We start from the raw sequence: 71,636 nt of genomic DNA, 5'->3' as shown, positions 1-71,636 counted from the left end.
CTCATCTGATATGGTTGAAATGCCCTGTGGTGTCTGCCAAGATGAGATGCAAAGTCTAGTTTTCTCTCAGAATTAGAATATTCTGCGAAGTTCCGATGGAATTTTTCTGCCCACTGACGACCTTTTTTTTTTTTCTTTTTTTTTTCCAAAACTGCCTCCCTCAGCTTTTCTCCTAATAAATCACAACTGAATCCATCCTATAGTAGAGTTTTATCCTTTCAGGAGCCGTTTTTTCATTATTTAGGCCACACCCGTCACAATTTAAACTGAAGATGACACAGAGGGGATCACAGTCTCCCCAGCCGACCTACACATTCTGGCTCTGTAGGTTTGCCTGACGGCCTACTCACCATCTGATCGAATTTGCAGCCAGATGGTATCACACTGACAGCTCAGCCTCTTCTTCATCTGTGTAAAGTGATGGGCTGAGCTCAACACATGGCCGCAAAGTCACTCTTTGACTTTTGGTCCACAGTGTCTCATGTCAGCGTCCACAATGAGGAGGCTCTGTTTAGCACATACCATGAGTTTAAGTCTGATTTTTGTGTCATGTCATTTTGAATTGAGTCTTTTTTTCTCACAGTAAAACTGTGACAGAGTTTTATTAAGCATTCCAAATCCTATTTAATAATACCTTCACTTTTAATCACTGGAAAATGAAAACATTATTCATCCACTGTGCAAAATTGTCAGACGTCATGCTTGGTTCAGTCCAAGCTTTGAGCAGCAGCTGGGATTTTGGACCCATGATTTGGCACATTCAGACAGACAGGGTTTGTCAGGGAAAAAAACACATCCAACAGCTACTGTTTCTTCTCTTCATGATGTTTCACTTTAACTCCAGTTGTCTGTTTAGGATGTTTAGCAGTCTTAATTAGGTGTCTGCTTCCAATATGTATTACTGGAACATTTCAAGTTTTATCCAAGTTATTAAGTCATCTAATGATACCTGCAGTGTTTGGTTAATTAGCCTACAGAACATTTTTTAGTCACATGTTAAAACCAGCATCTTTTAAGTCATATATGTAGCCACTTTATTCATGTTTAAATTGCAGTTAAGACACTAAGTTACCTTATGAAAATGAGATAAGGTGATCCTCATGTTTGATTATTGACGCTTGATTTGCACATACTCCTGAATTTCTGCACTAAAAGCTGATTTTTAAGCTCATAAAAATGCCAATGGCGCAATGTTTTTTATTTACATACCTTGCCCCTATATCAAGTGGGTTGCAGGCCTTCGGAGTTGAGATCCAAACAGAAGAAAATTACAATACTTGTCAGCCTAGATATGTTATCTGCTTAAAGAGACAATTTAGAGATATAGTAATTTTAGGAAATTTTGCTATTTTTCCCCTCTTTCCCAAAGAAAGGCACTAAAAAATGTCTTGGGACAGGTCTGTTTTAAACATATCTATGTATAAAATTATGTTGAACAATAATATTACCCTGCATGGCTCAATTGTTGAGTCCCTGTTGCATCAAACAACATAATTATCACAGAGGCATCCAGAAATTGAGTATACCAAGAGGCTGGATGTTTTGCCAGAACAGAGACCCCACAATCTCAGACTATGAAAACTCCTAGTCTATATGATGAATTTAAAGCATTCAGAGGAATCTATTGCATTGTAATTCACAATAATGTTTTCATTAGTGCATAATCACCTGTAACTATGACTTGTTGTGTTTCCCTTCATTTAGAAACATGAGGAGCAGGTCGATTTTTCTCCAGCCGATAATTAGAACTGATGCACATTTGCAGTAAAAATGTAAATTTTGGTGTCAGAATTTAGAATGCCACAAACTGCTGTTGAAATGCATTTATGTTTCAATTCAAAGAAGCATTTCAACTTTTATCCTTCAGTGTTTATAGGCTCCTACCTGCCTTGTGTAAGCAGTCAGATCAGGCTAAAGGTGAGACACTGCTCGTGATCACAGAGTGGAAACTACAGATAGAAAATTTATTTTATGAGAAGTTTCTTTAAAAAAAAAAAAAAAAGAATGAACAGACGAATAATGAAAAAAAAAAGCTAAATATAGGATCTGACAGGCTGATAATCAGTTGACCTCTAGTTTCTTTTTAAAAAAAAATAAAACTCCTACAGGCTTAGAAAAGGAGAGATGATGAAGGGGTTTCAGATTTGCATCCTCCTAGCTTGATGCCACTAAATTCTGCACACTGGCTCTTTAATTTGACCATAAATCCTCTTCTAATGCTAAATAAACCGAATGCAGCCATCAGCTATGTGCATGCACATGAGCAGAACACACCTTTATAACTTTGCATTTTAGTAGCACAACAAATCAGTCTCTTTATTGGAACTCCCAAGAGAGTGACGGAATAGTTCAAAATCTGGAACGTGGAACTATTCCAGACCTTCTCCAAAACTTCTGTAAAAAAAAGAACCCACTATTAATTTCCATACAGTCCCTATCACCTGCTTTCTCTCCTGTTTCATTTCTGTGCTGCGTAAAGTTCCATAATTAGAGTATCGACTCCACTCGGCCTTCCTCTCCTTACCTGTTCTTAAAAATCTGTTATTGTACTGCAACACATATCAATATTTAAATAAGATATCAGTTCTCTCCTATCACTTGTAAAACCCCGTAGAGTAAACCCTGTGCCACTGTGGCATGTAATACAAGAGGTGCAATATACCTAAAAGAATGTAGTAAATATCATTAGAACAGGATTATTTTGCATGAGGAGGCCTGTGGGAGACTTTGCACAATGTATGATAAAAAATAAGACAACTTAATTATTTTTCTATTGCTGGTATAAAACTCATGGAAGAGATGGAATAGATATAGATATATATGAAGTTAAATACATCTAAAAGTTCCAAATCAGGATTTAATCTCTCTTTCTCTATATATATGAAGGATCTAAACTAACTGTGACAAACACACAAAGACCCCCAGAAAGAGCAAATGAGTCTGTGGTTATGCAAAGACTTGGTATCAGTTCTTTTTGTTCTTTTTTTTTCTTTTCACAAGCTTTGATTCAGTGTCCGTATTGAATCTTCTACCTGCCATTCAAGCTGTTTTCCTTCATGCTAGAAATTGACATTTTAAAAAAAACAAAAAAACAAAATGATGTTCAGATTTGTTTAAAAAAAAACAACAATGTTCAAGGGCAACTCCGGCTTTTAAGTTATTAGTCGGCCATTACCAAGTCTAAAAAAAAAAAACACGAGAGAACATAGTTTGTTATCCAAAGAGGGGAAACTCCAGGAGGTGGGCCTGAAATGAAAAGACACAGTGCATTATGTTAAATGTTGTGTAGTTCTGATGTACACACTAGAAACTCTGAATGTCTATCAGTGTTCTCTCTCCGCTTTCAGTTCATATTTGTGTGGCTTTTTTTAAAAATTATTTTTATTTTTTGGTGTGTTTGGCTCATGAAATTTACTGCTGCAGCACCCTCAGTGGTGAAAACACGCTGGTCGTGCTCCAGTCAGCGATCGGAGCAGGAGTTTGGTTTCCAGCACCTGCTATGACAACGCTGATTCAGGCTCGGCCAGGAGTGCGATTCTGCTCAAATAACCGCTGGGTTTGGTTTGAAATGTCTATTTTCTAGTAAGGCGCCTTTTATACAGGGTTTTAAAAGTCTTTGTGAGTCCATTACGTCACCATTTCTAGAAAGCATCTACTGATCATTTGTGCAACTACAGATATATTGGAATAAAACATTTTATTTATGGCTTTTTAACTTTATACAGACTCATGAAAAAAACTATGTACAAATTACCAAAATTTGTAGGTGCAGCACTGAAATTAGACATAAAACATCCCCAAGGGAATTTGAGCACCTATAATAAATCATATATATTATAAATGGATTGCCACTAATAATTACTGTTCCCTTATTAATCAGTTGGGCTATTAAATGCCATTAACTACCAAATTATACAAAAACCTGTGATATTCAATTTACAGTAAGAGCCTGGAGTGAAAAGCTGTTTGGCATTTCCACTTTAAAATAACTTTTTAATTTTAATATGATACAATAATCCACGGGAGTAGTTATTTTGAAGTATTTTGAGGGAACATAGCATTTTGGAAATTTTAGTGCACCAATTTGTGGTGGAAATGTCTTTTTTAATGTCAACAGTGAATTTGGTTGCCAGGCCACAATTCAAAATATAATGGAGCGTATGTGGATCTAATCACGCTTTCCACATCAGCCAGTGTTTGATTGAGCTCAGAATTCATATTTTTTTGCAGTAAAAATCCACATTCTTGCTGTATCGTGACGCAAAATTTTAATTTCTACTCTATAAACTTGACTACAGATTGCAATTTTCAAACCCTCAGTTTGTATTTTGCTACTATAAATGCACAGAAACTGGGGGTTCTTATCTCCACTACTGCCACCTGCTGTTCAGTTTTAGGTCAAACACCCAACAGCTTTTTAAGCAGAAATCAAACACAGATACATCCCAGCCTCAGAAATGTTTAGCTCCATACATGTGTTCATGTGTTTGCACTTTCTCAGTCAGCTGCGTATTGCTCTCTAATCTATGGATTATGAAAACGCTTTAGGTGCCTGCGACATCTGTGCTGCCTTGCATTTATTTCGTGAGCCAAACTGTTCATAAATTTAAACACAACATAACCTTCGAAGGCGAACGCATCGATCGTTTGCTCCCCTTAAATTTCAAAATAAAACTGTATGAAACGACTCTGGTGTTTTGTTTCCTTATATTAACTTTCCACAGCACCACTTACTGGTTTAGAAATCAGATGACACATCAAACTGGCTTTATTGAGCATTTTAGAGTTATAGGCATTTCAAACAACCTGTATGACAAACAGAAATATTTCACAGCGGGGCACAGCCTGTCAAATATTGACAACGCAGCTTTAGCCTTAAAAAAAAGTAGTTCCATTCCTTCTTAGGGTGTCCTCTCCCACCTGGTGTGCCTACAGTACGTACGCCTAAAAGGACAATGAAGCTAAATAAATAGACACCGCTTTAAATAAAAGGTGAAACGTAGGGTTTGGAATTATGTTGAGATGTTGCTGCAGCTACATCACAGCTTAGGAGTGAAATATACTGCATTCTTTGTGTAGATTTATTCTGTACCTGTGGTTCTTTGAAAATCTCTTCCCATAACTGGTTTGGGGCAGCAGCAGGTGAGGCAGTGAAATCGTAGAGGAAGAAACGACCTGTGGAGATGATTCCTGGCCCTTCTTCAACCAGATAAGTGTTTTGTTGTTGGACGTATGATGTCGATCAGCGTTCTGCAAACACTGTCCTTTGAACAGGTCTGCACAGAACTATTCTAGGAGTTCAATCTGTCACTGCTCCTGTGTGAAACTAAGGGAAATATTTGATGTATTCTGCCTAAAATAAAATCTCAATTTAAATCAGATCACACAAAAAAAAAGTTGGATGCTATATGCTGCTGGCTCTGCTTTCAGTGTTCCCCTCTTATGTGAAGTCGACCCGCTTCACATAAGAGGGGTTTTTAATGCACTGAAGCAAACAGCGTCGCTCACAGAGGAGGGTGGAAACGACACCAGCCTCGACTGCTGGACAAGTGACGAACTCCAGCAGCTCGGTCTATGAATAGTTTCCTGTCGACAGTCACCTGACAGCATCGGGGCTCATATTTAACATACCAAAAAATAAAAACAAAAACCAACCATTCAGCATTTAAAAATAGAACAAAAAAGGCAAAGAGATTTATAAATGGACTCGGTGCCTAACTGTAGAATGAGAGGGAAAGTACTTCATGTCAGGTTCAATTTCTCAACCACTGGACCTTGTAGAGTGTAAGAGGGCTGCAACCAGGAACAATTCAGTCTCACACTCCTTGTGAAGAGAAAACAGCTCTGATAGAAAGCGACTGAGTCCTGCCTCCTCTCCTGGGTGGCACCTGTTCCACAAATCTGTAACTCACTGAGAGGTTTGCTTCAAGTTGGGAAGGATTTCTGTTCTAAAGCTAAAGGTCAAACGTCTGCACTTGATAGAGTTGAAACACATTTTGATAACAGTCGACACCTCCCACGAGGCTTTGGTCTGCACTACAAGTTAAGACTCGTGGGAAATGTTATTTAATGTGAACCTGAACCTTTAGGAGGAATCCCACTGGTTCACAGACAGTAGTGGAACAGAGGCTTTCGAGGAAAGTCGGGCGGGATTTTGGCTCTCTGTTTAGCCTGACACACTTTTCTGTTGGACACCTACTGAGTCAAAACTACAGTCTCTCTACAGTCAATTTTACACTTATGTACAGAGTGAGCCTCAAAGTCTTTCTTCCGATTAAAATCCAGCTTCTGGCTTGATGAACAGGGCAGAGAAGGCAAATGCCAGAAAAACAATCCCTCCGATGATTGTAACTATGGAAACAAAAGAAGAAAACAAAGTCAATTGTAGACGAACAACCAGAATATTTGTATTTTCTTTTTAAATGTCAACAGGAAAATGAAACATGTTAGAGGTTTTTTTTCTGACACTGGGGCTCATTAATTAATGTTTTTTTCTCCAAAAACACTAAATGACATTTGATGCAGATACCAATCTTTCCGTGAGTCACGACTGATCTTTACCAGACAGTCTCATCAGTAAAAGTCGATTCGACAGTAATCCTAATGGGCAATTAATGGCTTCCGATGCGGATTTTACATGACAAGACACATGTGGCTCCAGTCATGCTAATGTCGCTCTGCTACATAGACACAAGGCTCTCCAGATCACAGAAAAAACACATCGGCTCCTTCTGCGGGTGTTTCTGAAAAGCTGGTCGTGACTTTGCACTTTTTAGGAACACAGTAGCTACTCAGAAATGGGGCTTTAACACTGTGGCAGTAATTATTGCAGAGGTGTGCCAACCAGAATGGAATAGTATGCAGTCAGCAGACATTGCATAGGATTTCTGGAGAGGTTGGAGAATCTAACTGTCTTTGGACACCATAGTCGAAAAGCATGGACAAATCCAGGCACCTCCAATCACAGATTTTGTGTCGGTGTCTACACGGATCCTTGCAGACTTGGACGGATGACAAAGTGGAATTGGAAAGCATGAATTGGCCATAATGAGGTAAAACTGAACTTATTACAAAGCTGCATTTCCAAACGGTCATCAGGGCTCTCAGGGATTCACAGGAGCAGCTGAAGCTAAAAACTCTGCTGTACTGTTTCTACCAAAATACTGAGTTAATGCAGAACCAGCAGTAAAGGTTTACTGGGAAGTTTTAGTATTTTGCTGTCATTCATATTTAACAGTACATTCAACTGAAAAAACAAACTAGGAACTCTGTGTTGCCGATACCTATATATGTGTAAGGATTGTGGTAGCATTTCAGGCTAAATAATATTCAGTTTAGCAGTTGTCCTGATTACTCATAATTCTGTTTTTATCTACTAATATCAAGGAAACAATGCATTATGGAGTGATCCAAAACTTTGTTGACAATATTTAGGCCTTCTGTGAAAAAGTCAATCACAAAGTGCTGGTGAAACTTTTTCCCCAGTGAAGGTTGAAGTTCCTGGAACTTTTTGTGGAAAAGCATCTATGCTCACTGCATTCCTCATCAAATCTAAACAGAAACAGAATCAACATTTAAGGCCATCTCACCTGTTCTGACTGATATTTTCTGGGCAATCATTCTCCCTCCTATAACAGCCAGTCCTGTACACAAACAGTGTCCAATTGTACCTCCCACTGCAACTCCGAATGGATCCTGGGAAGGAAAAACAGTCTTTCAAACTGATTCTGAATAAAATACTTCCCCTAAATATTTAATTGCCAGTGAGTGAGGGGCATTTGCTGTTAGTGGTCTTTCTCAAAAAGACAAACAATGGTTCGGTTTCTCTCTGGAGCCACTGAAAGTAAAGAATTCAGGTGCATCATGAAATACAAATGGAACAAACCTCCCGGGCCGCCAGGATGATGGTGGTCAGCTGCGAGCGGTCCCCCCACTCTGCAAGGAAGGTGAGGGTGAAAGCTTGGATGAAGATTGGTGAGATGAAGCTGTGCCACTTTCCCTGAGGCAGAGTAGTCCCTGATCCGGCCTCCACGTCTGGAGTCCCATTAGCAAGTTTAGATCGCTGGAGCTGCACAGACAACAAAAGATAAAGGGATTGTACTAAAACAATGGCTGTAATTCTGTATTTACGCACTTAAATGCAGGGATATTAGGTTTTACTGTCCTACTTAGCCTGTCACTGGCCGGAGTTCAGTTAATTTAAAGGACACAGTTTTAGGTGTGATAAGAAGTGTGATCAGTCATCTGGATTATTTTTGATCTGCTGTGCATGGGTACTTTCAACAGTGTTTATAATGGGCTATTTCAGTAAAGATTCCCTTGGGCAACTCTACTTTAATCCACAGTAGCAGTGGTTAAAATGCCCTTACTCCTTTGCAGCCTTGTGATAAAAATGGCTTCAACACAACGAAAGATTAGTAGGTGCATGAACTTTGGATGGATTCACATTTAAACATTCATGCTGACAGATAAAATATATCTTTTCAGCATCAGCGAGAGAGACGTTTCCAAAGTAACGTGAGCCATATGTGAGCCTGTGAGAGCTGTGAGAGAAATGTAGCTACCAGGCTGACTCTGAAGGTTTTCAGTTGTTCTTTGTGTATATTATCTATGTTTACTCATACATACTGACTTTTGTTTGCCCTGAAGTTGTACAACTGGACGTGTCAGGAGTAACAACATGTTTCTAGCGAGCACAATTGAAAGTCGACTCACCTCTTCATCCTTCTTCTTTATCTCTGCCTGCACCTCCTCGAGCTCCTCCTGGCCTTCATCTGGACTCATCCTCAGCCCCTCTCTCAGCATGCGCACACCAAAGATGGCAAACAGTGCAGTGGACACATAGTAAGTGTAGATTCTAGGGATGATGGTGGTGGCATAGCCAAACAGTACTGAGGAGGGAAAGGAAGGCAACAATTAGCTGTTATTATTCCATACACAGCAGAGGAGTGACTCCAAATAATATTTAAGTGCAACGTCAAAACATCCACTTCTACAAACCCGAAAGGCAAGTCATGACGCCCAAGGCCAGCATAGCCCCTGCGAGCACGGTGAGACGGTTGTAACGCATGGCCATGATGGCTGCGATGAAAAATGTCTTGTCTCCCAGCTCAGAGACGATGATGACAGAGAAAGAGGCCACGAAGGCGTGAATGAAACCCAGGTTTCCTTTGCTGGTGGCATCTTCAGAAACTAGTAGGCCTACTGGATGGGAACTGGGGGCTTTCTGTAAAGAGAACCAACACAGGAGCACAAAGTGACAGTTACTTAGCAAGTGCTGGAGCTAATGATTATTTCCATTGTTGATTACTATGTTGAGTGTTTTCTCGATCAATCAGTTAGTTATTTGGCCGATTAAACCCAGAAAATGGAGCAGAATATCAATCGGTGGTTCCCAAAGCCCAAAAGAACATTCTCAAATTTCTTGTTTTTAAAGTTCAGAAAAAATTCAAATTTAAGATACTTGTATTAGAGAATCGAGACTTTTGTTCCTAGAAAAAAAAGCTCAAACTAAGTAATCAATTATCAGAATAACAGACAAATAATTTAGTAGCTGACAATTAATGGATGAATCTTTGTAGCTTTAAACTTCTCCATTCAAATTCAGATTTGTTTTTTTGTTTTTTGGTCTGAATAAATTACCACTGATCATTGAGTAAAAGATTGGGTTGGCCTTCTATTCCGAGGGTACAAGTGTAAGTTTTATTTTCCCAACATGAAGCAACAATTAGTTTGACCTATTGTTTCATGTTCATGAGGCAGGCTCACAAGTTCTATTTGATCACATTTAATCTACTTAAGTTAAAGTTTCTAATAGAACTACAATGATTAATCGTTTCGCCATCAATTAATTGCCAAGTACTCTGATAATGATTGAATAATTTTTAAGAATATAAAGTCATATTCTGCTAATTCAAAGTTCTTAAAAGTGAATATTGTGTTGTTTCAGTCCTATTCTATGACAATAACATTTATATAATTGGGTTGTGGACAAAACAAGATTATTGACGACATCATTTTGAGCTTTACACTGATGACTATTTTTCACCGTTTTCTGACATTCCGTAGACTCTCATTTATTATTAAAGTCAACAGTTCATGTCTGCTTTAATTAGCTTAACAATGAGGTCAAATGCTTCAACCGCTTTCCTGAGACAGTAAACACTACTACATCATGTCAGTGTGGCCTCTCTTGCTAACACTAACACGTCTGTCACTTTAACTGTACTTAAAATATTCAGTGTGCTAACACCGTGTGGAAATAAAGAAGTAACTTTAACCACTTGAGCTAACCCGGAACACTGAGAGCTATGCCTCAGTTAGCATGTGCTGCTAGCTCGACAGCAGCTTGGAAGCAGCAGCAGCTCCGGCGTCAAACACCGTCTCTCACCGACGATTATAAAACATTTAGGTAAAGACAACGGAAAAGAAGCTTTTACCTCTTGTGGGGGCTGCTCTTGGACAGGTTTCAGCTCCTCCTGAATAGCAGCAACTCCGACAGACAACAACAACACGAGCGGAAACAAGACGCACATCACATTTCTCTCAGCCAGTCCACCTCCTCCACCGACCGTGAGAGGCATTATTGCTTCCGAAACACTGACCGAACACGACTTCCACGACAATTTCTTATTTCATAACATCGCCAACAAAACTGGCTGACTTCATATTAGCAGCATGAACAATTTCAGGGACTCCTCGGTGATACACGTCACGATCAGACCGGCCGGGCCAACTCTGGGGGGAAGTTAGGATCCTGCTGCCGCATCGAGGCACAAAGCTGCCCGCTGATTGGACCGTAGGAGTTGTTACGTATCCGGGTTTGCTGACGTACGCAGAGTGCAGCTCAGTGATTGGTCAGTCTCATTGTCGGTAACACATTCATTCAAATATAGTTTAAAATGACTTCAACGTCTGAAAGATATGAAGGAAAAAAGCTAACTAGTTATCATGACGGCGTGTTTATCATTAAAAAGACTTCCAAAATGTAAATGTATTTACTGCAAGGTTATGAAGTAGTCTTAACATGTAGAGACTGTTTTAGAATATATAAAAATGTGTATATGTTCTGCACTTTAACAATTCATCCTAATTAGTTTTTTTGCCAAAAGGTAAAAAGTTATACACACATCTATGTGAGTCTAGTATTTAATTGCAAATAACTAGATTTTATTTTGTAGTGAAACATTAGACAGGTTAATATTAGACAAGCACATTTTAGGCATACACAATATTGACATTGCAGAAGAAAACATTTGTACTGCACCAGGAAGTATTGATATTGCACAGAGTTGTTCTATATTTAGAAAAATATTGATTTAGCACACATTCGTCCATGTGTACAAAATATTGATCTGACAGGTTATTCTAAATGTAGAAGATAATAGTATTGCACATTGTACTTCTATTTGTTGAAAATACATATATTGTACCGATTCTTTAACATGTATGTTTTCTATGTTTGGGTTCCCAAAATAATGCGAAAAAAATCTCTTTACAATTCTTGTCAGAACTTTTGTGTAAATCTTTAGATTTTAACCTCTTAATGTGCATTTTTTAGGTTATTTGACTGAAATAACCTCAAAAGTGTGTCATTCCACTTTCTTTCTATGCTCTGTCCGTTCCATATTAACAGCACAAGTGAGTACAGGGTTTGGTTCCCAAACTGTGTGTTTTGGAATTTATTTGATTCAAGATGATTTACAGCTATCGTCATATGAAAAGCTGTCCCTCGTGACAAAAGACTGGTATACTCAAAGGTGATGCTCATTTTAAATTTAAGTAAATTTAATTGTAAGTTACATGACAGCTCCTATAAATAGTCCAGGAGAAGAGATGCAGGTGCTGGTCAGCAGAAAACATTCATTCACAAAGCCTCTAAAACAACATTTCTTATCAATAACTAGACCAAATATGCTGCTCAGACGAGAGAAAACTTTGTAAATAAGTACATCTCTTTATTTGCCAAAGAAAAGTGCTTTATTTTATTTTGACGCTTTACCTGTACTTACAATGTGTTAAATGTGTTTTCCGATTGATGCTTTTGTTTTGAAAAGATTACTTGCGGTTGAAACTGAGCGCGAAATATCTCAAACAAACAAACAAACAATTAGCTTATCGGCAACATAACGACGGAGAAGGACAAGCACACGGAGGGAAAGCATAAACATGTATTTTGCACCTAGCTGCCCCTTTGAAAGAGGCACAAGGTAAGTTTTTTGTGTGAAGAATATCAGTTTTGAATGTTTCATGGAACTGAATGTGTTCACTTGTTGAGTTTTATCGATAAAGGTTCATCCAAGTTTTTAATGGTTGTAAGAGCATAGCATTTAGCTTACACCTTGTTTTGTGTATTCTCTAGCTCTTACGGTGAAGTTTGAGGGTTTACTCCCAATAAATCTGAAAACTCACCAGTAAGTATCATCCTTCAATCAAGGGGTATGCTGCAAACTTATTGTTGCAATGAGCATTGTTTTGGATTCATAACTTGTCTTCACTGAAGGTACATAAAATATGATTTGAGTTCATTCCTAAGAGTGGGTTTTATTGATAGGTTGTATTTTCAGCAGGCCATGCTGAGCATTTGCACCTCGAAAGTGCAGCATGCAGAAAACAATCCCAAAAACACAGATCCAGACTTCCGGAGTTTCATATGTAGTGCACCTAAGGAACCAATCATGAGCTTTCTGTATTATTGTACTTCTTCAGGATCAGTTTATGATTACCTTATGTTTGACTGCATTACTCCAATATTACAACTCGCCATTGTATCGAGTAGTTTGACAGTGTTTGAACAGAGTCGCAGGTGAGCTGGTGTGCTCCACCTGCAGCCAGTGGTGAGAGGTGGGTGGAGAAAGGAGTGGATACTTAATAGATAGGTAGATCTGCAACCCACTGAATTACATTTCTTCCCCAGAGGTCCTGTGTCCATGCCCCACTGGGTCAGAGGAGTTTTAGCAGCATAAAGGGGACCAACACTTTATTGGGCAGGTGGTCATAAAGTTTACCTGATTGGTGTAAGTACTATATAGTTTATAGTAAAACCACTTGTTTGGTCATTGTTACACAAAACAAAATAATGTGCTTTTATAGAGATATGTCACAAAAGCAACAAAAACATTCAGTCATAACCTCAGTTTCTCTTTTTATGCTTTGAAAGGTGCTTTTTAAAAGTAAAGAAACATTCAAGTTGCATATCAATTCCAACACAGTAATTTAATACACAATAATAATAAACTGCATTAAAGCACTTTGGAATGACAAAAGCAAGTTCTCCCTGTAATGAACAAGTGTAGCAGACTTTTACAGTACTTTCACATCAGAAACAGACTTATTCCAAAATTCACATTTGCAGAGCCAGAGTTGTCCTCTTCGTCTCTAAGCAGCTCCAGACGAGCTTGTTATTCAGTGCTCAGAAAGAGGTGAGTCTCACTCCTACACCTTCAGCTCCTCAGATATCTATGGATGCGATGGGACTTCTCATTTCTCATTACAGACAGCGACACCAGAGCATTCAGAGCACAAAAGGTATAAACGCTCTTCTGTGTCTTGGGTATGAATCATATTTGCTGATGTAGAGGTCGTGACAAAGCTGTCCTGCCAGCGCCTGGTTGAAGAGCACATAAAGGACCACAAGCCACCAGGTCAAAGAAACACCTCTGAAAACAAAACTCAGTGAGACATAGATGAGCAGCTCAGCAAAGTAGTGTGGGCATGAAACCAGCTCGAAGCAGCCTCCATTCGGCACTTTGTGAGCCAAGGTCTCCACTCTTCCTGCAAGATTTAACAAAAGACAACAAACAGAGACATTATTGACTCTCTAATTAGCAAATGAGTGAAGTTAAAGCTGCACTAATCAATATGCTTATATTAACAATAGATCAAATTAGTATGAGTAATGTGAAATGTTTCACTACAGATTCATGGAGTGATCAACCAACTGTAGCTCCACTCAGGTCTATGCTTTTTTGTTTGCCAATTTTAGCTCATTGTTTGGGTTTTCCTGCACTTAACTCTACCCTTATCATCCTTTTTTCTGGTTGGAGCAAAAGCCTCTGATGAACTAACTTTGTGCAACCTGATAAACACACAAACAGCAGTCAGACAAAGTGAACATAGTAGAATATTCGGTGCGGCAGCTAAATAATCAGTTGTATTTCTCAGGAGTTGGTAGAGACCAAAATAACCGCTGAATGAACCCGAATGTTGCTTTGTGTTTGCTAGATGTGTAAATTGCAACTGTTTGCTAACATATTCACTGTGACAGCTGAATAAAAGCAGCATGTCACTGTTGTGTTTTTAGCTTGTTCTGCTCGAAAAATGGTGGAAAAAGCAGCTTCAGTATGTGTCTCCATGTCATTTACAATACTAGAAAAGCACTCGGAGATCGCAGACCTCTGCCAGGCCATCTGTTTGTCTGTCTGTCTGTTTGTCTGTTAACAGCATAACTCAAAAAGTTATGGACGGATTTTCACCAAATTTTTACAGAATGTCCGGAAGAGCAAAAGTAACAATCGATTAGATTTTGGAGGTGATCTGGATCACTTTTGAAGGTGTACATAGTCCTTCAAAAAAATCCTGGATCCAGACAGTGATCCTGGCGGAGGTAATTATGTATGATTCTAATTCTGTCCATCAGATGTTCCCCTTCAACAATCACAACAATAAAAGAAAAAATATGATGCCTAATGTGATGGATTTTCTATTAAAATCAGACATCGTGTTTCTGCAGTACATTTTGTGTAGCTTACATCCAGGACAAGCAGAGAAAAATGTGTTTGTTCACCTGACTTTCCGGTGCGAAGTCCAGCCAGCAGGACTATAGACTGATGCTGCAGCAATGAGGCCCCAATGAAAAGTACAAACCCAGCCACATGAAGCCATTCCAGCTGCGAGAGGAGGGCGCCAGTCCCTACAAAGAACGGCACAAAGATCAGTAACACAGAACACAACCAGAAAATGCCAAATATAAAGAGGACTACTCTCGTTCTGACCTTGTCCCGTGCGATCCGAGCAGAGCACCGTCAACCCCAGCACGATGTAATACCCCAAACCGAACACATACTGCACCAGATGCATGGCTCCATCAGAGAAAACACTGACGAACAGACACTCCAGCAGTCTCCTGAGGGAGTGGACACAGAGCAGCAGCTGCACCAGCAGAGTGGACAGCTGTGGGGCTGCAGACAATAATACCATCAGACACCAGAATGAATCAAACACACCTGAACAGAGCAGAGGGTCGGTCAGCTTACCTTGACTGTCGGCTCCTGGTACACCTGTCAAAACGTCTAATATCCAAGTCAGCCATGATGGATGCGGCTGATGCTGATAGATGAAGTTAAGGTGCAGGAGTAGAAGAAGACCATTCCAGCTGACAGAGATGGCGTAAAAGTGCCAGAACCACCTAAAAGGAGAAACAAGAGGCTATTTAACACCTGTGTCGTCCTGCGGGTCAAAATTGACCCATTTTAAAGTTTGAAAATATGGGAAAAAAATATTTTCACAGTGAAACTTCTGATTTCCACATTTTCAGCATTTTTGGAAAATCTTTGAACATTTTTTTGGTGTAAAAAAAGACATGTTAAAAATGTTTCTTAAGAACATTCACAAAAAAATGAACCAAAATCCAGCAAAATTCACTGGATTTTGGTAGATTTTTTTGTGAATGTTCTTAAAGAAAATGTCATAAGTTTTACTGATATATATGAAATCATTTTAGGTATTTTAGGATTTTTTTTGGGAAGATTTTTACTCATTTTTTGAAAATATTTACAAGAATGTTCTTGCCAAATTTGGGGGATTTAAAAAAAATAAAACTTTTAAGAGAATCTTTTAAGGAATGACTGGAATTTTCTTCCTGAAGGTTTTGCAAATTTTCAGAAATTTGGGGATTTTTTTTTTGCTGAATTTTTGGATTGTTTTCAGACAAGGAAAAAAATATTTTTTAGTGCCCATAAATGAAGACAGCAGGAGGCTTAACTAAATCAGTACTAACATAGCTTCACTGATGATACACAGATTTCCATTTCCCTCTCATTGAATTACACTGGCCCTTTGTATTATCTTTGACAGTCACCTATTCTGGTAATTCCAGGTGACAAAGATGGCTAAAAATTAATTTTACCATCTCAGAAATACTGCGTATCTGCCATCTTTCCCGTCTTATGAAGATACAGAAAGATGTGCTTGTGTTTTTGTTTCTAACAGACTTCACCTACTTTAATGCTCTTTGTTTTTCTATCCTCTCAAAAAAAATCTTGAAACAAACACAAGATAATTCAAAAATGCAGCACTAGCAGCATATCCTCTCACCCAAACTTACTACAGAGAACACATTACTGCAGCTTTAAAGGCTCTTCATTGGCATTTGTTCTCTTTTTTTTTAGACTTTGCTTTGTTTTTCATCGTTTATTTGTCTGATTCGATAGTTAGATACATCCCTTCTAGGTTCTTTAACATTAGAAAAAAAAACCACTGGTCTCTTAAAAATTCTGTAGAATAGAACTAAGATGACAGAGCTGCAACAATTCATCAAATATTTAGATTTGTTTTCAACCACTACATTAACTGGCAACTATTTATTTAATCATTTAACCAGTTAAAGCATTTTTTCAGGATAAAAAAATCTAAATTCTTTGATTACAGCTACTTAAACCCAATTTTTTGTGGCTTCTTTACTCCTCTATGACAGTAAACTGGATTTTCTAGATTAGTCGACAAAACATTTGCCATCTTGGGCTTTGGGAAACATTAATCCACATTTCTCACTGTGAACCAAGGCTCTCTGGAATAAGACAGAATAAAGTGTGAGTAATTTATTGTTAGATGTATTTTGCGCTAAACTCTTGTTCTCTTGCTCTTTAACACACATGTATAGTTGTACATAATAGTTAGAAACCCATTTCCTTCCGTAACCTGTTGGTCTTGTTGAAATGCACATGTTGTATTTTGTGTCACATTTATGTAGTTTTATATAATTTGCTGATATCAGACTTTTTTTTAAACTTTTGAATAGACTTGTATGGGGAAGTTTTATCATTATTAGTATGATTTTTTTTTTTTTTTTTTTTTTGCTTTTTCGTGTTATTTTATCCTCTTCTTTTTACAACACTTTAAGTTGGACTTGCTGTATGAACATTTACAAAATATTATTTTCTTATTTTCTTAAATCATTTTAAAAGCAGTCTACAACTGTGCTACCCAAATAAAGCATTTATTACACAGTATGCTTCATTGTGTTTCCTCCCTATTCTATGTTTTAAAGAAGTAAGCAGCATTATTAACCTCAAAATTCTGGTGAATTATTTATAAGCGCACAAACACCACACATTCGTTATAAATACACTGCATTTGGGGTTTTATTATCACCTCTTAGGGACGTCGAACAGCCGCATCCACTCGTCGCGTTTGATATTTTGTTTGGTTTTTCCGTAACGAATCAGATCCTGAAATATCGCGTAAACTCGACATTCGTATTTGCCCGACGAGACTTTGTGCGCACAAAAAGCCACAAAGAAACACGAAGCCAGAAAACACCACAAAATATCGATGGCACTTAAACCCAAGAAGCTCCACATCATCTCTGAGACATTGTTGTGTGCAACGCGGAAAAGAGACCGTCGGGAAACGTCTCGCAAAGGTTCCGGATAAAGAAAAGATAACAGGAAATGCCAGATAGTTGTTTAATTGTAATGATTTGGTGATTTGCCAGGTGTTTTTGGGAAATACCTAACACACAACGTCCACGGGAAGAAGTGAGATCTTTTCAATTAAGATTTAGTTAACATTGTCTGAAAATAGCACAGCAGATGGCAGCATTTCAATCTGTCCTCTCTGAAAACCAAACCAGCATTAGACAAGGGTGACAAATGAAAAGTATTTGTCTTGTGATAGGCCTCAGTAAATAAATAGATAATTATGGTCTGAGCACCGACGGTCCCAAGGCACCGACAGTGCCGAAGGACCCTATTGAAACCCTGGTTTCTTTTTCTTCTTCTTCCCTCTTTTCCCGTCTTTTCAAACTCCACTTTGGCGGCCTAAACATACCCCAAAACGCGTCAAACTTTGCATGCACATCAGGCCAAAATTGCCACACATATCTGGATTGGCAAATTATTGTGTAAAAAATTATTGTGCTGCTTTTAGTATAAATTCTGGTTCAAACTTCTCAGTACTTTTACAAAAATTGTCTCTAATTAATTGTTTTGCTTTTAATTTCAGTTTTAATGTTTTATGCATTTTTCTTCTCTTGAAACATTTTTAAACGCTGTAAACAGCTTTGCCTTCATGCATGAAATATGCAATAGTTACAAATAAACTTGTCTTAATGACGAGTAACATCGTAACAATAGTATTTATATATATATATATATATATTATATATATACACACACACACACACATACACACACACACATTACTGAAAGCAATGGTCAAACATGTAATTTAAGTAAGTTTAGACATAAATAGATATAATATATGCATTTGATGACATATACATATATTATAACCTCAGAACTAACAACTGAGTCTGTTCACATTGACCAAACTCCTCTATGGGGATTTAAGAAGTTCTCTAAATGAATCTAGCTTTCTTTAAATGTCTTTAATTTAATGTCGCAGACCAGCAAATCAAGTAAATATTGCCATTTTAGACACTGAAATCATTTATTTATTTATTTATTTGCATTTTGTTCTTCAATAAGTATATTGCCCGACTGATCGATTGTTGATACAGCTGCTGGTCAACCTTCTATCATGAAGCTCCCCATCTAATCAGTTAATTGACTCATCTTTTCATCCCTAATTGATGCTCTAAACTTGCCTTCAAACTTTTACTTTAGTAAATAAGTCTTTGCGGCACACTAAGTAAAAGCACTGATTACAAGGATAAACTCAAAGGTCCTATTATCTTACTACGGACATTATATTACTTGATTATTGCCAACAAAACCTGATTTTCTTATCTGTAAAAGTAGTTCTCTGGGTTCAAAATCAGTATCAGTTTTCCACACCTAATCCTGAGGACGGAGTTACTGACGATGCTGAACTGATTCTGTTCTTCTCTCAGTTCTTGCTGAGTTTTCTATTCACAGGTTCACCAGCCACCAGTGTTCCTCCTCTCTACAATGTGACACAGTGTCAAAGGAAAACTTGAGTGTGTTTGCATGAAAGACTTGGTGAAGGCCTTTGAGGCATTGGATTCCATGATGCCTCTTGGAGGAGCGCAGTATCCTGTCTGAGGAAGTGTGGACTGTTTCCTGCTTCCCTCCCTTCTCTGTCCTCACTGTCCTCCTTTTTATTCCTGTGCCAAAATCTGGACCCTCATTAGTCCCCCAAAGATGGCAGAAATGTCTCCCTTTGTAATCAAGCTGTTGTTCCATTTGTGTTGGATACCTTTGAAAAGTTTTGTGAAAATCAAAATCGTTACAAATCCACAGATCAAGAGCCCGAAATATCAGTTAAACATTTAATGTTGCACAAATAAAGAAGACACAGAAACTCTTACCCCTGATTCTCATATATCCATGTGGCTGTGCATGATATGGCAAACTTGTGCAAGAATTAAAGTTAGCACACTTAATTTTAGCGTTTCCACTCTAATAACTCTTGTCCAAAGGGTCTACAGATATGCCAAAACCCAGGCTTTCCTATTGCCATATGCTTTAAAACTCTGCATGTTAACTTAAAATGCACTTTTATCCAATATACTGTTACATAAACAGATTAGTATCACATCCAAAGCTACCTGTAAAATGTGATACTTTTAGTATAAAAGACTGAAGCAAATGTCCAGAGGTTCGTAAATACCTCCTAAAGTCCACTAAACAGCACATTTTATTCTTTTATATCACTGGTTTACAAAAACAAGTTGTCGTTTTAGCCATATTAGTCTTCTCATCTAACTCTTGCCGAAAAATCCAAATTTGATTGTGGCTCAAGTAATTTCTCGAAAAATCTTCGCTGCCTTCTGTAAGATAAAATAAGATGAAGAAAAAGTTCTTGCCTGATATTGTTCAAAAAGCTAAATTACATATGGAAATGCAGTGCCTAAAAAGTAGAAAAGCAGTCAGATATTATTTGGTGTTTTGACGGGCTGGGCTATACTGAAGCTATCTTGAAATGTAGTTTTTGTCTTTGAATTACTCCTGCTGTCTCAGTATGTTCTTCATATGTTGCGGAAAAAACAGAAATTTGGCAAATTTTTATTAATGACAACAGAGAGAAAGATAAAGATGGTCCAGCAACTCTGTTGAAGACAAGTACAAGAACTACAGCCTGTTTATAGTGAACATAAAGTACACTTTCCAGTGGCTCATTTCAAGTAATTTGACAAGTTTAACATACGAAATTACTCTTGGGTATATCAAAAACTCAGATTTTACTGGAAGCTAATTCCTCATAAGTGAACACACACACACACACACACACACACACACACACACACACATACACACACACACATTACTGAAAGCAATGGTCAAACGTGTAATTTAAGTAAGTTTAGACATAAATAGATATAATATATGCATTTGATGACATATACATATATTATAACCTCAGAACTAACAACTGAGTCTGTTCACATTGACCAAACTCCTCTATGGGGATTTAAGAAGTTCTCTAAATGAATCTAGCTTTCTTTAAATGTCTTTTTTTTCATTTATGCATTAATAACATGAGTGCTACATGCGTCTCCTCTTGTTCCAGCAGTGTTCTGAACAGTTCTTGTCTCTCTGATGCCATCTGCTCTGTGCCGTGTTTTCTGCGTCAGTCACAACAATGCAAAATTAATGCACAACCCTTCCCCTCATTCTCTCTCTCTCTCTCTTGGTGCACGAATGCTCTTTTTTTGCCATTCTTTCTGTGTTGAATTGTGGGACATTGACCTTTGAAATCCCTCTTGTGATCTCAAACCCAAACAGTGCCACAACAATTCACAGCTTTTGGCTTTTCAATAGGAGTTGTTTGGAGATGTGTTTTCGATGCAACTGCTGGTTTTTGAGGTTGCCACTGTGCCAATCTTCTATTTAGCAGTGCACTTTTTGTTTTCTGCTTTTTCCTTATGGTTTGTTTGTGTGTGTTCTGTTTCCAGCCATCTGAAAAACAAGATCAGCTGAACGCTGCTGGAACAGAATTGTGCACTTTTGATGCCTTTTTGCTTAACTTATGTATAAAATATTCTGTTCCATACAACCTCGCCCATTCTTTTCCCCTGAAATGCTCTAAAAAACATCTTTTCTGTTTGTCTTTCTGCGAGTGAGCCAGAGTTCAAAGCAATCACCTCATACTGAATGTGGAAAACAAAGGCAGGTAGAAATATGGAAAATGTTTCAGTTTCCAGCTCTTCCAGAGGGGCATTCGATGTTGAGCGTCCTCCAGGAAGTGATGGATCGGAGGAGGGTAGGCGGTTTAGTAGGCAGAGAGTCCCAGTAGAAGTGACCAGGCCAGGAAACATGTGGATGTAGCTCATAACATACAACCTCATCGTCTCTCCAAACCCTCCTGAATCTGTGCCAGGATCAAAACACAAGCCTTCTCCCTGCTGAGAAGGTGAAAGGCTACATTCATCACATCGAGGGAAAATCTGAGTGATGAAAAATGCCATCATTAGACACATTCTAATGCAATTCGAGTGCGGGGTTGCTTCCATTGCTTTCTCTTATTCCAAAGCATTTTTATACTGATTTCATCTGTGGTTTGCTCTTTGCTTTTTTTGCTCATACCTCAAATGATCATTTCAGTTTCCAAACCCTCTTTGGAATCTTTGCACAGACACCTGATACACTGATTTATTTGGCCTTGTCAGGAGACTTTAACTTGCAAAATATTATATGACTTTAATGTGTCTTTGTCAAACAGAGTTACAGTTAAATTTATGAACTCTTAAGCAAACAAATCCTTAAAAGAAAACTTTGGTTTATGTGAAATAGGGTTGCATGATGTACTTGAACATAGAGTATTTACAGCAGTAGGTCACAGTTGGTACGTCTCCAATTTGTAGAATCAGACGGGAGGACAAGCATGGAAGCTACATGATGAACTGCTTTGGATGAAGTTAGAAGCAAAATACATTATAGCATGTGGCAGATACAGCATCAGTTAAAGTGGAAGCTATATTTGGAATACTTTAATCATTTTTCTTTGCCATCAGACAGAGCTTTTCAATGTGGGCTCTTCAAAGTCACCTGAAGACTTGCAGCATACAGTAATTTTACTGCAGAAATGGAGTGCTGCTGGCCTGCCAGTGTTTCGATTTATTTGTTTATTTTAATTTGTTTGATGTTTTAACATATTAGTTTGGATGGACATGTTAAATCACTAAAGTCACACAATAACAGAGCAGCAATGTGGAGTAATCTGTCCAAAAGATCAAGGAAGGTGGTAGACAGTGAGACTCAGCAGACTTCTTGTGTGCAAAAGAGGTGAAGATTTTAATTCAGCGCATTTTTATTTAGCACCAATTCACAACACACTGGTTCAGGCAGTGACGTAAAGACCTTATGAATTAAACAAGGAACAGAGAACTCAACAATCCAAAATTGCCTTTGGATTCCCTCTGAGCAAGCAGTTTGCAACGGCAGGAAAGAACAAAAAAAAATCCGTTAACGGTGAAAAAAAAAAAAACCTTTGACAGAACCAGGGTCAGAGTAGGCGAGCATCTGACTTGACTGGTTGGCATGAGAGTGGGGAATATGGATTTTACATTATAGTGGTTCTCCATTTATGTGACAGTTAAAGATACAAAACAACATTGTTCACATTGTTTAATGTCTCCTTGAGATAATTTAGTCTTCTTTGTCATTTTGTGTCTTCTTTGTGTTTTGTCTTGTTATTTGCCGTTTTATATCTGATTTGTGTCATATTGTTTCCTGATTTTGTCTTATTGTATCTATTTTTTGTCTTTTGTTTTATATCTTATTTTTCTTTTGTCATCTTTCGTTATGATTTTTTATGTCTTTGGGACAGTTTTGTCTTCTGATGCGAAGAAAAGTCATACAAATTCTGATTTGCGTTACGTCCTGACTAATCCTGTCTCTGAGTCTGTAATAATAAATCGTACCGCAGTTGTAAATGCGCACAACTCTGTGGTTCTGGAGACACTCATGGGGATTCTGCTGCTGTTTGATGCTGCAGGTATTTTTTTTAAAGTCCGAGGAAAGACTCAAATAAAGTAACAACAAATTGCACTTGAGCTCTTGTTAACGTCTAACCCAAACCTGGACTGAGCCTGTGCGTAATTTACGCACTGAAAGTATGTCTTTGGCGTTCATTTGAGAACAAACACCCTGATCATCAATATCAAATTTAAATAGCAAAAAACTTCGTTTTCATGTCTCGCACGATTCATTTCAGGATATAGATCATCATCACTGCATCAACAACCCGATTAGTCATGCTGAAAATTGTCTTTTTCTTCGTAGCAGCAGCCGTTTTCTGCTGTGTGAGCAGTGCTTCTAGTGGCACACTGGACGTCAGCTGCAGACTTTTAAGAGTAGGTCAGGAGCGATGACAAAATATTTCTTCTTCCTCTCTGGCGCACCTCCAGCTGATGAGTCGTGTACTGACCAGTTGGCCCAAAGCCCAAAACGGTCCTGGACGCTCCTCCCCTGCAGGCTGCTCCGCCAAAGCGCGTCTCTCCATCCTCAGCAGCAGCAGCTCCTTGGGAATAAGCAGAGCCGCACTTTACTCAGTGCTGATCATCGTCCACTGCTGCTTGTTCTCATGACTTTCAAATTTTCTCTGGAGCGGAATTATAGACATCAGAGGTCAATGGACTAGTACGAGGCAGAAGGATAAATATTATTATTACTGCAGTGACGTTTTTAATGGGACTTTGAAGGGGATTCTGTCCATGTCTTCTGTCGGATGATGGCGCACGGAGTCTCCGTCATTCCACTGGTTGGCATTTTTCTGGAAATCACTTGTGTTACTGGTAAGATAGTAAAATAATATTTATCAAGTTGTCTATCTTCTTAGCAATAATAATAAATTTGAGGTCAGAAGTACATGTTACTGGACTGTTCTTATTTTTTGTGAGTTATGAAATCCTTTTCTGTGTAGTTTCTCAGTCATTCAGGCCATGGTAATCCGAAGACCTTTAGCGTAAAAACAACTAGACTTCCACCTCTTCAGAACCCCAAGTAAAAGTCCAGTTGCTTTTTCACTAAAGCTCCTAGGATTATAGAGTGCCAGTTCTCCCTAGTGCAAACTTTCCTCAAGCATCTTAGAAATCTTATCATAGCTACTTTGTGGATTCTGGTTATCTGGATACTTTCAGTCTCTTCATGTGGCCCCAAACTGACTCAGTGATATTGAGGGTTTAATGGAAACCCTTCCATCTGTTGCAGGACGTCTTGTTTTTCTTCTTGTTGAAGGTGTTTATTTATGACTTGGCTGAATGTTTGGATTTGTTGTCGTCCTTCAGAATTAATTTGGGGTCAGTCAGATGGTTCTGAATGACGGATCAGAAACTAAACATTCAAAGTAGCGATAACCTTTGAACACAGTTATTTTCATTTTTAAAAAGTATAAAGTGTCAGTTAATTTCTGTGATGTTTAAAAAAAGAAGGGAAATCTGTACCTGTTTTTATAAAGAGGAATTAGTTTCAACCCATTGTTGCTGAACAATAATGCATATTTAGGGGTCACTGAGTAGGTTTAAGGATAATTTGTCTAATGTTTACTTGGTCAACTTAACACAAACAGGTTTCTTTTTCCGTACAATACATTCTGTGCTTTAGGGCCTCACAGGGAGGCAGTGGGCAGCCTGTATCCTCAGAAACAGGAACCCCACCTAGGCCACACTGTGCTGGGCCATTCAGCCTGACCCGGCCCATCTTCCCCTGCTTCCTGTTTTGACACAGCTCCGCCATTTGCTGCAGCAGTGGAAAAATGGCCTCAATGCAGCCAGTTATAAAACACGTCCTATGCTGAAGAGGTTCCCCCCCACCACCTTTTTGTACTTAAAGTTTCTGCTTTTGGACCTGATTAAATTCACAGACTTGCGTGGAAGAAACAATGAAATAACTTCTGACATCTATGAATTTGGACACTTTTCTGTAATTGACTCGTTCTCTTGATTCCTCCAGCCATCGAATTGCGGTTTATGCCAGATCCACCGACGCTCAACATCTACGGCGTCCATCGGATGAACAAAACTGACAACCTTGAGCTGACATGCAGGTTTGTATAACTGCACCTCCACCCATTCACCGGCCCAGACATCCACTGTGCAGTCCAATTCTTGGTTGTCTTCTTCTTGTAGAGGTCACCTGTACCTGAGGTGGACAACTCCTCCTACAAGCGCTCGCTTCTCCACTAGTGACTGCAGTGGATCAGGATTCTTCTGCACAACACTGATCATCACCAATGCAACTGTCAATGAGACCGGACAGTATCAGTGCTCCTACAGAGACCTAAAAGCTGAAGATGGCAAGACTGCAGCAGCGGTTTATGTCTTTGTCCATGGTACAGCTCACTTTAACTGGTCCTGGGGTGGATTAGTAGGACATTTAATGCAAGATGCACGATCATTAGCCAACCCTTTGCTTTAACATCCTACTAACTTACATTGAATTCTCATCTATTTCAGATTATAAGGTGCCGTTTGTGCCTTCAGAGAAGGAATATGAGGTGGTGTTCATCCGTGAAGGAGAGCGAGTGGTGATACCGTGCCGAGGCTCGGTGGAGAATCTTAACGTCACGCTCAACACTGTAAGAAGGAGCTGTTTCTTATTTCTGATTCTTTCTCAGTGAAATTCAAGGAGTTTTACAAAATGGAGCAACAGCTATAGGATAGAAGGCATGACTGCGGTTAAAGAATTTAGATGTTGTGTTTTATTGTTGTATAAGAGTTTTATAGGCGGAGAGGAAAAAAGTTTTTTTTAAGAGATATTTCCTGGCATGGTGATTCGAACTGATAATATAGTATTTAGTGTTATTTAAAGGGATTCTTTAAAGGTTTACTGATGCTTTTCCATAAAGCTGAGGGACTGACAGAAGACAAACTTTTAAAAAATGCCCAAAATCAAAGCTAAACATGCAGTGGCATACTGTTATTCTCTCTCCTTGTTAAGAGTCAAACTCCAAAAAGCCAGACACTGCATTTATCAGATTCAAGTAATGGCATCATTTACTTTGATCTGGTTATGTCCCATGTTCTTCCAATCCCAAGCCTCAGTTTGTATCACAGACATTCTGTTATACATCTGTAGCCTCCAGGATGGTTGTTTTTCAGACTTCAAAAAGGTTCTCCAGAGCAACAGAAAACATTATACAACAGTTACTAAGGCTGGTCAGCACCCCCCATACTGACTACAGTGAGCTTTATGTGTAAAATTTGTGCATTTCAACTTTAAAACAGTGGTATTGTAACAAAATGCCTCTTAGTTGAATTTGGTTGTAGGCTAAAATGCAGGCTAAAAAAATTCTCTGGCCTGGAATGACTCCATCTAGTATTACATTTAGTTAAGTTCAATACTGAAGCACAATTTTGAGATGCTTGAGTATTTTCTGCTACTTAATGCTTCCACTGATGTTATATGGATAATATAACATATAGCATTTGAACTTTTTTTTAAACTTTTGAAATATACAAAGCAACACATTGTTGAAGATTAAACAAGTGGTTATTAATGTTTGGGCTTCTTATAAAAAGCAGATGTCTGTGAGCTGTTAACAATTTTACCAAATTGGGATTTTTTTCCCCTCAAAAGATCCAGCATCTCACCAAAATCTAATAAAGGTTTGTGTATCAGAACAGTTTTTTTCTTCTTTTCCCTCAGATATATCTGATGGATTTAAAGTTAAATTTAGAGTAGCTCCACCTGCAGCAGCTTCAAAAGTAGCATGCTGCTGACACACTGATGCCTCACAATTATTATTCTAACAAGGTCAAATATGATTGTATGTTAGTCTGTTGTCATGCGCTTTTACTACATTTTGTTACGTACTTTTACTGAAGTTGGCTTTTTGCTTGTAATGGAGTATTTTTACATAGCTGTTTTGGTGCTTTTCCTTAAATAAAGGATCTGAATAGTTTTTCATCAGTGCAATGTGTGAAATGTTGTGGTGTTAATGTGTTTTCTTTCTCACAATCAGTAAATTTCTGTATCTGTCAGAAGTATCCAATTAAGGAACTTCACCCTGATGGGAAGGACTCTCTGTGGGACGCCAGGACAGGCTTCACTGTTCCTACACGTCTGATCAGCTACGCCGGCGTCGTGTCCTGCCAGACTCGCATCGGAAACGAGACTTTTAAGTCCCCGCTCTACATCGTGGCTGTTGTTGGTAAGATGTAAAAAAAGACACACAGAGTTGTAGAGGCCAAAACTGTGGATGCAATAAATGTATACCTAAAAACACCGAAAAGAAAGACTCTTGGGGTTAAGATTCAGTGTGAGAGGCATTGAACTTGATTGTGATTGAAGGAGGAACGAGGTGAAGCACTGAGCCGGAGAGTCTGTAGCTTCAGGAGAACAATAGGGCGTTGACTGACTGCTTCGTCTTCCCTCCCTTTTCCGCAGGATACAAGATTTATGACCTCACCCTGAACTCCTCGTATGTGTGGCTGTCTGCGGGGGAGCGGCTGGTGCTGAGCTGCACTGCCCACACCGAGCTCAACGTGGGCATCGAATTCAACTGGACGCACTCTGGTGGAGCTCTGGTCAGTGGCCGAAACTTTTCTGTTCTTAATTTCCTCGTGTGCTTTTAATTAACTCAGGTGGCAGTCTTCAGTCAGCCTGTTTGACTCACTGCAAAGGACAGACAGATACCAGAACTGCTTCCTGTTGTCCTCACATGTATTCGTGACATCCTGCTTTCAGGAATCCGTCAGTTTATCTCTGCACCATCAGGTCAGAGTGCAAAGGTTTCTGGATGTGTTTCTGATGTTCTGACTGCTTGCATAAGAAGAAAAAGCTCAGTGGACTGAGGCTAAGATTTATGTATCTACCCTAAAAAGACAAATCTGTTGTCTCCTCATGTCAGACTTCGGTCAACGGTTCGCCGTCGTCCCATGCCGTGTCCCACAGGGAGAAGCTGTGGAACTCTCTGGAGCTGTCCAACACGCTCATCGTGGAGAACGTGACGGTGGATCACACTGGAGAATTCACCTGCACAGCCTCCAGCGGCCAGATGGAGAAAAGAGCCTCAGCATTTCTTAAAGTTTATGGTAGGTGCAAGAACTGATTTACAGCATCCAGAAACTCAAAAACTGGCCACCGCATAACTAATTGCACACTGATGAAAACTTAAATATCTTGAAAATATATTTGTCACTCTAAAGGACAACTGGTAGTTGTGATGTGTTAATTTTTAGTGTAGCTCTTAACTGGACCCAAAGATTCATGATTGATCATCTGATGACTGCTTGGTGGCATTTCATGCACCAAAGAACCCAGCGGTGGCTAAACTAAAAATCACTACATTTTTGCCCTTTATTCCCCTTATTTTTCAGAAAGTTTTTTTTTATTCATTCATTGTGGTGTGGAAAATTCCATTTTGTAAAATTTCAAAAATAAAAGGGAAAAAATGAATAAATTCTACTGTTGACTAAAGACGCCCTCCAGGAAAAGTCAAAGTTCTTACCTTGTTAAAAATATGGTGTTTTGATTTTTGTTTTGTTTTTTCAAATAAGCTACAAGACATATCATGAGTGAAATAAACAGCCTGAAAAGTGACATATCCCAATGACCATCTTACAAAACATAGATTCGGATCATGAGGTTTTACCTCAGGAACCAATCCTGTTAACTCATTCATTTTATTTTGAAATGTACTCGTTTTCTTCTCCTTCCTTCTGCTGTTTGGCACAAATTTAATTTAAGCAGATGCTTTTAACTGTATTATCTTTTGCTATATTCAGTTATGCATCTGACCTGACCCATTTTGAGGCTTGTGCTGTGGTACCAAACTAACAATTTCCATTGTTCACTTCTTAAAATGTAATTTAATTTAGCTCAGTGAAAACCTAACCAACAGAAAATTCCCCGTTGAACATGACTAAATGGTGCCTCCTAGTAACAATACATAGCAGACGCTTCAGTACTTGGATCATTTTTAGCACTTATTTTGTGTTAAAATGTTTCAGTGAACTGAGGTTTCTGTTTATTTTTGTTGATGTAAACTCACTAAAGCAAATTCCTGTCACCCAGGTTGAAATGGCGATCAAAAAAATGAAATGCTGCGTATCTGTGTCCATAACAGCATCTTGTGATTTTTCTTGTGCTTCCAGAAAAACCTTTTATTGATATGAAGGAGCCCTGGACAAAGGTGTGGGAAGTAAATGTGGGAGATCAAACCTCTACGCTGATCCCTGTCAAGTACTCGGCCTACCCTCCTGAACCCAACTTCAAATGGTCTGTTCATAGTAGAACCAGCTGCACTTTAGTTGATTTGCTATGTGAATGAAGAAAATGAGTATGTAAATGATTTGAAGTTCTTAGGAATAATCTTACATCAACATGTGAAGGAGATTTTGAAAAACAGTCAAAATCAACCGCACTTCATCCCTACACAGGCAGCCCAGTTGTTTATACCCTCCATGATTTTCCCACATTTTTAGTATTGTTTGATGATATCAACTCCAGCATCACAATCAACAGTCACACATCTCATCTTTACGTAATCAGGCTCTGAAAGTAACAGACAGAAAACCTGTCTGGTAGCATCACAAGTATATCATGAGAAGATCCATTCTACTCAGCTTTGAGAACTTCGTTTATCTTTCATTTCTCTCAAATAAGCCTTCAAATTAATCAGCAATTTAGCCTCATAGCTACATAAATCCACAGACAGTGTGAAGTTATCTTGAAGCACGGTGAATGGAAGCTGTAAAATAACACATCGCAGATCTAAACTTCGATAATCAATTTTCTCCATGAAGGGCTGTTAACTCTGGGATATATTGCCATCTGAAATCTAATTTCTACACATATAAAATCAAATCTTTCACAATAGCACAGCTGTTTTAGATCACTCCATTTTTTTGTTAATTTTTTTCCCTGATGGACGACCAGAATGTATTTGTTGTGCACATTATAATATGCTTTTATGTACTGTATATGTGAGTATGTATGTTTATATTTTGTGTTGTGGAACTATGTTAAACTGCATCATCACTATCAAATAATAATGAGCTATGAAAATGAATGAAGCTGAATGTATTCAGTGCAACTGGTAAAAAGTTACATATTGTTTGTTACTTTTGTGACTCTCCTCTGTCTGCTCAGGTATAAAAACGGCCTCCCACTAAAGGGCGACTACAGAATAAAGCAGAAAAGCGACGCTCTCATCATCCGTGGAGTCACAGAAATGGATGCTGGGAATTACACGGTGGTCCTGAGCAATAAGATCACTGAAGAAGAGCAGAGACGCTCTTTCCAGCTGCTGGTTAATGGTATGTTTGCTCTGTTTTGCAACTGTTGAATTCCCTCTTGGGCTGGTTGATCAGCAGACAGTGATCATAACTCTTCTCCTCCAGTGCCTCCTCATATCATTGAGAAGGAGGTGGCAGCGGACATCGATGTGTATCCGTATGGCAGCAGCCCCACCCTGAGGTGCACCGCCCGTGGATTTCCCACTCCTACACACATCCAGTGGCAGTGGATGTCCAAGGAGGACTGTCCACAGGCCTTCATGTAAGTCGCCAATCCTCAGCGAGAAAAAAGCCTGAGGAGGTTGGCTTCTTTCTGACACAGGCCTCTCATTGTCAACAGGTTGTTGATATAGGAGGCGGAATAGCTGCTTTCGTGATGTTGACAAAAACAAGAAGAAGAGACAATGAGAGCGCACTCTGACCCGATGTAGATCAGCGGATGTGATTCATTCTTTTCACAGAGTCCATATTTAGAATTACATCAATGCGCTTACTAATTTTGTGCCATCGCAAACTTGTGCTACAAGCTTCTACAACAATGTGCGGCCGGGGACAGTTACACAAGAGCCTCGTGATTTGCTCCTGCAGTGATTTGACGACCGCTGACAGAAAGCAGGAGGTGTGTGTTTGTGCGTGACCAGAGAAGACCAGGTTTCTTATCTTCTGCCTACATATCCGAGCGCTTCCTCAGTCCTGCACTACGTTTCCTGTTGTTCTCGTCGTGCTCTCTGTCGAAAAAGAGCTTCGTCCTGCTTGAGCTGCGTTTCTTCTTGTAGATGTTCATTCCCCTGTTGTCATGTGTCTGAATTACCTCTCTATTTCTTACTGTATTCAAAATCCGTTAGTATTTTGTGTGTCCCTTTCCAGAATTATATAGACATATAGATAAAAAAATAGATGCATAATGAGACATGAAATTTCTGTTAATGGAAACATATGATAATTAAGCCGTACTTTTGTAAGACATAGTTCTCCATTTATTTGTCATTTGTCTCAGTTAGTCTCAATAAGTATTTGGTGTATCAGAGTGAAAGAGGAACTTCTGTATTAGCAGCTTGGACAGATGCTTTTTTAAAAGTTCCTATTTGGTCACTAGTCTAACCTCTAAAAACTCATCTCTGTGCATCAAAGTTACATATTTAGACATTCATTTCCATTAGATGAATGTCTTCCTGCTGTAAAATGGCTGAAATGAAAGTCTACACTGTTGGTTTTTCTAGAATGTTCAGATCTATAAAGTCCTGCCAGTTTCTCTGCCTACATTTGCCTACTAGCTGCAGCATAAGCCCACCATCTCCCCTTAGATCAAATACTGTACTAAACCAGAAACTCATTCTGATAAAGAATAATGACACATAAAACGCTACGCTACAAGTTGTCAGGATTGGTTTCTTGCGTTTTATGTCTATGAAACCCTTGAAGTCTTTACTGATTTTCCAAGGTGGAAATGCTCAAGCATGGAGTTTTTTGTTTTTTGTTTTGATCATGATGCGATTTAGTAATTAAAAAGCATCATGCAGACATGTTATTTAGGTTAAAAAAAATTCAAAATCACAAACTGATGTCTTTAATATATTAATAAAATAGATACAGAAGTCAAGTCAGACCAAGTCAACATTATTTATGCAGCACATATAAAACATAGACATTCAAACAAAACACTTTCAAATGTATTGTCTAATATAAATTTAAATACTAAGGTTAAGACCATCCAATATGCATAAGACAGTATAAACATTAAACAAAACTCCTCAGTATCTATTAATGGAAACTTTTTTAAAATGTGCAAAATAAATATTAATTCTTGGTATATCAGAATGAAAATGAAATTTATGTCACAGCAGTTTTTTTTGTCTTATATTGTATACACAGTCATTTTGTTCTTACACAGTGCAATTGTATTTTTTTGTCATGACTTTGTGCTCTTTTAAACTTTTAACAATGACACTAAAATTCTAATCTATTGCCACAAAAATGGGAAATATCTCATGGCAGCGTATTTTGGTTTCACCTTTTTCTGTTCACTTTTTTCCATCAGGTCTGCAGTCTCTAAGTCTGAGTTACAGCTGAAGGAGTGCACAGGTTGGAGAGACGTCAGCAACAGCACCAGACACAACCAAAAAGAGCGAAATATGACTGACACCGATCACACGCAAAAGGTAAATAATTCCTCATAAGATCATTACAACCTGGAATATTTACTGTCTTTCATGTGGAGTAACCTGAAACTATTATAAGAATTACGAATAAAATGCATTTCTCTAGAAAATCATGAGCTCTTTGAAGATCCAGAAAGTCCAGGCTCATTCCCTCTACAGATGCATGGCTGCCAACAAAGTAGGAGTGGATTCACGCATCATCTTTTTTTATGTCACACGTAAGTACTGTGGCTTCTCTTTCTTCTAGTCTCATGTGATTTGCACTGCAATTCCGTGTTGATTATGTATTTTCTCATTCGTCCTGGTGTTTCCATCTGTATCTTGTCAGGCGGCCTCGAGGTGAGCATGTCTCCATCCAACGAGCTCCTGGAGGGGGACCACGTGGTTCTGCGGTGTAAAGCAGACCGGCTGATCTCTGGTAACCTCACCTGGTTCCGTGTCACCAACGTGTCCGAGTCGGAGCAGGTTGCGTCGGTGCAGCCGTGTCGCTCGTTGACTCTGCAGCGAAGGCCGATGCCGCAGGCCGTGATGTTGACCCCGCAGGGAACCAATGTGACCCTGGAGCTGTCGCTGCCCAACGCTTCCCGCCAGGATGAGGGTCTGTACGCATGTCAGGTGGTGAACATGAAGACTAAGGAGAAAACCTGCCTGCTGCGTCGTGTTTCTCTAAAACGTGAGCAAAGTTTACTTCTTGGATAACTACTGGTGGGGAGAGATTCTGTTGTAAGTACCTGATAAACAGTGGAAACTGGGGCTTTTTTTTGTTCTTAAGGACATTTTATCACTCATCCTAAAGACTTCCTCAGCTCTAACTCGCTGGTTCGAGATGCAAATGTTGTCAAACTTCCTGGGGGATTACTCTAAGGGTTGCATCATAAGTACCTGATAAGTGGTGAGAAATCCTGTACTTTATTTTGGTTCTTAAAGATGTTTCACCTCATCCAAAAGGCTTTCTAGTTCTAACTGACTGGTGAGAAGTCCCAGGTATTCTAACCCCTCAACTCGCATGACTTAAGGCATGCAGATTAAAATACTCAAGATTGGAATGTAGTAAAACTGCCTGTGGAGCACTCTAAGGACTGCATTATAAGTACCTGATAAGTGATGGAAACTAGGACTTCTTTTTGGTTCTAAAAGACGTTTCATCTTTCAACCAAAAGATTTCCTTATTTCTACAGCGCTGGCTCAAGATGTAAATGTTGCCAAACTGCCGGGGAGGGATCTAATGACTGCATTACAAGTACCTGATATGTTGTGAGAAAGCCTGGACTTCTATTTGGTTCTTGAAGACGTTTCACATCTCACCCATAATGCTTCCTCAATTCTAAATGACTGTCTCGAGGTGTGAGTGTGGTGAAATTACCTGGGGAGCGATTTCATGGGTGCATTATAAATACCTGGTAAGTGGGGAGAAAGCCTGGACTTCTTCTGTTCCTGAAGATTTTTCACCTCTCATCCACTTAGCTTTCTTACCGCTTATCAGATACAGACTTGTTATCCCTCCCGAGGCAGTTTTGCCACATTAACACTTTGAATCTTGGGTCATTATTGAACTTTGAGTCGTGTGAGTTGGGGTTGAGGAAAGATTTAAATACTTGGGTCTTCCCACCAGTTAGAACTGAAGAAACCTTGGTCTTCAAGAACCAAAAATAAATCTCTTTACTGAAAAACTTGGCGTAACACAATATATTTGTACAACGGGTTTTCACCGATAAAATATAAGGAATATGTTACTTTAGAACTATTACGAATTTGATTCTATGTTTCCCAAATAAATGTGATTGATTCAGAAATTTCATATTAGAATCACACCAAAGCTGTCAGTTTTTCAGTGTGTTGTTCACTGTTTTCTTTCATTCTCATTTCAGATCTCGAGCCTGCAAGGATTCAGAACAACTTCACCGACCAAAAAGTTAACGTGAGTGCGACGATCACCCTCCTCTGCGAGGCTGCTGGGACGCCGAATCCGACGGTGATCTGGACCAAAAACAACCACACTGTGGTGGAGGGCTCAGGTGGGACACGCACAGCTTTTCACTGACAACCGACTCACTTCACGACTTACCACAGGTGTAAAATAAAACATCTGGATTGCTTTCAGGCGTGATTCTAGGCCAGCACAACCACAGTCTGACCATTCAGCGTGTGAAGAAGGAGGATAGTGGTCTGTACACCTGCACTGCATGTAACAACCGAGGCTGTGACTCCGCACAGGCCTACCTGACAACTGAAGGTCAGTGTTTTGGTCATTTTGTGCCCTTTGTGTTCTCTCTCCTTGTGATTAGTTTGTGTCTGTTTGCAGTTGTTCTGTTTATCTTTGACATTTTTTGTGTGTTTTGTAGTTGTTTTGCATCTTTTTGTTGTCGCTTGCCATGTCTTTGTAGTCTTTTTGTGTCTCCTTCTCCCTGGTTTGTGTCTCTGCCGTCGTTTATATGTCTATCTGTACTTTTCTTTGTAGTTGTTTTCTAAATGTTTCAGGTGTTTTTTGTGGCTCTTTGCAGTTGATCTTCTTCTGATCATTTTGTGTCTCCTTGTAGTCATTTTATGTGTGTTTATATTTGTTTTGCGTCTTATTGTTGTCTTGTGTGTGTCTGTGTTCTGGTTTTGTGTCTCTTTGTTGCTGTTCTTTATGCCTTTAAAGACATTTTCTGTTTATTGGTGTTGCACCTCACGTTGATCTGCAGTTGTTGCGTTCTGTTTTATTTGTAACTTTTTGCCGTCATTTGGTTTGTCTTTGTAGACTTTCACTTAAAGTGGTCGTGTGTCTCTTTGGGTTTGTTTACATCTTTTAAAAGCAGCTATGAAGAGACACAATCAAGTCCAAAGCCTCACAAGACAACAATGAGACTCAATACAAGTAGAAACAGACACAAAATGAATAAAGGGACACATAAACAACCCAAAAAACAGTTTGTAAGGTTGTTTATACCTATTGTTTCTCATTTTGTGTCGCCTCGTAGTCATTTTGTTTCATTTAGTTGTTTTGAGTCTCTTTTGGTCATTGTGTCATCAGTAGTCTTTTAACTCTTTGTTGGCGTCAAGCCTCTTTTTGTTTATCTTCGCTGTAATTTTTTACATTTCTTGGTTGTTTTTCATCTTTTTCGGCATCAGTTTTGGTGTCTTTGTAGTCCATCTTGTAGTTATAGTCTAATCGTGTCTCTTCTTAGTTGTTTTCCATGTTTTAAGGGCTTTTTAATCTCTTAGAGGTTGTTTGTTTTTTGTGAGGGTTATTTTTTATCTTATTTTCTAAACGTTGTGTCTGTTCCCACTTGTTTCAGGTCTCTGTTATATTGTTTTTCTATAATCGTTTTTGTCTCGTTGTAGGTCTTCTCTATCTCTTTGAAGTGTTCTTCTGTCTCTTTTGCGTTGTTTTTTATCTTTAATGGTTGTGTCCTTGTCGTGATTTTATATATGTTTCTGTTTGTTTTGAGTCTTGTTGTTGTCCTGTGTGTCTTTGTACATGTTTGCTGTCGTCTTGTAGCTGTTTTTGATATTGTTAAAGTTGTTTTCTGTGTCTGTGGGGTTGTTTGCATCCTTTTATAAAATTTTCTGTATCTTTTCGTAATCATTTTGTGTCATTGTTGTCTTGTGCGTCTCTGTTCTTGTTTTGTGTCTGTACATAGATCTTTTTGTGTTTTTTGTTGAGTTGTTTGCACCATTTTGTGGTAATTTTTCTGTATTTTTGTGTCCTTTGGATGTTTTGAGAGTCTCTTTGGAATTTTGTGTCATCAGTAACCTTTGTCTCATTGTTGTTTTGAGTCTCTTTGTGGCTGTTTTGTGTCAGTTTGCAGTTTTGCATATTAGTGGTCATTTTTTGCGTTTGTTTGATGTTGTTTTGCATCTTTTCGCAGTCCTTTGGCACCTTTGTAGTCCTCTCTAGTTGTAATTTTTTAGTATGTCTTTGTGGTAGTTTTCTATCCTTTTAAAGTGGTCTTAGTTATTTGTTTTGTGTCTCCCTTTATACATGTTGTGCTAGTTTATATTTGTTTGGAGCTTTTTTGTTGTCCTATGCACTACCTCTCAAAAGTTTGGACACACCTTCTCATTCAGTGGTTTTTATTTAATTATTTTCTACATTTTAGATTAATACAGAAGACATCAAAGTTACAAAAGAATTTATGTTGTAAACAAAAAAAATCTTCAGTTTTAATCTACAATGTAGAAAATAATAGAAACAAATAAATAGCATGAAATGAGAAGGTGTGTCCAAACTTTTGACTGGTAGTGTGTGTGTCCCTTTGTACATATTTTGTGTCTCTTCATTACCGTTTTCTGTCCTTCTGAGGTTGTTTGCATTTTTTTGGTCATTTTGTGTGTCCGTCTAATGTTTTTGTCATTAGTGGCCCTTTATCTCCTTGTTGTTGTTTTGATTCTCTTTGTGGCTGTTTTGTGTCACTTTGTATTTGTTTTGTACATGCTTGTTGACATTATTTGTGTTTCTTTTTCGGTTAGTTTGCAGTCATTTGTGTGTCTTTGTACAAAGACTCTGACTATACTCTAGTTTTCCCGTTCAGTAATGCATTCGTGGCTGATAGTAAGGAATATATTTGTCATGGTTCATGTGAAAGGGTTTATCCTTAACCTCTTGGCAACAATACTCACAAACCCTGTATATTTTTGTCCTGCCTCAAGGTTTCACCAATTCACATCACACATGCAACATTTTTTTTTAATATCAAAGATACAGAGTAAGAATAACTTTGCTTCCGCATGACAGGAAGTTGGCCCAGCTAACGCACATCCTCCCGGGAGTTTCTAAATCCAAAACAATGAGGAGACAGCAGGACAAAGGGAGAGGCCAGCCCTGCCTCAGCTCCAGCCTCTGCACTCCTGTCCACCCTTTGCTGTCCCCAACACAGAGACGCAGTGAAAAACAAATAAATGCGCTAACTGTAAGCAAAGCCTACGTGACCTCGTCCCCGCCAGCAGAATGTGGACCCATTTCCAGCAGATCACAGTTCTGCATCGGCGCCAGGTCTGCTAACAAGGAGGGTAGACAACAGACCTTCTAACAAGAAGATCCCTGCGTATGAGGGGTGTTTACACAGCAACAGAGGAAGATAAATTGCATATTTGTGTCACAAAAAGCAAGTCCCTCCTCTACCATACTAATATTTTTGCTGGTGCATCCTCTTGACTTAAAAGTAAGCCATGTACATCTGTGGCAAACATAAAAAATGCTGAATTTTCAAGCCACTTTTTGTTAATGAATTGACAAATAAACAGATATTACAGCCACAGAGCAAGTAAAACTAGCACAGGAGACATTCCTGTGGCTTCTTGTGGTCCTAGATTACACTTACGGATGACAAGATGATGTTTTTGTCCTATTTTTTATGAGATCACAGATCTGACTGTTCATCAAATTGGTTAAATAAGTCAAATGATAGTTTGTTTTTACAATAAATACAAAGCAAGAATGAATATGGGAGGAGAGAAACTCCACCAAAACACCATCTTTTCAAGACTATCCCCGCCTTAGAGAAAAACATACACGGCATTCCCTTTTTCTGACCCCATCAGAAAATGAATAACTCTGCACTGTTCCATAATCTAAATTGTACTGGAGAGAATCGGTCCATTACAGCATGTAGTGACACACTGCTAATGCTCAGATAGGCCTTTTTCAAGTTGATTTTGGCAGTTGCTGTTGGTGCTGACTCCTGATCAGTTGTTTTGACTAGATAAAATATCAGTTTGCTTATAGTCCAGATTCCAACAGTCGCCCTTCTCCAACCCAAACACAGACGTGCGTTTGAGCCAAAGACAATGACAAACCTGTCTGAACTTCACGCAGCGCTGCCAAGGCACGTCTCCAAAATCACAGTCATTCTTCTGTGACAGCGTCACGTTTTTGTCCTGCAGGATGAGGCCTCAAATGTGACGTATTAGTTGCGTGATCTCCTCTTTGAATTAAGCTGCTTCAAATTCTGTTGTTTGTGTGTTTTTCAGGTGCAGAGGAGAAGACTAATGTGGAGCTGATTGTTCCCATTGGGTCAGTGGTCATCGCTATGTTTTTCTGGTTGCTGATCGTCTTTGTCATCCGTGGAAGAAAGAAAGTAAGAACATCCTCTTCTTCCATTTGCCAGCTACACACAGTGGAGCCGATAAATGAAAGATAATGATTTTTAAAAAGGGGGGAAACACTACACATACACATGTACACACACTGTGGGCTTGTATGACTGATTAGAAGTGACTAGTCTGGCTCTCGGTGGCTGCTCGCCTTTGTATCCAGAAACAACGGGGCAGCTCTCTGCTCCCATAAGTCACGTAGGCCCTCAACACTGACTGGGCCCCTTTTATCAGAGGGGCACCAGAGTCACTGGAAACCTGCTGTACAGTTTCATTGCAGTGAAAAGAAGACATCTCATTAATTAAGCCACCATATCTCTGCTTATCTTTAATGTTTCTTGCTTTATCAGCCCAGTGGAGGCGATCTGAAGACGGGCTACCTGTCCATGATCCTCGACTCAGAGGACATGCCCATGGACGAGCAGTGTGAAAGGCTCACGTATGATGCCAACAAATGGGAGTTTCCTCGGGACAGACTGAAGCTCGGTGAGGCATGAATGTGATTCAGTTTAGGGAACACTGTCGCAGCAAAGTGGCCGCTCTGATGACAATAAGCGCCTGTACTGATACCTAGAAATCCCAGGAGTGTTTTTTCCTTGTGGAGAGGTGACGGCAAAGGCGGTTTCCCCCAAAGAGTTCATAAAAGTTAACATATCATTATGCTAAAATAATTTTCCTTCTCAGTTTTCATTGAATTTTCACATAATGCAAGCCAAACATTGCCTCAGCACCAACACAAAAGGATAAACAAATAATCGAGTAATAGAAAAAAATGTCTAAATATTATATATACAAATATCTTTAAATGAGACATTCATTCACTTGGTGTAAAATCCTATAAACATTTTCTACTTCTTTTAAATGCATTCTACAAAAAATGCCATGGTTGGGAGGTTCTTATTGATCTTAAGGAAGTTTAACAGACAATTTCCAGCTCCTTATTTGGTATTTTTACATTTAGTCCATTTCCTTTAAAGGCTTTCTGACTTGCTGCATGTAAAACCTTCATAGTCAAATAGAGATTTTTTCTAATCACAACATTTGCAATGTTTCCATGATAAATCATCAGGCAGGTAATTCTGATATCAGATTTGACATTGACATTTCCCAATATGTTTGTACGATTCCAGAAAATATGGAAATGGACAGCAACTGACATTGTTGCTGCGTAGAAAGTTTTATTTTGGGTGTTGTGACACAGTCCTCAACTTTTTGCCCTGTGTATGGCAGTGCCTGTCTGTCACTCTTGATCGTTTGTCCCCCTCTATATGTCAGCAACCCTCCAAAACATGCTGAAAATGGATGGTAAACATGACTTGCTGAACAATAGAAGTTTTGTACTGTTGTGTGCATATTAGCATAGTGGCATTAGCATTTAGCATGCTGTGTCCCAACGTGCCTATGTTCAGCCTCAGAGCTTCTATTGTGACTGTAGTCTTGTTATTTATTGATCTCTGACAAGATCAAATTCAAAGATAATCCTTGTTGAGCACAATGAACCAAGAAACACATTTGTGAACATAAAAGGCATATTGTCTATGTAAAAATTACACAGATCAGATAAGGCATGAGTGTGGAAGCAAATTAAAACTACAAGTAAAATATCTTCAGTGTGTAAAACTACCATTTTCCAAATATAGCTAACATCTATAGGCATCATCTTGGAAAAATGTGACATTGTTAGTATTATAAGTAAGTGGTGTTGAACTATATTTTTTGTGTTTTAGAATTTATGGCATGACAGTTGCATCATAACACACAGAAAGGATTTTTGACTTCTCTCTACTTGTAGCCATAGCCGTGCTGTTTCCAAAGAGAAGCAGGCCTTCAAACTGTGCTGAAAAATGTGCAAAGTATACTCAGAGTGTTGACTTTTGCAGTTACAGGTGGGTGTAGAAAGATGTAGAACGACAAAATCTCAACTTTGCTGTTTTACATGAGCGACTTTGCAACTCAAAATCAGTTCAAGTGAACACATTTGGAACACGATGACTTGTTGTTGACATGATACCACGTCTTAGAAGATACTATCAGGTCTGGCAATGTCTCTTTATACTGTCTTCTTGACTGTTTTACATTAAAGGTGAGCCGCTGGGACGTGGAGCGTTTGGCCAGGTGGTGGAAGCAGCAGCATTTGGCATCGAGAAAGCCACCACGTGCACAACTGTTGCAGTCAAGATGCTTAAAGGTTAGTATTATATATGTTGTCCTTGCAGACAGCATGCACAATGGATATCTTCAAACACACGAAGTCAATATTATCTCTTTGTTTTACAGAGGGAGCCACATCTAGTGAATACCGGGCCTTGATGTCAGAGCTGAAAATCCTCATCCACATCGGACATCACCTCAATGTGGTCAACCTGCTGGGAGCCTGTACAAAGCCTGGAGGTGAGTGAGTCAAAGCATCAAGATGGGCTCATTTACTTTACCCATTCTTGTGTCTTGAGCATGCAGCTTTTCTTAATAATCCTAATCAAGAACTTAGAATGCAGTCCTGAAGTACCTCACCAGGTGGTTTCATAACCATTAATTATGGGAAGGTGTTAAAAAGTCTCACGAAAACGTAACGTGGGGGTAAGAACAAATAGCTGGAACTCCACACAACATAGGAAGCTATTTGAATCAGACGTGATATATTTTTACCCCCCCCACACAAAAAAAAAGTCCAGTTGTCTTGTATTTGTGCTCTTAAGTTTATTATATTTTAAAAAAAAAACAGCTAAAGATGACACTTAACAAACATTTACTCACTCATTTACATGCTGCCTTCAAGCACAATGTTGCCAGGTGTTTATATGTGGTAGTTGGTATTTATTTTCCTTTGCTGTTACACTTCTCATTAAATCTGCCTCCACATGCCGTCTGTGGCTCTGGGAGCTGTAGTTTTGAGTTGTGGTTCCTTCTAACTTTGATCTGGAACTTCTTCCTTCATCGTGCAGGACCGCTGATGGTGATTGTTGAATACTGTAAACATGGAAACCTCTCTAGCTACCTGAAGAGCAAGCGTGGAGAATACAGCCCCTACAAGGTAAATGAAGCGTAACCCACATGCAGCCAATAAACCACAGTCAGCCCTCTGATGTGGTTACACAGAGCCCAGACCACTGCACACAGTCACAACACTGATCACAGATCATTATCTAGCGGTCGCCCACAGATTGTATCCAACATATTTCTCTCCATACAAACACTGAATGCATCCTGAATAAAACATTATTAGCATTCTTAGTTTTTCTCATTTTTATTAACCAATGCTTCTGCTGTGGTGAACAGAGGAAGCGAGTGGATAGCCAGAGGTGGACGTCTGCGGAGGAGGATGTGGCTGAAGGGGATCTGGGTCTGGGGAATGTTGCCCAGTTGGACATCTGCACAGGAACAGCTGTCTGTTCCAGCAATGCGGACGGGGCTTCAGGCTACAGCCTGGATACTCACGAAGGTGCTAAAGACAACTCACAATAACAATCATTTGCCAGTCAGGCCTCATGATCATGACTGAAATAATGTCTTGTGATTGTAGAGAGTTCAGATGATGACCATCTTACCATGGAAGACCTGATCAGCTACAGCTTCCAGGTGTCCAAAGGAATGGAGTTTCTATCTTCTCGGAAGGTGAAACCACCAGTGTCTGAGTATTTGTATGCATATGGCATCCTTTAACCAGAAACAAGGGGCGTAACTCCAATTTTGTGGCATAACTGTATTCCATAAAGACTTCGATCACTGTCCACAAAATATGAAAATTAAAGCTTTGAGCTGGCTGTTATTGCTCCAGGATAATGCATCCATCCACACAGTACAAGTGGCAGTTGTTACACCATGAACATTCCTCATCTTACCTGCACCACCCAACTATCAGCAGTCATCTGTTCTTACTGTTACCAGTGCTGTGTGGATGGGTGCATTGTCTCGGAGCAACAGCACTCCAGATCAAAGCTTTCCTGTCCTTGCACAGAAATGATGTCAAATATTTTAAGTTTTGTGGACAGTGATATAAGATTTCCAAGTATAGAGTCATGCCTCCAAATTGGAGTTACGCCCCTTTTTTTCTCAGTGCGACCTGAGATCTTCCTGAATTACCATTGCACTTACTCTTTGATACTGTGAATATAAACTTTTCTGTTTGCTCTGCAGTGCATCCACCGAGATCTAGCAGCCAGAAACATTCTGCTCTCAGAGAACAACGTTGTGAAGATCTGTGACTTTGGCCTCGCTAGAGATGTCTACAAAGATCCTGACTATGTCCGCAAAGGAGATGTGAGTCCTCTAACCTGATGCCTAAAGATTTATTCACTAAATAAAGTTAGTGAAGTGACAACATTTACATGTTCATCACTACTACAGGCACGTCTCCCTCTAAAGTGGATGGCGCCAGAGACCATATTTGACCGAGTTTACACCACACAAAGCGATGTTTGGTCCTTTGGCGTTCTTCTCTGGGAGATCTTTTCATTGGGTAAACCTGGTAGTAATTGCATTACACTACATACACAATGACCGCTCTGTATGTGCAACATAATCCATGTTATATTCCCTACAGGGGCTTCTCCTTATCCGGGTGTTTGCATTGATGAGTCCTTCTGCAGGAGGCTTAAGGAAGGCACCAGGATGAGACCCCCAGAATACGCCACAACAGAGATGTGAGGAGAAAGCTGACAGAATGCTGTTGAATTCTTCTCAGAAATGTAGCACGCTCTAACTATGATCTAAATTATGTGTGTTGACAGATACCAGACCATGCTGGACTGCTGGCTGGATCGTCCTACAGACAGGCCGACGTTTGCAGAGCTGGTTGAACATCTGGGAAACCTGCTGCAGGCCAGCGCCCAACAGGTCTGTTCGAGTCAAAACAAAAGCCTTCTTTGTCCATAAGTAACTTTAGATATTATCATCTTAGCTGCAAAATCTCACTCTAAAAGCTCTGTAAAATCACCTAAATTGAAGCTGAAATTCTCTGGTATATGCAACAGTTTCTGCACTTACACTCCGATATGCAATTTTGATTTAAAACACTGCAAATTTGCTCTCAAACTCTTTTAACACGCTGTTTGTTGCAGCTGTCAGTGTACTATAATACAAAAATAGGGCACAGCTGACGCGACAAGTTCACACCCATTTCACTGAGTGTTGCCAAGACCTTCTGGAAAGTTTAGGAAGTCATTATCAGAAGCAGAAAAAAACAGATGCAAAGACTTAAAATAGCCCAGGATGAAGTAACTACCTGCAGGACATTTATATAATATCACTGATGAACATTTTGCACGACATTTCCACTCATTTATGTGGATTTAGTTGATGCAGTGTGTATTTGATGTGAAGTCATTAAAGCGTTCTGAACCTCCAGGATGGGAAGGACTACATCCCCCTTACAGCCGGTGAAGCAGAAGGAAGCCCGGTGGCCCCCGACCCCAGGAGCCCCTACAGCATCCCCCAAAGTGCAGAAATCCTGGAAGCTCAGCTCCACTATGACAACCAGCCTTCCCTTGGGTCAGCATGATTCTCTCACTGTCACCACCCACTGCAGCTGTCACTTCTAAAGCACTCAGCAGTGATTTACCGACTTCTGTTGTCTGTGCAGACTGTCCCAGCAGAGTAAGAGGTGCAGCCGGCCGCTCAGTGTGAAGACGTTTGAAGACATCCCTGTAGCACACAGCAGTGTCATGGTGAGTGTCTGTGAATCTGAGCTACTGCCATCCACCTCATTCATAAAACACACATTTGATCTGCACTATTTACTTGTTCTGAAGTGTCTCTCCTTTTCCAAAAACGTGTACCCCTCCCCCTCCCACTGCACTCAGTAGGAGGGGGAGGGGTACAGGGAGAAGAGGTGATGGGGGATGTTGACACTGTTGGTATAGTGCATTATAATGCTCAGCAGGATATGTGGAATGGCAAGGGAGAGTTGCAATAACACATACCGTTAATTTTTAATTCGTACTTTTCAATTTTGTTTTTTCTATTTATATACTGACTTTTGATTGTACTTATCTGTGCACTAAATTTTGATCTATTTCAGGTGTTCCTTTCTTTTCTGTATTTTATCTTGTACTGTTTTGTGCTATGCTGTTACTGGAACCACAATTTCCCTGAGGAACTTTCCAAAGGGATTAATAAAGTTATATCTATCTATCTATCTATCTATCTATCTATCTATCTATCTATCTATCTATCTATCTATCTATCTATCTATCTATCTATCTATCTAGAAATAATAGTCTTTAATTAAATAATTTTTACACAAGGTAGCAAAATACAGCAGACAAGAGATAAAATACAAATATCAACACAATTAGTCAATAAAAGCTGGTATAGCATTGGAAAAGGGGAAGTAACGTTTTGACAGAAATGCAGTTCAAAGGAAATTTAAACTCTAGTAAAATCAGGAAAGGATCTCAGATGTTTAAAATATGACAGAGATACTGAATAAATGTTCTCAAACTTCAATGTGCACAAACCAAAACGTGCCAAAAGTGGGTCAACCTGCTTATTTGTAAGATTTCACAAATAATTTTATAAATATCCATATTTTATAATTACAGTTTCAGAGAAATACTTCTAAAAATGTGATAATTTAAGATGAAATGAGCCAGATGTCATGCAAACATGGGTGAAAATGGAATAACAACAGTCAAGGCAGGAGGAAATCTCCATCTCAGATGTAAACACAGCGGACCTGAATTTAATACTAACTAATACTACTCCATTAGTGCAGAAGCTAACACTGATTTGAATTGTTGGCTCTTCTTCAGGAGGGCCACACAGACAGCGGTATGGGCTTCTCACCTGAGGAGGTAAAGGGTTTGAATCAGCAGCTTCCACATACGCCCAGCTTCAGGTGAGTACTCCGCTTCAGCAGGTCACATTTCATGCAGTAAATTTCTGTGATTCAAGCTTTAAATCTGTCTCTGGTTTGATCCCTTCAGCCAGCTGCTGCGCTGTAAGAGCAAAGAGTCTCTGGCCTCGGAGTCGTCCAATCAGACGAGCGGCTATCAGTCGGGGTACCACTCTGACGACACTGACACACCGATCTACGCCAACGAGGAGGTGATCATGAAGCACAACCTGCTGAAGAAGCCTCCGCTGCCCAGGACGCCCGACAAATTCAACATGGAGATCCGCTACAGCACGCCACCTGTCTGACCCCACGCGTTCCTCTAATCCACTGTACAGTATTTGTTTGGTTCCCACAAGCTTTCTACACTCTAGGAACAATGACAACACTGAACCAACTGAGTGATGACATATTTTCACAGGAGATAACTTAATAAGTCAGCAGGGAAAAATGAAGGTTGTATGATAAGTTTTGTAAGCGCAGCTCTCTTTGGACAGCCGGAGGAATGCTATCTTGTTTACACAGCCAGTAACAGACGTCTGAGGAGCCCGAGCACGAGGAGAGCGCCTACTTCCTGAAAGTCCAATCCGCCCCCTTCCTCTGATGCAGGAAATGGCATCTGGAATTTTTAGATAATTGAATCAGCAAATGTTTTTTTTTCTTTTTCTTTTATTATTCTTTATTTTTGTTGGCACACTGAAGGGCTGGTGGCATTTCTAGAGTCACATTTGTACAGTTTCTTTATTCATATTACTTACAGTATTTTATTAAAAGTGTATTACTAAACCTGCAGTAAAAGCAACTAGTTTTATAAAATAAAAGTACTCACAGATGAAGCCGTGTGTCACTTTTTGCTTTGTTTTACATGGAAAGTCTCTGACACTGTTCATCTGGAAGTGTCATATCTAATTTCCTTTCTCTGTGTTTTACGCAAAGGAAGCAATACTTTCTCAGCCTTGATCATTTACTCTGTGTGTGTGTGTGTGTGTGTGTGTGTGTGTGTGTGTGTGTGTGTGTGTGTGTGTGTGTGTGTGTGTGTGTGTGTGTGTGTGTGTGTGTGTGTGTGTGTGTGTGTCTGTCCTATAGAAACAATGCCCTTCCAGCCTTGGGTATTTTCTTAGGTGTTTCCAGCTCAAAACTGCCCATAATAGCCCTGCCAAGGTCACTATGTGGCAACAAAACAAACTAAAGGGCACATTTGCGAAGTAGCTTTGCAAGAAAATCTCCCACACAGGATTCTGGATGCTCTTATGCACTGCATGATGCTCACACCATATCGCCGGTCTTGTTTTTATGAAACAGTAATTGTTTATGGAGTGCTGTTACTGCAGCCACTGATGCTGCGTCTAACAGCTTAAAGGTGTGTGCCCCCGTCTGAGCCGGTTAATGAGCGGCATGCATGACAACAAAATGTATTTTGTCTGCAATCAGCGACAACAAACGCTGCTAATTATAGCATGGAGGAGGAAACGACTTGTAGCCTCGGAGGAGTTGTTTCCAAAACTTCCACATGTGTACTACTGGGGGTTTAAATTTAGAAAAGTCTTCCTCATTACCGGCCAGGGGGAGAACGAAATGTCTGAGAAGGTGCGTTGAAGAGAGACAAAGGATTTTCCAATCTAAGGAATAACTACTAGATCACTAAAAATGATGGTCATGAGTTGAAAAGCATATTAATGTTTAAATCGCTGCATAGAAAAAGGTTTAATGTTAGTTTGAGAAAACGATGCTTGTAAACCTATAAAGGAACAAAACTAATATCCGATGAACGCTGCCATCCCACCATGCTTTGCACTTGACCTGCAGAGGAGTTGGAAACTCCTAAACAAACGATAAACATAAGATATAAGAATCAGATTAGATTTCTGTCAAATACATTAGAATTTGTTAACGTGGGCTTCAGGAGGTAATAATGGATTATTTGTTTAATATATTTGTTCTAAAATGCATTTTATAACAATTTTGTCAGCTATTCCAATCATTTTTCAAGACTTTTAGAACAGTTCTATCTGTTTATCAGTTATGTTCAGCCAGCTACGTGTAGTTATTTAAACCAATGCATCTTATAACTGAAGCTTGAGCGAAGGAATAAAAGATAAAAGATTTAATGGATGAATGCTATAAACATATTAAATAATAGTTTTTATGATTATATATATATTGCTATATACTTATAGTATTAATAGATTAATAAAGATGTGATTATTGATTCAACAAATTCCTCGCTTTTTTAAGATTTTAAGGATTAGTGAGGAGTAGTGCCCTCTGCTGTGCCAAACGTGCCATTACATGTCTGTTTAACTCCCAAATCATCAGAGCAGACAAGTGACCAGTGGGTGATGTGATAAAAAAAAAAAAAAGAATAAATATAAAAGCATTTCATGTTTCATGTCACCGACTTTTGCTGGTGTATTTAGAAGACAGACACTCTACTTGTATCTGGAACAAATGAATGACCCATCTTCCACTGCAGGAACTCGCAGTAATTTCCTGAAGAATGGACAAACAGGCTGAAGGCAGAGCTCTGCACGGCCAGGAAATACCTTGGCATTCACTAAACAGGCTGTGAGCCATCTCCATGCACACACTAGGGCCCGAACAGGCTGCCAGCTCCACAAGCCGAGACAGATAATCCAGATAAATACAGGGGCAAGACAGACGGATCCTCCCCACTAATATTTATGCACCTGAGTGATTCTGAACAGCTGAAGTGAGGTTAAAGATACGATGAAGATGTTGTGAGACTGAAAAAATATTGTGTTAGCTGCAACATCGGAATACCACATGTTGTGACTGAGCAGGGTAGTTTATACAGCTCGTTTGATGAACATCTTGGCAAACCAGTTAAAATAGTTCTGAAAGTAATGATGAAAACATGACTGAAATAGCTAATACACACACACACACACACACACACACACACATACACAATTGTTCAAAAGTTTGGGGTCACCCTTACAATTTCATGATTTACATGAAACTCAAATGTTTACTCACATGCTAACATAGTTGCACAAGGGTTTTCTAATCATCAATGAGCCTTTCAACACCATTAGCTAACACAATGTAGCATTAGAACACAGGAGTGACGGTTGCTGGAAATGTTCCTCTGTACCCCTATGGAGATATTGAAAAAAATCTGCAATTTCTAGAATAGTCATTTAGTCAGTGTCTAGACTGTATTTCTGATTGATTTCATGTTATCTTCATTGGGGGGAAAAAAAACTACTTTTCTTTCAAAAATAAGAACATTCCTAAGTGGGCCCAAACTTTTGAATGGGAGTGTATCTATTATAAATATGTCATGCAAATATTTAAGCAATGATTCCTGAAGCCCATATGAACAGATTCTTATGTATTGGTACAGACAGAAATCTAATCTGATATTTATATCTTATATTTATTGTTTGTTCAGAGTTCCCAGCTCCTCTGCAGGCCAAGTGCAATGCATCATGGGAAAGAAGTGTCCAGGAGAAGCTGGGTTTGTTCCCTTATTTGTCATATAAACACCTGTGGTTGGCATTTATAGCAGGATTTCTTGATCTTTGTTTTTACCAACCGTTACTGTTTGAGTTTTCTTTTTAGTACATGAATACATATTTGTTTTTAATGTAGTTGCTGATCCCCTCACTCCTCACTGTTTTGATTTTTTTTTTCATTTAAAAAAAAGACAAAAAGAAATATGTACACTTAATGAATACAGAGGTGGCTAAGATGAACAGAAATGGTTGAAAAAGGGTCCGTGTATATTTTGGAAAGTGGGTATTCCGTTCTGAAACAAAAAACGAGTGGTTATATTATTTCCATCCATCCATCCATTCTCTATACACCGCTTTATCCTCACTAGGGTCGCGGGGGGTACTGGAGCCTATCCCAGCTGACTCGGGCGAAGGCAGGGGACACCCTGGACAGGTCACCAGTCTGTCACAGGGCTACATATACAGACAAACAATCACACTCACATTCACACCTACGGGCAATTTAGAATAATCAATTAACCTCAGCATATTTTTGGACTGTGGGAGGAAGCCGGAGTGCCCGGAGAAAACCCACGCATGCACAGGGAGAACATGCAAACTCCATGCAGAAAGATCCCAGGTGCAGGCCGGGATTTGAACCGGGGATCTTCTTGCTGCAAGGCGAAAGTGCTAACCACTACTACACTGTGCAGCCCTTAAGCAATTCATATATACTGTAAACAAATTACAGAGATGTGTGCAGACCTACTGTCTTTAGCTTGACGCCGACTTTGGATTTCCTCTGTTGAAGCTAGCACTGCAGCGAGAAAGCACCGGCAAGCTTGCGTCCGCCCCCTTGAGTTGAGGCAGAGTACTGAGTGCCTCACCTGCTGACTTTTCTATGCACTGGATCGCAGCGATCAGCAGGAATAGTTCTCTCACACATGGGCGTAACCACCATCTCAGAAGTGAGGGGGACAAATTTTTCAGAGCGATTTATCATTCTCTTACATTTAATTGCACCGTCCTTAGTGGCTAAAGAACCACATAATCCCTAACAGCCACAGTGCAATACCGGGGGACCAACTAGGCTAGTTCTTTAAACTATAAAGTATAAAATTTTAAACTATAAAATCTCAAGTTTTAGTGGCCAAACTCTAGTTGAGTTGACAACGTCCCTTGAACATCTACGGGACGAGTAGCCAAAGGTGCCAAACACTGAACATGAAATGATCAGTACTGCCTGGTTTCTCCCTGCAATAGATATCTTATTTTCAGGAAGTTATAATCTCTCCTTACCTGTAAAGACCCTACATCCTTGTCCCTGCTGCTGGCCTCTGATCCATCTCCTCCCTGACTCTGCTCTTTCTGTTATGGCAATAAACATAAAAAATGTGGTAAGAAAAATTCTGAAATAGCATAAGGAAGAGTAAAAATTGCAGTAGAATTTAACCTCAAAATCACTTTAACCCATAGATACATATTTTTTTTCACCTCTGCAGACCCTGCATGGTCAACATTACTGCTGGCCGCTGCCTCTGGTCCATCTCCTGCCTGACTCTGCTCTTTGTTATGGAAATAATCATTAAAAAAATCTGAAAATCAAAATTCTGAGATAGAATTTGAAAGAGAAGCAGTAAAAATAGTTGTAAATTTAACCACTTTTATACCATAGATAGCCTATTCTTTTTTCTCCTCCCTGACTCTCCTCTTTTGGGACCAAAAGACTTAAATACATGGAGAGCAATTGTGAGCACATCTTCTGCCCAGAAATGAAAGAGGACTGGGCTTATTCTAAGAATAAACTAATTAGCAGTAATGTAACAGAGGCAACCACATTTAAATTATTGTTAACTAGCTTAACATATTGATATATTGCCACGTTTTACCTTGTCATCATTTAGCTAACAAGTCTAACATTGTTTGCATCCAACAAGGTCACACAACTTACACGGTTTGTTTGGAAAGAACTGTGTAAAGTTTTTTTTTTTGCTTCTTGCTGGCTCTGGCTGGTTTGCTAAACATTACTCCAGACGCACGTTCAGCACTGCTCAGCACAGCAGCACGTCTCCTCTGGAACACCTGCGTTAGCATGCGCTCATGGTGCATTCAAAGACGGCTCGGGAAAACACGTTACTGGATGCTAATAACGGGTTTAGCTGTTGTAACGGCTGAAAAAAGTGCGGGGGACAGAGGGGACAGATGTGGAAAGTGCGGGGGACATGTCCCACGCGTACCCCGCGTTCGTTACGCCCATGCTCTCACACATACATAAAAGACATTACACAGACTGCAGAAAGTCATGGTGTATAACGAATATTTCTGTAAAGTTCATATTGGCGATATGCTGAGGAACAGAAATGGGCACGCGTCATGCAACCCAGTTTGTACTGGATCATGCAGTCAGACGTGAGGCACAGTTTGCCCCACGCCTCACCCGGGGTTTCTGCCCTAGATTTGATCGGAAAAACTCAAATTCGGCAATTTTTACTCAATTAATAGAAACGTGTAGTCATACTGCAAATGCATTTTTAACACAGATCAGTGGAAAATATTAATATTTATGTACACTTTCTTTTTTTGTCACGATGACAGGTGAGGCCGTGCCTCACCTGCCTCCCCTGACCGCACGTCACTGCTGAACTATAAGCTGATAATTCTGGATGAAGAAAACGATATGAGATGATTAAAGATATGTGATGAGGAAGAAGAAGCAGGATGATGATCACTGTTAAATTTAATCTGTTCATGATGGGACCGCATGCAGCCTCTGGCAAATGTTTGCTTTTACTGATTGACCTTCCGTGACTTTTACAACAGAGGGCGCTCTGACGCCAACAATCACTTTCTGGTTTCCAAGGAAACTTTGAAACACATCAGTTCACAAGTTTTTGAAACGAGTTCACACAAGATGCTCACCCGAACACGTACTTACTTGTGCACCTTAATGGGTTTGTTTTAAAATGTGCATAAAAATCACCTGTAATTCTCTGTGACATCATCATTCTACCAGGTGATGTGGCTTCCTTGTGAGTAGGAACATCACACTTTGGTCAGAGTGTCAGAATGCATCAGTGCTCTGCTGACAGGACTCAGAAAACTACAGCACCAAGCCAGAATGCCTGTGGAGCACACTGCTGATATTAACATCATCGTCACTATCACACTACATCCTTTGTTGTTTAGATTTATAGACCTCTGCTGGGATAAACTCCATCTTGGATGAGTAATATGCATCCAACCAGGTAGGTGCAGCATTCTGCAGCTTGTTTTAGGACACACAGACCTGTTTAATCCATCCCTTAAAACTGTGGTTGATTTCTCATGATAGATTATTTTAATATGACTGTTCTGACCTACGACCTGTCCAGGGTGTCCCCTGCCTTCACCCGAGTCAGCTGGGATAGGCTCCAGCACCCCCCGCGACCCTAATGAGGATAAAGCAATGTATAGAGAATGGATGGATGGACATTAGTTCTACATATCAGTTATCAATCCCGTTATACTTTAAACTGGTATTTGCATCACCCAAAAAAACATATTTCTCAATTCTAACATACAGTGCACAGAACTGTTCATAGAATATATTTTGTAACCAACAGAAGCTGCTCAAAAGTGAACAGAATCATTGGACTTTATGCTACAGTTTCCACCACTCAGTGGTAGTAAAGCTCTAACATCAGTACTGCAAAGTCTGCTGAAGTCTGAGCTCACAGACGCAAATCACTGGCAACAGCAGGATCTGTTGACACTTGACAGATCATCAACAAATCCTGATGCTCTGTGACTTTAGGTATGTGCACAGAAATGAAGCAGGTTAACGTCGCTTTGCAGAATCAGGTGTACAAGAACTCTGCCTGGCTCTTTTGACTCGCGTCTAATCACATCAGGAAAGATTAGCTGAATCTGTGACACATTTACACACACACCCAGACCAAAACAATGCCTAACCTTAAAGAAACGTTTATGCACTTTTACTTTATTCAGTAACAACAACATGGCCAAGAAAATACTGCTTCCCCTCGTGGGAACCTCATTTTTGGTCCCCACCGTGACACGAGTCCCCACCTATATATAGCACATAGTCAGGTTCAAGTCCCCACCAAGTCCCCACCAATATAGATAAACATGTACACACACACGCACGCACGCACGCACGCGCGCGCGCGCGCACACACACGCGCACACACACACACACACACACACACACACACACAGGAGTCTGGGGCTGATGGATTGGCTTGTTAAACTGTCAGACTTAAATCAGTGCATCTCTCAGAGATAACACATTGTGATTTCCTATAGCCGGGCCTTGTCATTAGACTGTCAGTTTCCAAATAACTGCACAACCCAGGTAGAGAAAGAGCAAAAACTTCCAATCAAGGGGCTTAGTTTCACGTTTAATACACTCCCACCCTTGCTCACAACAAGCAGAAACACACATATTGATTTCATAGATATGCTTGTTTCACTGACAGGCCCGTAGCAGCGTTATCTCTCTTTGTTGTCACTCGCCCCGAGCTTTTAAAGGCTACATATGCAGGCCTGTCACTCACTTGGTGGCAATCAAGATTGACTTCTGTGATACACAACAACAGTGTTGCAGCAAAATCAACACCAGTGGTATTTGGAAAGGAAGAGCAAACTGCTCTCCCGAATATTCTCAGACACAAACAGGCCATTGTAAGAAGAAGCCAAAGTAATTTCATGCAATTAAAACACGGTAATTAACATATTAAGTGATCTGCAACAAACAAAAACTGACTAACAGGCAGAGCAGGACAGAGGGAACTGGTTGACTTTGGTGGAGTTTCCTTGAGGCTGGAGGCAACATTTCGTTTTGCCTCAGTGTCTGGAGCAGGAGCTGAGGTCTGGCATGAGGCAGGAGGTGATGTGGTTTTTCTGTTGGAGCCTCTGGACACAGACTGTAGACTGCAGTGTTTCTAGCAGCCTGTCAGTCCGACCTCCCAGCTGCCTGCGGGATACACTGCTGGGCCTCAGGGGGAATCTCCCTCCAACATGCAAACAGCTAATATGATCTGTGTTTGATTGACTGCAGCCTGGCAACAATTCACTTGTTCACGCACTGTTGCTGGGAGAATTTGTGCTCGAGTTGTACCTGCAGTTTGAAAGCTTGCCAGCATGATATCGTGGATAATTATCATGCGCTTGATTTATAATCAATTACGAAACTGGTTTTGAAACCAGTAACAATCACTCAAACGTGTTCGTTAAAGATACATTTGACTTCATTCCAATAATTTCCACTAGATTACACTTCATTTATGTATGTATTTAGACTTGTGCACTTAGATTATCCCAAGTGTTTCCAAGAGTGTTTTTTTTCACATAATCATAACCATGCTTGCATAATTTTTTGAAGAAAACATTTAAATCAAATGTTCAAACATCATTTAAAGATTGTTTTCATCTTCACTAACATTCCTATGAAGTTAATATAATATTTAACCTTCACAGGGCGTTCTCAAGAACACAGATGATGTTTTAAAAGTGTAGTTCAGCTGCACTCAAGGCCTCGGACGATTGTTCTGAAATGCTTCTGTAACGTGACACATCAGCAAAGGTTCTTGGAAGATTCTGAAGATGTTTTAGAGATGTTGTCTCTGAGGGAACACAACATAGAACATTATTGTATAAAATGTTTCCACAGTGACACAAAGAACATCTGACAAAATGTTTACAAAATGTTGATCTCAGATGACAGAAAGTTCTTTTCGGGATGTTATTAAAGAAACACGTTAACGAACATTCTTGTACAAAGTGCTTGCAGCTGTGTTTGAGTGTAACAGTTTATGAGGGCTCAGATTGGTCATGAAAAAGGAAGGAGATGCACACATTGGTAACAGTGAATCAACATTTAAATAAAGGAAACTGAATCTGTATTTTATTAGTAATATGATTGGTTGCTTCCTGTTTGTGACATACCAGTGTTTTTACATTTTAGGAAACTACCAAAAGTGAAGTCAGCCATGAATATCTGTAAATCCAGTGTGGACATGTTTCTAGATTACAATGTAATACAATACAATGCAATAGCTTAATTGTTGTTGCACATGTTTGTACAATAATATTTTCTGTATAGCGCTTAAAAATGCACACATACACACATGCATATCTATACATATTCATAATTAATTGAAACAATTTTAAAAAATCTAAAGCGTATAATCTCCCACTAGTTAATAAAAAACAGGCACTCCTGTGATGTGAAGTATTATGATGAAGCTGAGGTGCTGGCAGTAGAGATGCAGAGTTTAGGGTCCTTTGTAGAGGCTGTTTTTTAACCTGGAAGTGGGAACTTTGAGGGCTCAGTAGTGCCTTGAATAAAACAATTCTACAGATGTACAATAAACAGCTACATCATTTAGCAGTTAGCAGTCAGATGATGTCACTTACAGAGAAACTTGCTTGCAGATTTCTTCCCTATGCCATCTATCCTTTATTTGTGTACATTTTGTGGTCGGTAGGACAACAGCTTTCATGAGTCACCACTTTCACCATGAACTGTAGCGCAGTCGCTCACAGAAGTCTGCAGATATATATATTTTGCAACTTGCAAAATACAAGTAAAAGCTTGGAATAGTTCACACTGGAGCCCTGACGCACATGAAGATTTCAAATTGATCATCCTACTAAATGTCACAATCAATCACCCAATGTTAAGTTTACATAATAAACCTTCAAAATAAAGGTGCCAAGATAGCTCAGCTGGTTCAGCAGGTGATCCATAAACAGGGGCTATAATCACCAAAGTAGCAGTCTGGGTTTGATTCCAGCTCATGGCCCTTTGCTGCAGGTCGTCCCCCTACTTTCCTGTCTGACTTTTGACTTACCTTCAACTTCTTCACTTTAGAGCCAAATGATTCCCATAATGCCTTGGACATCAGAACATCTGATCATCTACACTGACTGGCTCTAAACACTGCAGCCACCTGGATCTCATGCGATTATCAAATGTTTTAAGCATGACGTCAGAACAGAAATATAAACTCTTCCTCTTACCCAGTTTCCAGAAACAGATGCTGCTCTGTCAGTTATTTTATGAGTGCAACTGCTCACTCTATAAATTCCTATTTGGAACAATAGTCACACATTAAAACAAATCCCCATTAAATGAGAAACGGTTTGCAAGTGATAATATTTTGGCGAGGCAGCGCTTTAATGATTGTGGGTGCAGATGATCTGTGACTGATTCAGCCTCCATATATTCGTTTCAGTGGGCTATTCTGTTGTGATTCAAACATTTGAGACTGCATGCAAACTGATGAACACTTCTGAAAAAAGCAGATTTTTATTTGATTGAGAGACCAGTAATAGCAGTTGTGCAATGTTCATTTGAAACAAAGAAAACGTGCAAATCTAAACCGATCAGCAGCTCACCAGTGTCTTCTCACCACTAAACCTTCTAGTTTTTGTCAAATATGTCCCCACAATTGCTGTCAGTGTCCCTTCAGTGGAAATGCCATTTATTCTGCTATTTATCTAGTGCTTTGGGCCAGCTACTGCATCAACTCATCCACTGCTTTTATCAACTCACTGGTTATCCATTATTTTTTAATGTGTTGCTTTATGCTATTGCTAGGCAAAGTAAAAGTCACATTTATTTCCAAAGCACATTTGAAAATAACAATAAACTGACATAACACACTAATAAATAAAACAGATTTAGAAAATAAGAATAAAAAGTTACAAGAAAAGATGAGGCCAAGGTGTTAATTGCTCACCACCTCCTATTATTTATGATTGATTTTCATTTGAATGCACGTACTGAACGTGATGAATATAAGGGATAAGACCAGTGGCGGTCCGTGACCAAAATTACCGAGGAAGCCAGTGTGAACAACAAATTAGATTCGGTGTTTTAACTGTAATGTTCATGTAAACAAATCAGCCTACCGTTACCTCCCTTATTCTACCGACTTCTCACTCATTTCAGTGAAAAAAAAGAGGTTAAGTGCTCCAGGGGTTGTTCAGGGAGCCAGTAGACCGGTCAAATAGGAGACATGGCCAGCAGAAAAGCCGGTTAAGCTTGGCACTTCCCGTTAGCCACTCGTTTCTGGCATAGTTAGCTTCACAAAAAGAGCAAGCTTTTCCATTAGCTCTACACTTAGTTAGATTGAGCTTTGGAGTTGGCCTACCGTCCCTTTTGACTTGTAGTTGAACTTCAAAAGAAAGTTTTGTGAAGTCATTTTTTACAAGAAACTCAAGGTCCCTGTTACCATTCATTCTCTGGCTAGCTTGATGGCTATACTTGCTGTGTGGGCTTGCTGGCGCCTGGCGGGACAGCTGCATTAGTGTGGGTATTGTTCATCACAGTTTGTGATTGGTTGGAAGCCAGATTTGATCTGGCCTCCCTTATGTTTTTTTTAATGATGCATCGACCATTAAGCGATGAGCCTTGCTTCAATCTGATTGGCTAATACGGAATGTTTTTTTCTCTAAGGGAGGCAGGCGAAGCTGGCCTCTGAACAGACAGACAGCGCAGAGGGCATGAGAGACGTAGTGTAATGCACAAAAAGAGCTTGACAAGAGGGGCGCTGTTTTGCTCCTCACAAAGCAGAAATGCCTGATGTAGTGTTTTGACAAGGAATGACAAAAATATAAAACATAAAATACATAGTGGTGAACACTATATTTTTTCTTTCTTGCATATTTTTTGGGGAAGCCAGTCTTCCCTTGGCCTCCGTGAAAAACCGCCACTGGATAAGACGAGCAATGATTTAAAAGTTTCTGAAATCGGCATTTCTTCCATGAAAAGATGAACTGTTCCAGTGATTGGAGCCACTGTAAGGGCTCACTTTGCTCTATTTTTGCGCCTGAACTTCGAAACATCAAAGAGCGTTGGCTTCGTCGACCTCAGGGTTTAGACCAGGCTGCGGTGATGCAATAATTCTGGTAAATAATCTAGCAAAAGTTTATTTAAAATCTTCAAAACAAACTTCTAAAAATGAATCCTGACACAGACAGGAAGCCTGTGGAGAAGGACAGTACTGGTGTTACATAACCTCGCTGTCTTTTTCCTGACGCTGAAGAGATGATTTCAGTGGTCGAACCAAGTGGTAATGAAAGCATGCACAACTTTTTCAAAGACCTTTGGGGAAAAATCAGCATTTATTTTGGCTGAAGGTCACAAATCTGAAAAAATATTACCACTGGATTTGAAGGAGCTGGTTAAGAGAAATGTAATGTTTTCCTTAGAACATTGTTGACACAAAGAGCCAAAAGGGGCATTAGGGTGATCCAAGAGCTCTAAACGTCCAAACAAAGCAATCTCAGTATTGTTTTTTAATCCGCTGAACTCCAAACCTTCAGGGAGTTTGAAAGGCAAGGTATCAAGTTAAAATCCCTCAAATTGCTCAATTTATTAGAGCCAGAAACGAATGGAATAATTGGATATTAAATTTTTCCATGACCCTTGAACTAATCATCCATTACATGCGGTTCGATCAGGAAAATTAACCAATTCTTTTTCAAAGTTTCTTCATTCTACATGTCTCACTGACCCACTCACCAAAAAACATTTGCATTAGATTCTGTTTAAAAAAATCAAACAAATAAAAAACACTCTAGCACGACTAAGAAATCATTTGTCATCAACAGTCACCTCACAAAAATTCTGTGAATATTTGACTGAACTAAACTGAGTTTACACAGAGCAGAGAGGAGAGACGTATGAAGACAGGTTAGAGAGACAGAGAGGAAAGTAAGACAAACAAAAGAAAAATACAGCTGTCAGAAAGTTACTGGAAGATAAATTCAGCATTGTGAAATATTTTTCCAGAGCTGATGTGCAGAGCTGAGTCCAAAAAAAACTGAATTTGTAGTTCTTGGAAAATGTGACAGTAAACCATCTACAGCAAAAACAGCTTTTCATTTCCTGTCCAAGAAATTAAGGCTTTTGTTTTTCTGTTTTCTAATTTATGCCATTTCAACTTTATCATATTGCACAGACAACATCACAACGTGACTTCTGCCTGCTTCTGGCCATGTTTGTGCAGTTTCCATGGAGGTGCAGGACTTTATTATGCAATGAAAAGCGAGCCAAAAATGGCCAAAAACTGCTCGAGGGTTAAGATTGAGAAGGTTTAGATGCAGCCAGGTTTTGACATCCTTTAAACAACCTTTAGTTTTAATTTTATAGGCAAATAGATTTGTATATCATCAGCATAACAGTGGAGAAGAGAATTTATATTTCAACTGACTTGGAACTGCATCAAATGTGTGTCAAGTAAATGCTTGTTTGCTCACTTCTTTTCCACACTCCCAGCACATGGTGTTTATTTATTTAAATCTTAGTGTAACCTGTTCTTTTAAGACTACTTGAACTACTTCTCCTCTCTTAACAGCAGGATGTGTTTTCTCAGTAAGGCAGCCGTTGACCAGGTTCTCTGCAGGATGTAGCATCAAAGTGTTGGTTTAGTCATAGGTTCTGCAGGACACTTGACCCCTCTTTCCTAGAGCTCCCAGTCACCCACAGGGGGCATCACACACCTCAGCAGATGCTCAAGCAGCTCCGGATTCTTCTCTAACACACTCACATGGAAAGTGTCATTACAGGTGATGTTTCTGGGATCATTATATCATCAGATAAAGAAGCCAGAAGCATTTTACTGTGTTGTTTAAAGTGTCCAGCTCCGGCTATCCATCGCTCCATGTATCTGTTTTCAGGTGCTGACAGACACCTCAGGGTCAAAGGAGCTTCCCTCGATAAGGGCAGTCACCTGGGGTTGAGAAAACAGTGAGCGACATATTTTAGATTCCTGTGTTGTGTGTGTGTGTGTGTGTGGGGGGGGGGGGGGGTAATCAGATGACAGATTTAAGGGCAGGTGTGTATCATTTAAGTTATCATTTAACAGAGACACGAATCATGCAAACATATTGAAGTATGCAATGATATATCTTTGTAGCCTCTGGGATTTTTATCAATGGGGGCTCACAAAAACCAAATTAATGCTTTGATGTATTTATCAATTCAGTTATACCCCTGCAGTTCAGCCTTATTTAGCCTTTGCACAAAACTGTCAGAGGTGAAATATAAAAATGCTGTCCTCAAATTTTTTTAACAATCAAAGAGAACATGGTTTCTGAGTCAGCAAACAGATGCATACAACATTTAGTGCAGAAAACCACAAATACTGACAGGACAGAAAATGTATTGTGTCAGATTAATAGCAGGGATAGTAAAATAAAAAATTTTAAAACTGCTGCAAATTGCATGAGAGAAAAATATGGTCCATAAATTTAATACAACATTATAGTCGCAGGGTGGTCCTTAAAAATGAAAGTTGAAAATTCTAAGCTCCAACCCATGAAATTTGTTGGATTAGCTGAGAAAACTCTCCTCCTGAATGTTTGTCTCAATTGGACAATATTTACCCCACCCTCAGTGACCTTGAAGTTTTTCCTCTTTTTCGCCTTGGGGTGCTCATTGTCTGGGAATAAATACAAGATATAACAATTAAAATTGGAAAGAAAATGAAAGTTTTAACATCAGAACTGATATTAAGCAATTTAATCTACATTCTACATGTATGAAAAAGGAATAAATATCAATGGTGATAAAAATTGTAAATATTCAAAACATCCATTATATGACTGAGTATGCTTGTATTCTTGTTTGTTCTAAATGTGAAAACAAAATCCTTAAATAAAAAGCAATATTTATATTCCATATTCAACTCTGTCTTAAATATCTGTTAGTGTTCCTAGAAACCAAATCTTGTTCCGAAATCGCGCGAGAGCTCGCGTCAAAACCGGTGCGCAATTTCGGAACGAAATTTGGTGTCTAGTGTCCTGAGATTTGGATACAGACCACAACAAAGAGCAATCGCCAGGTAATGTGGAGGTTTTCGTTCACTTCTCATCTCTAGTATGTTGTGGGACACTCATTGAGACTATCTGAGCCGGTCAGTGTGGGGCAAAAGCACGTTAGGGTGGACTTTGACGGGGGGGGGGGGGGGGGCAGCTGCCCCATACTTTTCACTAGCCGAGCTGCTAGCTGAGCTGCTAAGCTGCCTGCCTGGCTAAATACTGGAGCTATGTCGAAAATTCATTTCTCCATCACTCACATGTATGAAATTACATATGGAAACAGACCCCAGGTTGAAAAAAAACGAAGTTCCCCTTTAAGGCTGCTAAGGCCGTCTATTGGCACCCAGCTTAGTTCTCCTCGGTCTTCTGCTGAGGCACCATACCAGCAGCTTCTGTCTTCTTTTTGGAGTCTGGAAATTCTGTGCGATGATGAGAAACAACTTGGAGGAGAAACTGCAGTTGCTCCTCATTCTGAGTTAGCTTTCGATTGTATTCTTGAATTAAGGCAACAATTTTCAACACATTATTCACTGCCCTCCCACACAGACTTCTCGTTGAGCTCAGTTCGGTAGGTCAACAGTCCCAGTACTTCTTCTTCAGAGGGAAGTTGAGAGCCAGGAACATTTTCAATTGGAGCAATCAAATACCGGAGCTTAGCTGCAGCCATGACTTACAAATTACAACTCAGCCAGTCAGCCTGAAAAAAACAAAAGTACACTAGTGCCGCAACTCTTTGCTTCGAGAGGGCAGTCAGTAAAGGGTGAATTGATGGGTTGAGAGCTAATACCAAGAATCCCCAAAGGGAAATCTCTCAGCCCTTCAATTTGAGCTGACAGAGGTATTTTAAACTTCAGCACAGTTTGTTATGTTATTGCCCTGTTGTCAGCGATCGTGACGAGATAAACTTCAGTCTCATTGAGGGAGGGGTAAATGTTGTTGGAATTGGAAAAAAAAATTACCAGGAGAGTTTTTTTCAGCTACTGTATTCCAACAAATTTAGAGGGTTAGAGCTGAAAAAATATTAATTTGAAAATTTACCCCTCTGGAAGGACCACCCTCGTGTACAACCCGCAACATGTGTAATTACACCAGAGTTGTGGTGTAATCGTTGCGACATAAACACAGCATATCAGTACATTATGTACCAGTACATAAAGTATGTGTAAACTGAGCAGCAAGATGTGACCTCATGGAATAATTGGGTAACAGTTCTGGATCTTTCAAAGTACTTACAGAGGCTCCCTTGGAAGTTTTCACCTTCATTGCTTGTTATAGGTTATAGGTAGAGCCACAACTAAAACTTCAGGTATGTTCCCTCCAAAAGATAAAGACATGGCTTGTCGCAGAAAAACTACAATTAAATCCCTCAATGTTGTCTAATGTGTTCTTATTGTAATTTAATTGTATGTTTTGATTAAATAAAAAGTGGCTCAAGATGAATTCAAAGAAGTAATCTAGAAGTTTGTTTACATTAATATGATTTAAAACATTGCAGTTTTTCTACACTGTGTATGACACTATGATTGATTAGTCTGTGTACAGTAAAAGCACTGAGTATGTCTCCTTATTTAGAAGAAATATTTGCACTTTCCTGTTGTTTCTAAGAGGAAAAACATCTAGTAGCAAATCGAGTAAACAAATTCCTAACACTGGGTAACTATATATTTACAGTCATGCATTTTGGTTCTCTCATAGATTTATAATTGGTTTCTGGACATCTGCTGGGTAAAATACATACATACATTGAATTATAATTGTTATGATGTACAAAGTTGTGTTAATCAAATTTTCTTAGTGGCCTGGTCTCTTTTCCTCTCATGAGTTCTTGTCAAAGTAAGTGATACGGTCCTTCATCTCGTGTCAAATAGGACCCATCTGATACACTCATTAGACTCAGCCACAAAAACTAGAGTAGAGAAGCCTGAGGAGTTCAGAAAAGATCTGATAAAGAAAACAATATCTGACTATGCTTGGAAGGTCACTTGGAACAAATTCAAAGATGCTTTAGATCCCAAAATCATCTGTGATTTCTTTGGTTAATTTCCTTTGGATTTTTTTGACAAGAATTTACTTCAAAAAGACTCTTTCATGCCAAAGTGAAGACATTTTTACAAAGTACAATTATTTAAGAATACAAAATGTAAAATCATTTTTAGTAGAGCAAATATTCACCCCACTGTGAAGTGAGTTGTCTAATTTAAGCTAGCCCGTTGGTGCTGAGTCACACACTTGGAAGTCACATGGAGATAATCTGAGTGCAGTGAATGCTTTTCTAGTAATTGTAGTATAAAGACTCCTGTATCCTGAAGGTCCAGTGACTACTGACTGAGTACTCCTGGCTGGAACTACACCAAAAACACAAATAATAATTAGAAAAAACTCCAAGCAACTCTGTGAAAATGTTATTGAACAGCATTAGTCAGAGGTTAGATGCAACAAAATTTCCACATTACTGAATAGCCCTTGGAGTACATTTAAATCCATCATTCAGAAATGGGAGAAATATAGCACAAGTGTAAAACTGAGTGAATTTTTTTTTTCACTTTGACATGAAAAAGTGTTTTTGGGGGTAAATTCTTGTCAAAAAAGTCTAAATAAATTGGGCATGACTCCATGTTGAACAGTAGTAAAAGGGGAAACTTCAGAGGGGGTGAACAGTTTTTAGAAGCACTGTATATTGTACTTAGTCTTTAACTGTTACACACACATTTGATCATAGCAGGATATGTATGAGAGAAAGTGGAGAACTGATACTGTAGTCACTATTTAACCACTGGGTAGCTCTTCTATTATTAGAGACTGCAGTGCTGTTGAGGTGAACCATTGCTGAGACAGTGTTCAGAAGCTGACAGTATTCCTGACACCACCGTCTCCTGGCATTTATTCCAAAGTAAATAAACAGATGCACCAAGAGTTATTTTAAACACCCTGAAATAATAAAGGAACAACATGGTTTGCCTGTTGTTGTTTTTTTGTTTGTTTTTTTGACAAAAAGGGCATTTTGCTGTACATCCAGTGGTGGAAATTACTTAAATACATTTACTCAAGTACTGTACTTAAAAACAACTTTGAGGTACTTTTCTTTAGTGTTTCTATTTTGTGCCCCTTAATGCTTAAACTGAATTTGCCCTTTGAAGTTTGTCACATGGTTTCATTTTAATAAATGATCAACTGATCTGATATCTCACCAAACATCAAAGATTAGAGGAAATCTTAAAACGGATCAGAACTTTGTGTCTTCTTATTTCCTCTGATCATTAATCATTTGATGGCAGCTTAATCATTTCAGATGGCTTGAAATCACAATACTTCAGGGGTGCGCCATAGTAAATTATGCAACAAGCAGACAGGAGGACTTTAATAAAAAGAAAGTTCATTAAATCACACCAAACCTCAGATTTCCCAGGGTACTTTCTTTATCCACATCGCTTTCTTTGCAAATGTTAGCGGGCTAAAAAAGGGGAACATGAATAACATGGCACAGCTCCAGGCTGACATTGTTATTGTATTGCAGCTATCTGCAGCTGGTATCAGGGCATGAACTGAATGATTCCTACGCAACTGTACTGTATATTCACGACAACTGATTTCACAATTATCCATTATGCATTGAGCGGACCAGGATGTGCTGCCTCACTGTTATTGTGTCTCATAGTTCTACAAGGGGCTGAAATCTGCAGAGCCAGATAAGAGTGCCGGCTGGACTGTCCATTCACAAATTTCTCATGAGGTCACTCAGCTGGTGGATATTAAAAGCCAGAGGGTGGTGGCGGTTGTAGTGTTATTGTGGCGGCGTCAAGAAAGTGTTAACCCTGAGGATGTTGTTCTCAATGTCATGATAACACCACTGGTTCCTTCCTGACAGAAACGAATGCCAACACCAGTGACTACACTTCATATCAAGGAAAAAGGGGACTATCTATGTCACAGTCACCTCTTTGTGTTTGTGTTTGTGTGTGTGTGTGAACGTGTCTATGGTAAATTATTCATTCATGAGTGTTGTTGTGCCGGTCAAGCACAGCTGTGCAGGAAGGAGACCCTCTCAGGTTATCACCGCTCTCACCGGACACTCACGTCATTCCTCAGCTCCAAAGCAGATGTGTGTTTTCTCTGCCCTCGCAGGGAAAACATGGCAGGGAGACAAGCAAGGAAAAGTCCTCTGTGATGCTGTTACACAATTCCTGAAGACAAGTTGACACTGAATCCTTGTGAAAGTCACAAAACCAAATAAACCATATTTGAATAATTCACTGTTGCCTGTCAAGCTTGTTCTGTGTTTATGTATAAAAGACTTAATCACAACAAATTGGATCCTTGGGCAAATGTCTAACAGTTTGGGAGCATAAAATGTTGCAGATTTGTATCCACTGTTGGCTAACTGGCAACAAACCAACAGAGAAAATTACATCTTAATAGCATATGTGCGGTTCTGGCAAGAGATTAGAGCGCCACATACCCACAACTAAAACTTCAGCTGTGTTCCCTCTGAAACATTGTGGTTTAGTGCAGAATAAACTGCAATTAAATTCCTCAATCAGGTGTAATATGCTTTTTAATCAAACTCAATTAAATGTTTTAATGAAATAGAGCAAGATGAATTCAAAAAAAAGAAAAAAGTATAGGGGTTTGTCTACATTAATACAATTTAAAACAACATTTTTTCTACACTGTGAATGATTAATCTGTGTATATTAAAAGCACTGCAGATGTGTCTGCTTACGTAGCAGAAATCTTTGCATTTTCCTGTTATTTCTGACTATGTGATGAAGAAAAATATCTATTCTGCTCATGTAAACAAAATCACAGAATCTTTCATAGATTTATAATTGGTCTTACATATACATATAGAAACTTGATTCATGAGTTGTTATGATTTAAAAAGCTGTGTTATTTTTTTTAGTGGCAAGGTCTCTTAACTTCTCAAAAGAGATTTCGATTCACTACAGCTCCTGACTCCTCTGAGCCAATTCAAATAGGAGCCGTCTGATACACTCATTAGACCCAGCCCTAAAAACTCCATCAGAAAAGTCTGAGGAGCTCACTAGAGGTCTGATAAAGAAAACAACTGATCTGAACAAGAATGAAAGTTACCTGGAGACATTTCAAAGATGCTTTAGATCAGAAAATCATCTGTGCAAACAAAGTTGTCAGGTGACAATGAAGAATCCACTAAAAACAGGTGACAGTAACTCTGGATATGTACTGAAACTGGTACTGAAAGACTGGACTGGATGCAGACTTTTAAAATTCAGTTTTAAAAGTAAAGCTTGCTAATGTGGATTTAAGCCTAATAATAAGTGATACTTATCACTTTTCGAATTCAGGTCTCTGCTGTGAGTTACCTGGAGGCAGACTGAAATGAGGTATCTATTCAGTAATGTTGTAATATTCAGTTTATTTTTCTTTACAGGTCTTCAGAAGAAACTTAGAATGTTTCAAATATGCCAGCACACGACTTAATATGAAGTGTCTACACTGCAAATACTCAAAATCTTACCAAGTCTGTTTGTCTTATTGTCAAAATGTCTTATCCAGCGAATTTCTGGCGAGTTTTGCAAATTTTCAGAAGTTTGGAAATTTCTTTGCAGATTTTTTTCAGACAAGGAAACTATATGTTTTGGTGCCCACAAATGAAGACAACAGGAGGGTTAATACATCTCAAATTAGAAGGTTACATGAAAGTGAAAATCTATTTTTGAGTGAGACACCAAAGCTTGACAATCCTGGTAAAATATAGCCTAAAATTAGCCTAGCCGCGCTAGACCCATGTTCTGAAGGCACAAGGGTCTAGGCACGCTTGACAGGGAGGCGGGCTAAAAGGTTGTCTATCAAATCACTCTGCAGCAATTGGGTAGGTATACAACCAATCAGCGCAACGAATAGGCTCCTAGAGCGCTGGAAATCAGAGGATGCGGTAGTTCGGTGAAGCCTTATTTATACAATCAATGGGTGAAGCTCAAGTATATTACAGACATGTTAACAGAAAGATTATTCAGAGTCGGTGCTAATGGAGCTCAACGACTGTTGTCGTTTTTGTTGTCGACCCTGGCAGAGAATTAAATTCGTTGCCGTGGGTTGTCTAGCATGGCTAGGCTAGTTGTTTCCGGTTGTTTCTGTCAGAATCGTCGCGCCTCTGTCGTCACTTAGCGACGCTCGCCTTCTGACTCTACACTTCATGGTGATTTGTCCGGCCAGTTTTAGGAGAATCCAGCCTCGAGCCTTATGGAGGGTAACTAGACCCACCCTGGCAGAGAATTAAATTCGTTGCCGTAGGTTGTCTAGCGCGGCTAGGCTAGCCTAAAATAAGTTTTCCCAGCTAATTTTAAGATCTCAGTATTCTCAATATCATATTTTATTTCAAGAAGTCTTACCAAGCTATTTTTCACTTGTTGTATTGGCAGATTTTTTTTCACTTATTTCAAGGTAAAAGTTCCTTGAAATAAGTTTTTTTTTTCTTGTTTTGAGAGGAGCATTTTTTCCAGTGTATGTAAAGCTGAGAGACTTTCTGGTGGTTTTAAACAATAGGTGTCCTGACAGAGAACTTTCCCACAGCATTGTCATAGAAGGAAAAGCACAAACAATACTAAAGCTCTGAATTCGAAGCACCTATATGAAATCTAGTCATCATTATTTATTACTTACACCTTTGCTCTCCATTGCACAGTGGGCTAGTGGTTAGCACTTTCGCCTTGCAGCAAGAAGATCCCCGGTTCAAATCCCGGCCTGAGACTGGGATCTTTCTGCATGGAGTTTGCATGTTCTCCCTGTGCATGCGTGGGTTTTCTCCGGGTACTCCGGCTTCCTCCCACAGTCCAAAAATATGCTGAGGTTAATTGGTTATTCTAAATTGCCCGTAGGTGTGAATGTGAGTGTGCTTGTTTGTCTGTATATGTAGCCCTGTGACAGACTGGTGACCTGTCCAGGGTGTCCCCAGCCTTCGACCAAGTCAGCTGGGATAGGCTCCAGCCCACCCCATGACCCTCGTGAGGATAAAGCGGTACATAGAGAATGGATGGATGGACCTTTGCTCTCCCTGCTCTGACATGTCAAAATACCTTCCGGGAAAAAAAACGCCTTTTGGGAAGAGCAATTTAATGTGTTTAACCCTCATACGGCATATACGGGTCTCTGACGACACGAAGGCATCAAGACGCTCTTTAAAAATGTAGTTGCCTTTAATGTAATTACATAAAAATTAAGGCAGTTCAGCATAATCAACCTCTCTTTCAAATACAATTGAGTATCTCCCCCTGCACTGCATCATGGGTAATTTATAAAACAGAATGGCACTAAAGGCCTTCCAAGTCCCTATGGACCCATACACTACTAGGTGGCCCTGTACGTTACGAAATTGATTTTGGTGTGCTTTCTGGCACAATGCACACATCTATTACCATCCTCTCACTCACCTATACCAAAAAAACAACAACAACAAAAAAAACATCTCACTCCACAACCAGCCCCCAAAAACATGCACATTCACACACACACGCTAGGTTATGCTGTAGGAAAACATTCAAAAAGCATCTGTTACATACAGACAATTTACATACATTTACTGGCTTTCTAGCACAATCAAAGAATCAAACTCCACTCTCTCACTCATCCACACTCATCCACACACACACACCTCCAACTCTCAACCAACCCCCCCCCCAAAACACTCAAATACACACCTATCCAGCAAATGACTATTGTCTGACAAACACACACACAAACAACAGATACATTTGTGATTTTTTTCCTTTGAGAGGAGCTGCCTCTCGTGTTCTTCCCACACATGTATGTTCACACACACACACTGACCTGCACCTGCACCTTCAAAGCTGCGCTTTCAGAAACAATCATTGATGTGCCTCCCATACGCAAACACTGACATGCAATACCTTCAAAGTTGCAGTATGATAAACAAGTAATAATGAAGACTTTGAGTCCCACCCCTTTCCCATGTCTCTCCCGACCATTTTTTCATTTTGACGCAAGACAGCAAAACGAAAAGAAGGTTTTTCTACAGCAGAAGCTCTTGAGCTAATATTTACCCCAGCTGAAGAGGAGGGGCAAACAAAACCGGGTCATTGGATACACCTGTGTTACTGACATGCATATGTTTTATTATGATTTTTTTTAAAAATGCCTTTTATGAAGGATTCGGTCTGTGCAGTTATAAAGACTGTAGCGTCTCAGTGTCTAAGATGTGCTAATTGTAAGCTTACCAGATAATGTTTTTTATTTATCTGTCAGCAATGGATCATCAAATCTGGGAGAGATAATTCTACATTTTTGGACTGTTTGGACAGCATCTTTCCCGCCCTGTTGTTTATATGTACATGCTGATGCTGTTGTTTTTTTCTTGCCATGAGTATTAACTGTGACTGCTAATTTTGAAGCTTTCCTTTGTAAAGATACAGATCTTTATGCAGAAGTTATTACTTTTTTGCATGAATACCTCTTTAGTCTAGAATGTGTGTGTGTGTGTGTGTGTGTTCAGACACAGCTTGATTGATAACTTCTTCATTCCTCCCAGTTAGTCTGACTTGTTGAACTTAGTTGTGCAAACATTCTCAAAGATAGTACAGCATTTATTCCTTCATCACCCACAGGCATTTTCTTGTTACTTCTTGTTCTTTATCAAGGTACCAATTTTTCACTTAGATCCCCTCACACGTCAACAACAGTCTATTTCTCAAATTACATCTATCTCCGTTCATCCTCTTCTTATAGAAACTGTGTTGACCTGTGTGTCTGTGTGGGACACCGTCATCTGGCCGATACCGCTGTGTTCATGTGGGAGGGAACAAATATAATGATGGGGAAGATTTCCATGCTTACAGCTTGCGAGCATTAAAATGGCAGCTGCCAATCTTCTTATGCTGCCACTTCTCTTTCATTTCTTCAGATTCCAGCAATCCTTGTCAATAGAGACTAATAAAACACAATACATAGACACAAACATTTACTACCTCGTTTAAAAGAACATCGACTTAATGTTGTTTGACTGCAGGGTTGGACATGTGAGGGATAAAAATATCATGCTTCTTGCATGAATGTTGGATTCCGTTCAAGTCAGATTTGAGAAATTTGATCTTCAAGTATTCTGCCCCTCACTGTGTCAAATGTTGACAGGCTTATATGGCTGACTAGAAAAACCTGTCTTTCTATGTTGAACAGAATCATAACTGCAATGTCAGCAGCAATTCATTTGGTTCACTGAAGAAATGAAGAAACACACCATGTATATAAGAGGCTGTCACAAATATTATGTATAACACAAAATTACTGACGTGAAAGAAGGGGTAAGGTGTGGCTGCTGTGGCCGTTCCTTTTGATCTGAGATGGTGGTCCCCCTGCAACATTTAGAGGTTGTGAATGTTGCATAGAGAGCCTTTAATTCTGATGAGGAATAGACGTCATCCACAGTGCACCTCAGGAATTTTGTGGTTAAAAAAAAATCTAAATGAAATAAATAGATATCTGTTGCTATTCTCTAACACCATAAAGCTGAACTATAGCCCTATGACAGCACAAGATGTTGGACTGGTTCCACAAATTAAAAACTTTTAAAAGCATGACTGTGGTTTGTTCATCTGACATTTTTGATGTCATACTAGTAAAGCCAGAGGCATAATATATGATAAGAATTATGGCTGCATTCCATTTAAATGCTCCTTATATTATGCCTGGTGGCTATCTGGCGTAGTTTGTTAAGGAACTTCACAGAAGACCCATCTTTAATGCTCGTAGTTATCGTCTGCTTTCCTGCTATGATGATCAAAATGTCTGCCTGAAAAAGGTCTATTGTAAGAAAGACTGATAAAACTATCTACTGACTTTAGGATAAAACAAAATGCCAGGGAGAAGTGTCTTTTACAGGTAGGACATAATTTAGCTAGGTCTGGCAGCCATACTTCTCTCATAGAACTCTAATATGATAAAGGAGAGTTATCTAATATTAACGCAAAAATTTGTCATTTTGTAAAAACACGTTTATTTACTCTCAGGTGAAACATGGTTTAGATTGTTCGCCTTAAATATTCGAGGAAATGGATAGATGATGAATGTGGTACAGTGACATCTGACCAGAGAACGTGAGCTTGTGGATGTTTGTTTAGCTGTAAACAGCTCAGATGGGAGGGGAAGGAAGACTGACATCCTTACTCTCAAAATAATGAAAGCAGAAACAGGATGTTTAGCGCGTACTAGACAAAGTGAAGAGATAAAAACATTGTGTACAGTAGGAAAGCGGCAAAAGAAGTCCTCACCTCTCAAGACAATTCCTGTTGTGAAAGTTATATTAAATAAAGAAACTCCACTATTTACAAATTTTCAAGAATCCATTTAAAAAACTGATTTATTCATCATGATCGGATGCAAGAGGAAAAAAAATATTATTGTTTGCCGTGTTTGTGGATTTTCTCCCTCGAAAATAATCACTGATTTTTCTCAGGGCCATGAAAAAGGAGGCACGTCATTTATAACAAGAAAAGCACTCAGAGAACACAGTACTCTGTCAAGACTGCCCAGTCATGTGATTTCTGACGGATAAAATATTTAAACAATTCGGGGTCTGCAGCAGTGGATTTGTAGTAGGATCGCGATCCTGTGATCGTCAGCAGACAGCTGACATAGTGTTCCTTTGTTGTCATAGTTACAGTGATGCCGTGACGCTATCTAGCAATGAAATAGAAATCTTTAATATATCCGTGGATCCAGACTATAATCCGCAACACTGACACAATCTAATCACTTGGCCTTTGTGTCATTTCTGACCTTCCCAGAAGATTTCATCCAAATCCGTTTGTTTTTGAATAATGTTGTGAATGGAAAAATCAATGCCAATCGTCACGTAACTCTGCCACGTAGAGTAACAATCAAAGCAATTTATCACGATCAAAGTAATT

The 71,636-nt window shown here is 39.4% G+C and overlaps 4 protein-coding genes across 10 annotated transcripts in view; 2 read left to right on the top strand and 2 right to left on the bottom strand.

Annotated features, from left to right (window-relative positions):
• Positions 1-4,687, top strand: part of clocka (clock circadian regulator a) — a 43,251-nt gene extending 38,564 nt beyond the window's left edge. For all 6 annotated transcript variants that reach the window (XM_051946984.1, XM_051946983.1, XM_051946981.1 and 3 more), the window contains exon 23: positions 1-4,687. This exon is cut by the window's left edge and continues 2,347 nt beyond it. The gene's annotated coding sequence lies outside the window, so the exon portion shown is untranslated.
• A 47-nt stretch (positions 4,688-4,734) lies between these two features.
• On the bottom strand, positions 4,735-10,771 carry tmem165 (transmembrane protein 165). The gene is made up of 6 exons (XM_022203025.2): positions 10,440-10,771; positions 9,001-9,226; positions 8,716-8,891; positions 7,886-8,068; positions 7,590-7,695; positions 4,735-6,351 (listed from the first exon to the last, which is right to left on the bottom strand). The coding sequence occupies exons 1-6, from the start codon at positions 10,581-10,583 to the stop codon at positions 6,275-6,277; spliced, it is 912 nt and encodes a 303-aa protein (XP_022058717.1). The 5' UTR covers positions 10,584-10,771; the 3' UTR covers positions 4,735-6,274.
• Positions 10,772-13,196: 2,425 nt separating this feature from the next.
• On the bottom strand, positions 13,197-17,625 carry srd5a3 (steroid 5 alpha-reductase 3). Its single transcript, XM_022203026.2, has 5 exons — positions 17,371-17,625; positions 15,255-15,406; positions 14,994-15,179; positions 14,786-14,911; positions 13,197-13,773 (listed from the first exon to the last, which is right to left on the bottom strand). Exons 1-5 carry the CDS (start codon positions 17,580-17,582, stop codon positions 13,514-13,516), a joined length of 936 nt encoding a protein of 311 aa, XP_022058718.1. The 5' UTR covers positions 17,583-17,625; the 3' UTR covers positions 13,197-13,513.
• A 5,998-nt stretch (positions 17,626-23,623) lies between these two features.
• Positions 23,624-46,284, top strand: kdr (kinase insert domain receptor (a type III receptor tyrosine kinase)). 2 transcript variants are annotated; one of them, XM_022203028.2, is made up of 30 exons: positions 23,624-23,938; positions 25,095-25,188; positions 25,271-25,473; positions 25,598-25,719; positions 27,129-27,294; positions 27,531-27,670; positions 27,994-28,177; positions 29,240-29,363; positions 30,237-30,403; positions 30,488-30,644; positions 32,421-32,541; positions 32,648-32,759; positions 32,870-33,214; positions 34,410-34,556; positions 34,643-34,774; positions 38,494-38,600; positions 38,967-39,102; positions 40,700-40,804; positions 40,894-41,007; positions 41,559-41,647; positions 41,893-42,055; positions 42,137-42,228; positions 42,751-42,873; positions 42,961-43,072; positions 43,157-43,256; positions 43,344-43,449; positions 43,961-44,103; positions 44,195-44,279; positions 45,366-45,451; positions 45,540-46,284. In XM_022203028.2, exons 1-30 carry the CDS (start codon positions 23,872-23,874, stop codon positions 45,754-45,756), a joined length of 4,059 nt encoding a protein of 1,352 aa, XP_022058720.2. In that variant the 5' UTR covers positions 23,624-23,871; the 3' UTR covers positions 45,757-46,284. The 2 variants fall into 2 exon arrangements, with proteins under 2 accessions (XP_022058720.2, XP_022058719.2); XM_022203027.2 differs by having other exon boundaries at positions 27,126-27,294.
• Positions 46,285-71,636: the final 25,352 nt, after the last annotated feature.

The sequence above is a fragment of the Acanthochromis polyacanthus genome, chromosome 4 (genome assembly GCF_021347895.1).
Source record: "Acanthochromis polyacanthus isolate Apoly-LR-REF ecotype Palm Island chromosome 4, KAUST_Apoly_ChrSc, whole genome shotgun sequence".
Classification (NCBI taxonomy): Eukaryota; Metazoa; Chordata; class Actinopteri; family Pomacentridae; genus Acanthochromis; species Acanthochromis polyacanthus.
This window is presented reverse-complemented; position numbering and strand designations above follow the sequence as displayed.

Coding starts and splice junctions, on each gene's coding strand:
- tmem165 (XM_022203025.2), bottom strand. CDS start 10,583: ATGCCTCTCACGGTCGGTGGAGGAGGTGGACTGGCTGAGAGAAATGTG. Junction 7,696..7,885: donor TCATCCTGGCGGCCCGGGAG/GTTTGTTCCATT, acceptor TTTCCTTCCCAG/GATCCATTCGGAGTTGCAGT. Junction 6,352..7,589: donor GAAAATATCAGTCAGAACAG/GTGAGATGGCCT, acceptor TTGTTTCCATAG/TTACAATCATCGGAGGGATT.
- srd5a3 (XM_022203026.2), bottom strand. CDS start 17,582: ATGATGTGGAGCTTCTTGGGTTTAAGTGCCATCGATATTTTGTGGTGT. Junction 14,912..14,993: donor CTCGGATCGCACGGGACAAG/GTCAGAACGAGA, acceptor CGTTCTTTGTAG/GGACTGGCGCCCTCCTCTCG. Junction 13,774..14,785: donor ACTTCGCACCGGAAAGTCAG/GTGAACAAACAC, acceptor TAAATCTTGCAG/GAAGAGTGGAGACCTTGGCT.
- kdr (XM_022203027.2), top strand. CDS start 23,872: ATGATGGCGCACGGAGTCTCCGTCATTCCACTGGTTGGCATTTTTCTG. Junction 29,364..30,236: donor CCTGAACCCAACTTCAAATG/GTCTGTTCATAG, acceptor CTGTCTGCTCAG/GTATAAAAACGGCCTCCCAC. Junction 42,056..42,136: donor CAGCCTGGATACTCACGAAG/GTGCTAAAGACA, acceptor TTGTGATTGTAG/AGAGTTCAGATGATGACCAT.